This window comes from Carcharodon carcharias, chromosome 3 (assembly GCF_017639515.1).
Source record: "Carcharodon carcharias isolate sCarCar2 chromosome 3, sCarCar2.pri, whole genome shotgun sequence".
In the NCBI taxonomy this organism is placed as follows: domain Eukaryota; kingdom Metazoa; phylum Chordata; class Chondrichthyes; order Lamniformes; family Lamnidae; genus Carcharodon; species Carcharodon carcharias.
Window position 1 is genome coordinate 109,519,548 of NC_054469.1, and position 72,089 is coordinate 109,591,636.

Below are 72,089 nucleotides of genomic sequence, written 5' to 3' on the forward strand. Positions count from 1 at the left end.
GCTTGAATGTGTTTTAACTCTCACGTTGTTTTCAATCTCCAAGCTGAGAGAAGGAGACATTTTTATTAGTCTTAAAGAGGCAAAGTCAGTATCTTTTCACTGATGCAAGCACTTCTGCAGTTTAATTCATTTTGCAAAGCTTGCTAATTCTACCAAGTCTTTGTGTTAGCTAAATTAATCATCATGCCGTCCTCAATGCCCACACTGCACAGTTCTTAGATATCTCAGTCTGGATTCTTCTTTCATCTCAATATTCCATCTTCTACCATCTGACAAAATCCATACACAGACCACACCAGAACCAGTCTACATACATTAATATAGAAGTAATTACATAGTTAAAAAATAGAATTAATTAATCACATGTTCTCTGATACATTGGCTTACATTTTCTGTTCATCAGTTAATGTGAATCAGCCCATTTATCTGCAGTGGATATTTTGGAGCATTGGATATTTCCCTCTGCCTAACTGACCCAGTGACTTCAAACATACATATTTGGCTATGAAGTATTTAGGGATGTCTTGAAGTCATGAAATAAGCTGTATAAATACATGTTGTTTTTTTCAAAACCAGCCCAAAATTTGGTGCCTTGGGCACCAAAAAATTCAGACCCCATTCTCCATCCACTGCACAGCTCCCAGAATGGATAACAAAATTTATACTGAATGGAACCTCCAAAATACTACCTCCATATTTAGAATTGATGGTTTGCTACTTTCCTGTCATAGAGTTTGATCTGATTATCTCCACTCACAGTTTACTCAGTGAACAGCCACCACACTTACACTCGCATAATATCTTTGTCGACTGCAGTATCCTTGTGTACCAGTTCTGTTTCTCTTCAAAAAATTCAATAAAGTTGGTCAAGCATCACCTTCCCTTTTGAAATCTATCCTGTCTATTGCATTACAAACATATGAACATACATATTATGAGTAGGAGTAGGCCATTCAGCCCCTTGAGCCTGGTCTGCCATTTGATAAGATCCTGGCTGATCTGTTTGAGGCCTCTATTTTCTTGTCTACCCCCTACACCCTTTGACTCCCTTGTCGGTCGAGAATCTATCTAACTTGGCCTTAATAATATTCAATGACCCACCCATTAATAGATGAAAGGTCATCTCAACCTGAAACACCAATTCTGTTTCTCTCCACAGAAGCTGTCTGACCTGTTGACCATTTTTTGTTTTTATTTCAGATTTCAACATCCAGAGTTGCTTTTGTATTACTGTCTTTTACATTTTCAATTTCTAGATTTTCCTATTCCACCTTTGAATAAGGTTTTTATTACCTTTCCTTTTTTTGCAAGACTAACCAAATAGTTATTATTTGAATCCTGTTAAATTTTCAGTAATTTCCTTCATGATTTTTCTTAGTAACCCCAACACCACCACCTACCACATTCATATCTTATCCTTCAATTAGGAGTTTAGGCAACTTGGGCTTGGCTTTATAACTTGATCAACATCACTGCTATTCCACGTTCATCTGACTGGTGAAGTAGTTTTTCAGGCATTGTGTTTTTTTTTCCAAGATGGATTCTTTGCTGCTATAAGGTGATCTCTCTGAATGATGAGCTGAGAGTTCATGAAACTTGGCCAAAAATCATGGATAAACTCATAAAAATTTCAATCTTTGTGATTCATTAGGATTACCCCCTCATGTTTAAAACTATCAAGTGTGATTTCTTATATTTAAATAATACATCCAAAATCCATTCTTAAATTACCGCCACCAATAGAGATCTTCCCTGTTATGTTTAGTTTCCTCCAGTACAAACACAGGAATGGTATTTCTACAGCTTAATTCACATATGCAAACCCTGCTTCCACATGTCAGCAGTTTTTGAGGTTGTACTTCTGCTTAAGCTGTAGGACAGGGTTTTCAATAAATACCTGAACTCTAGACTGAAAAGTACAGCCACTCTTAGCATACGGTAAAGAGCAAAAATACTATTTTGGTTAAAATAATAGAAACTATTATTATGGAGTGATATAAAATGCGCACCAGGGAGAGTAATCCTTGTGGAAGTTATGTGCATGATTGACTGCACTTTATTTTGGTTTGAGAAAATGATAACATAGTTGAAGTTGACGTCTTTGGTTTTCCAGTTGGGGTCACACTGGCGCATCTGAGTCAAGCTGAGTGCAGTGACCGGAACCCTCGCTCTATAAATGTATCAGCTTCGAGCCTCAATCAGGGAGTGAGTAGTCCACTTGATTCCGCTGACCTGGAGTAGACTGAAGTCACGAGGCACCGCGAGAAATCGACAGTGAAATCAACGCAACTCACTCACTCCATCAAAATCATGGAGTTGCAGCTTTTCACTGTGATCTGCAGCATCTTGCTGCTGGCTCCACAGTTTGACATTGCATCTGCAGGTAAGGAGTTTCAACATGGTCTAATGTGCAGAAGCTGAGATTATTTTCTTCAATGCTTTGTTTTAAAATAGCCATGTTAGGAACAGCTGGGGGAACGGGTTTACAACCTCCTGTGGGAACAGCCCAGGTCTGCTGCTCGAGGGCTAGAATTACTGTCAGCTTTGATGGTAAAGCAACATAAATGAAAAATGGACAAATATGTAGAGTGGTGATCCGTGCTTATTTATAACTTAGATAGCTGGCAAGACTCCATTCCTGTTTCATTGAATGAGGATATCAGTGATGAGACACTCAGAGGACTGGTAGAGTCCACTGTGAATTCCCAGATCAGCAGAATTCTGTAATTTCCACCCGTTAGGTTTACGTAGGATATTGGGAGATTGTTAAAGGCAGAAGAAAGTTTTTACTTGAATTCACGGTGAAATTAAATATACTTCAAAAAATCCCGAATCATTGGGAGGCGTTCAAGGCACAGTTGGGAATAATTTGATCGGATGTGTTCACACTTGGACAAGACTTCCTGTTTATTATTTGCGATTTATATTACAGTTGAGGCATTCATTGCTATTCCCCACCCTTGGGATAATTTCTCTCATATAGTTTTTTCCCGATTTTCCACCCTGGAAACACTTTGTTCCAGACTGGGTATTACGTTTCCTGTGTTGGAGAGGCATTTTCAACTTTAAATGCAGCTTTAAACAGCTCTAAATAAACAGGTATGTCTGTTACTATTAGTTTTAGCAGGATGAGCAGATGTAGCTTAGATTTACAGCATGGCATTGAAAGCGTTGCTAGCTGAGTTATGACGGATATGTATTTACACTTCTCTGGCGTTTAAGGCAGAAATTCCCGCTGACCCATTTTGAATATGAGCTACATCTTGAATCCAGAAGCTGCAGCTATCATGGCAGATTCTAATTCAAACTGCCCCATGTTGTTAGATTTGGATGTGACTTGGAACAGAAGCCTGTCAACCCCACTTGGTACTAGATTGAGTTCGTAGGTCTGAGATAAAATTAGAGAATGATTAATACAACTACATTTAAATTCGTTTTATTATATTAAAACACTTAAACCTATTGTCTACCCTTTTTCCTTACAATTTGATTAAACGCAACCATAAAGTTAGATAATGTATTTGACGATTATCCCTGCATGTATTTTAAACTCTGTGTAATTGAAGGGAAACGCAAAATGAGAGTACTCCAACCCACAATCACAGGCATGGGCCGTGTTTTTTTCTGATACTTCCTAACCTCAAACATATTTTATTTTGACTGTCCAGAGCAATCTGCCAAAGTAACAGTGAAGCTGTTATTTATGCATTAACGGTACAGCAACTTCAGGCCAGGAGCAGATGAGCCGTTAAACTCAAAAATTCAAAGGTTGCTGAGTTTCAAATCTCCACTAAGATAAAGGCAAAATACGGTGGATGCTGGAAAACTCAGCAGGTCTGACAACATCTGTGGAGAGAAAGACAGAGTTAATTTTTCGAGTCCGTCTAGGAAGAGTCTGAGGAGAGCTCTGAAGAGTCAAACGGACTCGAAACGTTAACTTTGTCTTTCTCTTCACAGATGTTGTCAAGCCTGCTGAGTTTTTCCAGCATTTTTGTTTTTTTGTTTTAAATCTCCACTGTTGGCTTTGTGAAAACTGCTAATTGCTGTCCACCTCACCACTGAACTGTATTGAATTGTTTGAAGTTACTGCATTTGTATAGCAGATACAAACTAAACTCACCACAGAAAGTTGTCATCATTTAATGTTTAAGAGCACTTTCAACAATAAGTATTAATTATTGTCAGTGAACTTCTCCGGCACTGAAAATGAACTATTAAAAGTTTGGTGTCTCCTTTCTTAAGGTTTTAATTGCTGTTGGAGATTTTACTAATGGAAAATCTAATTTACAATTTCCTCTCAGTCTTTGGGCTGTTAATTTCACAATCCTTCAATCTGATTTGTGAAGGAAACACAGTTGTTTGCTCTGTTCCCTCAGTTTCCAGATGTAGCAGATTGTTCAGTCATCAGAAGCAAACATTTAAAGCAGTGGACCTGAGTTAAAACAGAGAACTAATGTAAACTAGTTTGTATTACATTACTCTAAATTATGCTTCTACATTGAAAGAAGAAAAGCCATAGTTTAGCATATAAAATCTTTATTCATGGCAAAATACAGGAATGCATTGCCTACTGTTGAATATGCTGATGGGTACTTGGCTAGATCTGTATTTTTTGGTACAAAGATCATTGCATGCCTTAAGATTGTGAAATCAAGATGTGCACTGGGTTGTGAAAAATTGTATGATTTCCAGATACTGCATTATAGTCTACAGAATATTACTGCCCACATAACATCCATTTATTTGTAGATGTCAATGGAGTTGAGATGATTAGAGCTGATAAGGGTTAAGCAGTTCTGGACTGGCAATTTTCTGCTGCTTTAAAAAAAAAGACTAGGCACAATAAGCCTAATATAACAGGACCCCACAAATTTTGAGGTGAGTGAGGAATTTGGTATAAATTGATTTCTTAATTAATGGTTGTTTTTAAACCATACATGCAAGGAATAAAGGATCACTTAAGTTGCTAAAATGAACATCAGATGCACAATTATAGGAAAAAAAGGATAACTTTAATGACCTCAGGACATCCAAAATGCTTTACAGCCAATTATGTGTTATCAAAGTGCGACCAACTTATTCACAACCACTAATGAGATTGCGGACATATAAACTATTCCAGTGATGTTGGAGGGTAAGTAATGAAGGATAAACATTCACCAGGACATAATGAGAATTCTGCAGTTCTTCTTCAAGTGATGCCATGAGTTACTTTTGTGGTTATTCGAGAGGGCAGACAGTAGGTAGGTGAACCCACTTATACTCCTAAATCCAAGGTTTGGCCTGAATCTTCTAGGTGGGAAAATAGTCAAAAAGACTCACAATTCTGCTATTTAATATTTAATTGCAACAGCGATAAATTTACCAAGGTCAGTACCCTGCTCCCTTTTGAGTTAACTCAGTACCATACTCACCAATATTGTTCCCATAACTTCTGAGCTGCACTCAGACTGCTAACTGTTAAAGAATTGCTGCTTAAAAAGTTGCTGCTTCTGTTACTGCTGTTCCTTTAGCTTAGTTATCCCATTTTAGTTCATCCAAACCCCTTATAAACTTATTTTCTGAGAAGCTCTATACTGTGCAGTGCTGCGACCAGTTTCTGCTACTCCAGTTATTGCTAAACACGAATGTCTCAAAACTACCAAAAATCATAACCGTGGCAACAATGGCTGAGACAAATCCTTTAAACCTTGATAGACACATTTAATTTTGTGCTTTAATTACCTTTGTCATCTGCTGACTAGCATATGGAAAAAGTCACTCGTTGGCCCAAATCTGCCAAGGAGTGGCAATCACCATTGATAGCCACTCCACTTCTACTTTTCTCTGTCACACCGGAGATCTGCATTTCTGGCCAAGACTTCCAATCCCCACTTCTCCAGAAATGAGGAGCATACAGTCCCTCAAAGAGCTTTACTGTAGCGCTGGAGCATCGAAGGAAGACAAGCTATTCCCCTTTTTATGGCACTAGCTGCTGTATACTGGTACAGCAAGAGCCAGCCTTCCGGCTGTGAATTTCTCAGCTCTTTGGCAAATGTATTAATTATGTTAAATGTATTACATTAAGAAATTAACAGAAAATTCAAGTGGCAAAGATTTCCTCACCTAACAAACACAGTTCAGCCTTTAAAATATTTTCATCTAATAGAAAATATAGATGAATGGATCCCAACTTTATTGCACAACACTGAAGGAGTAACCAGGTTCAATTTGATTATTAGGGCTTTGGATTTACATTAGCTTTTTGTGAGAGAAATCTCTATTGCCCTCTGTATTTGTATGAACTTGATGACTTTGACAACGTGAAATCATTCCAATTTTTCATTGGAGTAACCTCATTTCAATTGTTTTCCATGTAATGGGCAAAAAGTGACAGTTCAGTGGCCCCAACCCTTGGGCCAGAATGTCACACAGCTTGATCCGACATGGAAACTGAGAGGATGCAATCTGCCAAATAGATCCCAAGCGCAAATTTCCTTGCAAATAAAAAACATTGAAGCAAATAAAAAATGGCTGAAAAGGAATAAAATAGAGATTTCTTTCCACTGATATCTTAAACCAGCTTGATGAGATCATTTAAAGGGCTGGCTAGTTTGGATGTGGTTCTTTGGGATGTTATAGAGTAATGTTCTGCAGCTGGTGGCAGCGTGTGTGAACAAGAGGCAGGCTGGAAGAGAGAAATAGTTTATCCTCAATTTGGATAAAAACCCAAACCAAATCCTTGACAATGACTTCTGATAGCAATCTACAGTGACCAAAGTAAGCGAGACCTGTAGGTATCTGTCACTAATAGGCTGCTTCTTTACTTTTAACCCTTTATTCTACTACAATATTTGGTGAAAGCCTTTAATAACAAGTGGCAGTTGTGAATTGCTGCAAGTGGGCGTTTTTTTGCAGATTCAAGAATGCACTCAAAACATGGACAGGCCAAGCTTTTAAGAGAAAAGGAGTGCGTACATGCATGTAAGTTGGCCTGTGTAAAAGGCCCAGAATACCTCCAATGACCCCTCACCCCACCTCCTGCCACAACCCCCATCCTTTACCAAAACTCAGATTGATTGAATTGGTCACATTCAGAAAAGGAAGCAGCTACAATTTAGAACAATTTAATGTTTGGTTTTGAATCCTCCAACATGTTTGTTGGGCTTTTGAATTTAATTTGCCATGAATGTTATTCCTTGTCACATACTGAATGACAATATTAGCTAGTTAGTTTTTTTTAACTTTGAAGAAAGATCCTGATGTAATCGACATTGTGGTTTCCTGAACTGAATTATTTAATTAAGCAATGCAGAAAAATGCATTCCAACAAAGATTAATGGCTGGCAGCAGTTATGGCAGGGTCAGGGCATGACTCTACAGTCCCAATCCCCACAGCCTGCTTCTTGCCCCTGTGTCAGCGAAACTGTCAGTTTCTTGTTACATTTCAGGTGCTCACCACCTGCCTCACGTATGACTAAAAAAAACCAATGACTATAAACCCTGTACTCAGTACTTAAACCACAACATCGCTATCATATTTATTCTGCAAGTTATTTGCATGAGAGAAACACAAATCCTTCAGCCCACTGTTCTATTTCTTTCCAGAATTTTCAGCGCACACGAATTAGTCAGATAAAGTTGTATTGCATTTTCTGCTATCTGCATTTTCTAATTCGAAATTTGCCTTCACATTTGGTCTCATTTATCACACATCATAACAAAAACTAATTTCTCAATTTTAGAATAACTCAGTTATCCCAAGCTTCTTTGAAAAACTACGGAGGGAAGGTAAGTGGGTAACGGGGTAGATTGAGTGAGGGGTTAGGGTGGATAAGGTAAGTGTGCAAGGGCATAGGGTAGCTGAGGTAGGTATGTGGGCGGGGTGGATAGGATGGCAGGTGGATGAGTGGGTAGGAGGGTCAGGGAATGGTTGGGTTGTGAGGGGTTGTCAAGTCACTGGCTAGTCAGGAAGGTAGTCTGCGGGTGGGAGTGTAAGCAGAGGGTAGAGACTAATCAGGTCAGGTTACGGTCTACTCAGGTCAAGCAGAAATGGAGCCAAAGGTTCAGGGGGCAGATGGGGTATTCACGAGACAATTAGGGAGGTCGTTGGGGGGGAGGGGGGGGGGGCGGCGGCGGGGGCGGGCGGCGGCAGATGGAGTTGGTGTTCAGGGGTCAGAGGGAGTCGAGTGATGAGGTCCAGTCAGGAAGGTCAGCTGTATAGTTACCCAGGAATGAGATTAGGGGTGGAATCATCCGGTCCCATTGGCAGCGGGTCTCATGGTGGGTGTGATCGGACTATATGGTGAGAAGACCAAAAATCAGTTTTACGCTGTTGTGAAACCATTTTGTGATCATCTACTCCACCTGTCAATGGTGGGCCACGTTTTCTACCACTGGGCATCGGGAACCTAATTTCAATACTTTAGCATCTCATTATAAGCCCAACTCACCGGAATCATTCCCCCCATGCTGGATCATCTGAGCAAGTCGGTTTATTTGCACACTGACATGTTTCACAACTCTACATGAGCGACGAGTACTTGGCGAGCTGCACTCCACTCGCAACTTTGAGGTTTGTTTGCCTACCTTGCTTCCGGCAGCATTGCTGGTCATCAGCGCCAGGCTTCGCAGGCAGCACCACATCACTTTTAGGGAGGCCCAGAGGCAGGTCTCTCTCTACCAGACCAGCTGTAAGGTGGGTGTAGCTTTTCAACGGTTGCAGGGCTAGGCTTGTTTGGGGAAGGGGGAAGGAGAGGCCTCAGGCAAGGGAAGAGGCTGCAGGGCAAGGGCAGTACTGGTGAAAAAGGGTATCCCAGGGTGTGTGTGGAGGTTTAGGTTGATCTGTGTTTGTGGCCTCAAGGTGGTGAGGGCTGAGCAGGCAGTCTCCAGAGGAGATGAGGCCAGATGGAGATGTGAAGGTGTGCGTGAGAGAGTGACTGGTGACGTCCCTTGAGCTGACAGTGAGTGATTTGCCAGTGAATGTGTGACGGGCTTGTGAGTGTGTGAGTTTAGGGTGATGACATGGTTGCCTTACCTGGCAGCACAGATGAGATCATTCATCCTCTTTCTGCACTGGATGGCCAACCCCTTCTGTGCAGCGTTGGTACTGACCACCACCTCCCAACTTGAATGGTGAGATTGCTGGCCAGTGCAGGGGTGAAATAAATCATGGCAGGCTTCTTAAAGGCATTCCAGTGATGGGTCACTGAACTCTTCTTGGCTTTCAGGGGCTCGTCTTCACTGGAGCAGTTCTGGGCTGCAAGCATTGAGAACTGTGCACGTGACAGCAACTTAGATATGGCAGCTAGAGTGTGGAAACAGTGAGGTAATGGCGTGGCGGGCGATTCAGAGGCTACCCTCCAGCATGACGGCATGTTTCCCGTGGCTGCATAATTAATGAGGTGGGAAAGGGGTGATACAGTGCGAAAATCCGCCATTGTGGCTGGTGGGTAAAATGTATTTTTTTACGCCTGCTACTGCATTTAGTGTAAATCCGGGATGATTTAGCCCTAGGGCTATTCTGTCTAACACTTTCTGAGTAACTATCCCCAGATAAATAAGTCAAAACTGTCCAAAGTTTCCAACTCTAACTTAGAGTTTGATACTTTTTCAGAGGGTCCTGGAGAGCAGGAGAATTGCCCATTGGAAGTTCAAACCTCCTGGGCAATTCCCACAGAGCCATTGTGTTGGGACTTCTGAGGTGTCCTGTAGCACATCTAATGGGATACATCTTATCTCCAACCCATCTGGAAATTGGAAGATCTGGGCCATTGTGTCGATGCAAGGTTTTCATTTTATTGGGGGATCCAATTCCAAAATTCCATGGAATGCTGTGAGGCAAAGTTGGGCCAATTTCTGAAAATGTCCATCACAAATTCCCTTTTTGCAATACCACCTTTGGACTTTTAAACGTTGACTTGTTTTAAGTTGAATGCATTCTTGCTAAGGACCAGCTACAGGACTCGACTCCCAAGTGATTGATGTTCTGACACTTTTAAACCAACATCTCTTGTCCTTGCTGAGCCAAGGCCTTACTGATTAAATTTTAGTTGTCCCTTCTTTCACCGTCTGCTCTCTGTCATTGCCAGAGATAGCAAATAGATCACATTGATCAACTGGGTTATAACCAACACATGAGACATACTGTTCATTCCCAAATCCATAATTGTTCCCAAAATGGGATAAGTTTAGTGTTTTGTATATCTTTCCTCACCTCACAATACCTGAGGTTAATTCCCACATACATGTTGAGTTACGTCAAGATCATTCAATAATTTAGTTATTTCACTGTGATCTTCAGGCCCAAGTAGATCTAGGTCTTAGCCAACTTTACTAACAAATCCATCAGCTTCAGCCATTTTCTGCAGGTGGGTGACGGTCACCAAATGATTATCAAGGGAAGCACTGACACACGCTTCATCATCTCCTCCTTCTCCTTTCTCTTCCTGAAAAAGTGAAGGTTCACTCTGCATTGTCCCCTTCTATACTATCTGGGCTGCACAGATCCAATTGGTTAAAAATCAACTCATTCAATTACAAAAAATACAGACATGCTCTTGGCACTTATGACTTCTCAAGTTATATTTTGGGCCTATAGAGTAACACCCTCTGGGCTCTCTCCCTTCTGGTTGCCACCTCTTGTTATTGTTTTTCAAGGAGCTGAGACTGACAGTGGTGACCATTGTGACTGTCCCTGTGACTGCATCATCATAGGTACAACCTCATATTCCATGGCCCACCATTTAGCCATACTCATAACTGTCCCATCTGGTTATGTTGCTTTTTTTGGGGTTTGTACAGTTTTATTTGATTGATGTGGAACCATTTGACCTTTCTGCATAGCTACACTTACTATTCCATCAGGCTCGCCTTTTCCATTATATTATATGGTCCCATATACGGTGGTTCCAGGCAGAGCATAATTTATAACCATCACCTGATTATGTCCCATTCCTGTGGTTTGTGTGGTCCTGGATTCATTGTGTTAGCACTGTGTTTTCTGCTAATATTCCCTGCACCTTGCCTATACAGCTCCTCTGTTTCTTTAGGTCCCTCACAAACCTATCTCGAGTAACTGCTTGCTCCTGTCTTTCAGTTAGAACAGTTATCAATAAGTGAACCGGCGTTCTCATAGATCGCCCTGTTATTAACTCATGAAGTGAATAGGCTGTTGTATAAGGAGTATTTCCCTTAATATTCATCGAGTGGTAACACTTCATTCCATTTCTTCTTTTGTTCATCCAGTTCTTTCCTATGTCTTTCTTTGAGGGTTCTAACCATGTTGTCTACAATTCCTGAAGAGCGCAGATTATGATTTACATGCCCAGCAGTTTCAAAGTCACTTGTATTACATAGAGATAAAAACAAAAAACTGCGGATGCTGGAAATCCAAAACAAAAACAGAATTACCTGGAAAAACTCAGCAGGTCTGCCAGCATCAGCGGAGAAGAAAAGAGTTGATGTTTTGAGTCCTCATGACCCTTTAACAGTTCTGACCACTGGCCCAAGCCAAATCTCCTAAGGAGTGGTAATCATCGTCAGATTACCACTCTGCTCCTTTTGTTCTGCACTAAAATGGAGTTTTGCATTTCTGACCCGGACTTCCAAACAGGCCTCTTTCAGAAATGCGGAGCATAACTGTTCTTGCAGCCATTCCTCATAGGGCAGATCAGTGGGGGAGTGGGGGGTGGTGGGGGTTGGGGGGGGGGGGGGGGAAGCCATGCCCCTTTTCTACGGCACTAGCTGCTGTATTTTGCCAAGTCTTCATTCACCAACAAAATCAGAAGCTTTGGGGCTATTAAGTAGATTTTCAGTGTTTTAGTGAATGAGTGTGTGAGGCACGTTGCTAAGTGGATAGGGTGGCAGGGTGGGTGAGGTGGCTGGGTGGCAACTTGGGTAGAGTGGCAGATGGCAGGTGGCAGGGTGGGTAGGGTGGTGAGCACAGGTGGAGTCGATGGGTCAGGGACAAGTCAGAGGGTCAGGGATGAGTCGGAGGGACAGGAGTGAGTTGGAGGGTCGATGGGGGAGTCAGAGGGTCGGAGGAGCGATTTGGAGGGTCTGGGGTTCGGAGGGTGATGGGGTTTTGAGGGTCGCAGGGTGGGGGGGCTGGTCAGGCTGGTCAGTGGGGTGGGTGGGAGGTGGTTAGTTGTATGGTTACCAGGAGTTAGACATGCTTTTTTTCTGTCTAACATTTCTTAGATAACTATCCAGGCAATTCAGTCAGAACCGTCCAAAGACGATGCTAACTCAGAGTTGGAGACTTTTTTGGAGGGTTCTGACTTACTTACCTGGACGCAGGAGAGTTTCCCATCAGAACTTGAAACTTCCATGGGAAAATCCCATGGCATCCTTGCATTTGGACTACTGAGGGTGTCCCATAACATATTCCCTGGGGCACGTTCGGTCTCTGACCATCCGGAAACCGGAAGATCTGGGCTATTTTTTGGATCCTAAATTCCACACCACTCATTTTCCATATAACTGGATCCATGTACAAAGGTGTCTCTGCATTCCAGATGAATGTTTTTCTTAAATCCTCCTCCTATTTCGCACATCCCCTCTACTGTATAGTGGTGCAGTGCAGTTTTCCCATGTAACCCGTATTTACTGCAAGGGTCAGGTGGTTCAATGGTTCCATCTTCATATCACATGACCTCAATAACGCAGTCTATTTACTATATAAGGAGCTCGGCACTGTTCCTTCTTTAATTCTCCCATCTACAAATAATTTTGTTAGAGAATGTCCCATTGCAAGAGTTACCAAGGCAGTTCCTCTGAAGACAGTGAAGTGTTACTGCCCAGTAGGAAGCTAAAAGATGTCTCTCACAGGATGAGTATGCCATTTCTACACGAGTTAATGTCCAAGAAGTGTATGCTACCAGTCTAAGGGAAGAATTTTCTCCCTGTTGTGCGGGGTGGGCAGGAGCGGTCACAGGCGGGCGTGCAGCCATTTTATGTGGGTGGGCCAATTAAAGCCCGCTCAGTGTGATTGTGCACCCGGAAGTGCTCAGTGCTACCTGTGTGGGCGGGGGGAGGAGGGAGAGTCAGGGCCCGCGCTCTTTCGCACATGCATGCAAAAGAGCGCAGTAATTTCCTTGAGGCACGGAGCTGCCTCAGGGAGATTAATTTCATGATGAAAAATAGAAAAAAAGAATTTAAAAAATTACTCAGACATGTCCTCTCATATGATAGTGTCACATGAGCTGCACATGTTTATGTATTTCAGTAAAATTGTTTATTTAATTTATAAAGCCTTCATGAAACCTCATCCCGCCCGTGGATGAGGTTTCATGAGAAATGTGAAGGACGCCTGAGCTCATAGCCTGTCTGCCAACCTTAAGGTTGGATGGGCAGCCCTGTTAATGATTTCAATTGATTTTTAAATGGTCTTAATAGGCCTTTGACAGTTCGGCGGACGCACAGCCAACTCTGGTGCACGCCCACTGATCGGAATGACACACGGTGATGTCAGGACCCACACGCAACATCACCATGCGTCATTTTATGCATCAGCCAGCTGGGCCTGCCCTCACACGCAGTCCAGAAGTTTCAGGCCTAAGTCTCCCATGGGCTGATTGTAACATTACAGTCCTTAAACTAACTTCTCTGGCCACGCACCCTGTGCAGGGTTATTTTCCCCAAAGCGAGGGCTGGTTGCAGCTCCTCCTTAAATGTGTGAAATGCTCTCTCCCATTTCTCTGTCCACTCCCATTCAACTAACTTCTGTGCTAATGTATACAATGGTCTAGCTATACCTGTGCAATTCATTGGAAGCTCTCAGCAATATCCTGTCAGTCCTAAAAATGACCTTAAAGCTAAAACATCCTCTAGTATCAGTAGCTCTTGTACCTTTTTGCCTCATCTGTGACCCTTTCCCACAGTCTCAGTGTAAACCCCAAAAATTGTACTGCTATTGGTTTATCTGAGCATCTAAAGTGTTTACCTTCAACCCATACCACATTAGGAGCTGCAACTCCTTCAGCAGCATCATATGTTCCTCAGGTGTCTGTATAAATAGTAACAGATCACCCACATGCTGGATCAGCTCATCCCTGCCAGAGAACTCTTCTAGACACTTAGCTATTTGTTAATGGTATATTGACAGGCTGTTGTGAAACCCTTGTTGGAGTCCTGTCCATGTGAACTGCATTGAAATATCAGCTAGATTTTGTGCTCAAGCTTCTGAAGCGGAACTTGAGCTCACAGCCTTCTGGCTGATTAGAGTGCAATCACTGAGCCACAGCTGACACACGTTTACACCAGATCGAAAGTTCATGATTATTTTGTTTTTGCATCCCAAATAGCCTAATGTTCTCAGTACGCAACTAGTTTCTTATCATCACTCAGACTTAAAACATCCAACTAATCAACTTTAATGATAAAAACAAAAAAACTGCGGATGCTGGAAATCCAAAACAAAAGCAGAATTACCTGGAAGAACTCAGCAGGTCTGGCAGCACCGGCGGAGAAGAAAAGAGTTGACGTTTCGAATCCTCATGACCCTTTTTGTTTTGGATTTCCAGTATCCGCAGTTTTTTTGTTTTTATCTCTTGTCGAAGGGTCATGAGGACTCGAAACGTCAACTCCTTTCTTCTCCGCTGGTGCTGCCAGACCTGCTGAGTTTTTCCAGGTAATTCTGTTTTTGTTTTGTACTCAACTTTAATGCTTGGCCTAAATAGCCAAGTGGTTATGGTACTGGGTTTGTAATCAAGAGTTCAAATCTCACAATGGCAATCAATGTAACTTCATCTGAAACAGATGGAAATGGGTTTGTACTCGAAAGAGTTACTAAACTTTAATGCTTGGCCTAAATAGCCAAGTGGTTATGGTACTGGGTTTGTAACCCCAAGATCAAGAGTTCAAATGGCAAATTATGAAACAATGTAACTTCATCTGAAACAAATGGAAATGGGTTTGTACTTGAAAGAGTTACTCAACTTTAATGTTGAATAGAATAAGAAAGCAGGTTTGTGTTTGGATATAAAGTTGGCAGGTGTAATCTTCTCCCATTTTCTGGAGGAGTTAAGGCATTTCAACAGGAGGATGAGGATTTGAATTCAGTTCATTGTGGAATGGGTAATCAAAGGAGATCAATAAAGACAGAGGTGAGCAGAAATCAGTGAGTAGGTTGTGCATGGCAAGAGATTTGGGTGAGTTGATAATTATATAGAGTGGGATGTGGAAGGGTGGTGAGGAAAGCATTGGAGCAATAGAGTCTGGAGATTAAAATGCGAGGGCAAATTTGTGAATAGCTGAAGGTTCAGCTGTATTTTTCTACTTTCAACCATAACAGAATAAATGAAATGGAACATTTTGATTAAGAATACCACTGTGACTTACAGAGATCACATTCTAATGAAGCCTCCCTGAGGTTTATAGCCAGGCCTGCTGGATTCATTTCATATCTCAGCAAATGTATTAAGTTACTTACCATTAATACATCCTATTTTTTACAAAATCACAACGGAATTACCCTTCATTGTGCTTAATTTTTCTCTAATTTTGTTTAACACTTATCCAATTACAGCAAAAAGTCCTAGTAGACCCTGCCATGACCACTGGAAAACTCTTGTTTGCATGGATCTCCAATAACTGAAGAGTCCACATTTGCTTGGATTTACTGCTCTGTGTACTATGGTTTGAGACTTACATTGATGTTTGTTGTACTTACTCCAAGTTAGATGTTTAAATAATGCAGCATTATTTTATGTATCAAACACAAGAACTGGGAATGTGACTAGTTTCTTAAAGCTTTATGAATAGAGAAATGATTCTATTCAGCTATCAATATTTTGTGATTATGGTAAATCGTCACACAGCATTTGTCTTTGTTGTGTCCTAACACCTTTTAAGGCAGTTTTTTTTAATACACATTCCCCTTCACACTTCAGTGTCAAAAGCTATTTTTAAATCATGCTTTGGTTATTCTGTCACAAGAGGTTTTCAAATTATTTATTTTGCCCAGTAATCTTTCTCCAGCCAGTCATAACACAATGACCACATTTGTGTTGTGAGATTCACATGGAAGGCAGAACTTTCTACAATTGAAGATTTTAAAGACCAAAGTAATGTTATTCAGCTTTTATAACTCTTGTTACAGGCCCCATCCTTCTCCTAGCTATTAGTTCGAACCCTACATCATTCACCCTCAAGGTTACCTGCTTCCCCCTCCACAACCTGTGCCACTGAGAGTTAATGGATTATTCAACCATAGGGAGAACAGCATCACAACAAGTTCAATCTATTCATGGTGCAAATACATATGCATTGTCTATGTGGAGTCATTGGTGATGATCAGAAGTGGGGACTTCTTCCCAGCTCAGAGTGCTGAGGCAGTATTAGTGCACTTGATGTTGCACTGGCAAGGGTCTGTTACCGCCTTTCTGAGTTCTACGTTGTGGAGGTACTTCCCCAGCCAGTAATGGTTTGGATTTCCATTGTTTCATGCTTCTTGGCACCAAGCCATTTGTTTAATAACTCAAGTTATCATGCAATTTTACAGAAGTTACATGTAGCAATCTGTAATTTTCTAGACAGCCGAGAAGACTGCTTATTGTTACCAGACCCAGGACCCTGTAAGGCCTCGTCTCATCGCTATTATTACAACAGATACACTCAGCAGTGTGAGAAATTTATCTATGGTGGATGCAGGGGTAATGAAAATAACTTTGAATCTGTAAGGGAGTGCACATTGCATTGCCGAAGAATTAAAAGTAAGTTTCTGTTCAAACATTTTTTCCTGTTAAGTAATGTAAAGCTTTGCCAACAGGACATGCTCATTTAGGAAAAAGAAACCGTGACAGGAAGGGTGAGAGTTCCTGCTTACCCGAACAGTTTTAAATAGAGTTTGAATAACGGAAAAACTGAACTGTGCAACTGGTGCTTACAAATGACCGATTCAACGAACAAAATATAATTTTGCATTTATTCTAATGCGAGGTGAATTTCCTTTTTGAAAAGCATCTTCAAAATAATTTTTCAGGTCATTCTATAGGAAATTTTATATCTAGTGGGACTACTTTATTATTTTTTTAAATTAGGCCTGAATTTTTAAGTCAGTGGGCAGGCGTGATCAGCAGGCCCAGGATTGGCCAGGGAATAGACCGCCGACCACAATTTCATGCTGGCTAGCCAATTAACGGCCAGCCAGCATGTAACATATGCTGAGAAGCTCAGTGCTGCCGGGGTGAAGGTGGGAAGAGAGCAGATGCTGACGTCAATATTGGCGTGGGCCAGTGCTAAGAGAAAGCTCCCTAAAGGCAGAGAGCTGCCTCAGGGAGTTGAAGGCCTGAAAAATCAAAAATAAAGGTTTCAGAAGCTCAAAGTGTCCTTGCATTATAAAAAATCACCTGAAAATTTAGCTACTGAAAATGCTGTCCACAGAAATTTATTTATATTTTATTTCATCATGGAAACCTCATCTCGCCCTTGGATGAGCTTTCATGAAAAACATAAAGGCCGCCTGGCCAATTTGCCTGGCCACCATCCATAAGGTTCGATGGACCACGAAAAATCGGAGTCAATAGCCCTGTTAATGGGCTTAATTGCCCTCTTAATTGTCGGCGGGCGCACCTCCGACTTTTGCGCGTGCCCACTGACCAAAATATCACGCGACTGCAGGGGGACGCTGGGAGGCTTGGCTGACATCATCTTGCACAATTTCACATCAGATCAGGTCAGGCGCGCACCCACCCGCCGAGCTAAAAATTCTGCCCCTAATTTTTGAGTGTTTTCTTCCTGAACACATATTTCAAAGAATGACTCAAAACTTTGAAAAATCCCATTCTTCCATTGGAATTTATTCTCCAACTCCACCTATCTTGATGCTGCCAAGATAGCATTTTTGTTTGAAGTGTTTTCACAAGACCAGTTATAAGAAAAGATTGCTTTCTTTCTTTGCAGCATTTCAATAATTTTGTTGTCTGAAGACATTGTTTGATGCTGATGTAGGTTCAAGACACCCTCTGGGACCTTTTCCAAATAACCATTCTCTTCACAATGATAAAAGCAAAAAACTGCAGAGGCTGGAAATCCAAAATAAAAATAAAAATACCTGGAAAAACTCAGCAGGTCTGGCAGCATCTACAGAGAGGAACACAGTAAACATTTCGAGGCCGTATGACTCTTCAACAGAACTAAGGAAAAATAGAGAGGTGAAATATAAGCTGGTTTAAGGGAGGGTGGGACAAGTAGAGCTGGATAGAGGGCCAGTGATAGATGGAGATAACCAAAAGATATCATATACAAAAGGACAAAGAAGTGTAGAAGGTGGTGATATTATCTAAGGAATATGCTAATTAAGGGTAGAAAGCAGGACAAGCAAGGTACAGATAGCCCTAGTGGGGGTGGGGTGCGGTGAAGGAATCGAAATAGACTAAAAGGTAGGGATAGAACAATGGATGGAAATATTTGAAAATAATGGAAATAGGTGGGAAAAGAAAAATCTGTATAAATTATTGGGAAAAAAAGGGGGGAGGGGATCAGACAGGGGGTGGGGATGGAGGAGAGAGTTCATGATCTAAAATTGTTGAACTCAATATTCAGTCCGGAAGGCTGTAAAGTGCCTAGTCGGAAGATGAGGTGCTGTTCCTTCAGTTTGCATTGAGCTTCACTGGAACATTGCAGCAGGCCAAGGACGGACATGTGGACATGAGAGCAGGGTGGAGTGTTGAAATGGCAAGCGACCGGGAGGTCTGGGTAATGCTTGCGGTCAGACCGAAGGTGCTCTGCAAAGCAGTCACCCAGTCTGCGTTTGGTCTTTCCAATGTAGAGGAGAGATCGCAGGGATCGTTCCCTCTGGGACACCCTCGTCCACTCCTCCATCAACCCCTACACCTTAAACCCCCCCCACGGCACCTTCTCATGCAACTGCAGTAGGTGCATCACCTGCCCCTTTAGTTCCCCTCTCCTCACCGTCCAATGCATTGGGAACAACGAATGCAGTCGACTAAATTGAGGGAATTACAAGTGAAATGCTGTATCACTTGAAAGGAATGTTTGGGCCCTTGGACGGTGAGGAGAGGGGAAGTAAAGGGGCAGGTGTTGCACCTTCTGCAGTTGCATGGGAAGGTGCCGTGGGAGGAAGTTGAGGTGTATGGGGTGATGAAGGAGTGGACCAGGGTGTCCCAGAGGGGACGATCCCTGTGGAATGCTGCCAGCGGGGTGAAGGGAAGATATGTTTGGTGGTGGCATTATGCTGGAGTTGGCGGAAATGGCGGAGGATGATCCTATGAATGCGGAGGCAACCCATGGTCGTTGACAGGGCCCTCAACCGTGTCCGGCCCATCTCCCGTGCATCTGCCCTCACACCTTCCTCTCCCTCCCAGAAACATGATAGGGTCCCCCTTGTCCTCACTTATCACCACACCAGCTTCCGCATTCGAAGGATAATCCTCCACCATTTCCGCCAACTCCAGCATGATGCCACCACCAAACACATCTTCCCTTCACACCCCTGGCAGCACTCCACAGGGATCGTTCCCTCCGGGACAACCTGGTCCACTCCTCCATCACACCCTAGACCTCAACCCCCTCCCACGGCATCTTCCCATGCAACCGTAGAAGGTGCAACACCTGCCCCTTTACTTCCTGTCTCCTATCGTCCAAGGGCCCAAACACTCCTTTCATGTGAAGCAGCATTTCACTTGCACTTTCCTCAATTTATTCCACTGCATTCGTTGCTCCCAATGCAGATTCCTCTACACTGGAGATACCAAACGCAGACTTGGTGACTGTTTTGCAGAACACCTTTGGTCTGTCCGCAAGCATTACCCAGACCGCCCTGTCGCTTGCCATTTCAACACTCCACCCTGCTCTCATGCCCCCATGTCCGTCCTTGGCCTGCTGCATTGTTCCAGTGAAGTTCAAAGCAAACTGGAGGAACAGCACCTCGTCTTCCGACTAGGCACTTTACAGCCTTCCGGACTGAATATTGAGTTCAACAATTTTAGATCATGAACTCTCTCCTCCATCCCCAGCCCCTTTCCGATCCCCCTTTTTTTTCCAATAATTTATATAGATTTTTTTTTCCCACCTATTTCCATTATTTTTAAATGTATTTCAATTCATTGTTTTATCTCTACCTTTTAACCTTTTTCAATTCCTTCACCCCACCCCACCCCCACTAGGGCTATCTGTACCTTGCTTATCCTGCTTTCTACCCTTAATTAGCACATTCCTTAGGTAATATCACCACCTTCAACACCTCTTTGTCCTTTTGTATATGACATCTTTTGGCTATCTCCACCTATCACTGGCCCTCTATCCAGGTCTACTTGTCCCACCCTCCCTTAAACCAGCTTATATTTCACCTCTCTTCTACTTTTACTTAGTTCTGTTGAAGAGTCATACGGACTCGAAACGTTAACTGTGTTCCTCTCTTCACAATGAGCTTGATCTTGTCCTTACTTTATGTCCCCAAATAAGCACTTTGCAATAGTACATTAGTCACTGAATAACAATCAGGGGTGGGAACCCTGGCATTCTTTCTTTCTGATGCTTGTTACCCGACACTAATGTAGATTATAGCACGCCTATCTCCACCTCAGCTAAACCAAATTAATTCAGCACTGACCAAAGATGGAATCCGGGGTCATGTTAATTTTAATACTCAAAGTAAAAGTGGAAAATGTAATCACATGCGACTTGGTTTCACACAGTTCTGTTAATCTGCCGATAGAGCTGCCAAGAAGTTCCAGTCAATCCTTTAATAAAATGCTGTGTGAAAGATATTTTATTTAGCTTTAATCAGAGGAAAATTAAGATGGCACAAACCCTGGTTAACCTTGTTAAGAGGGAATGTCATACTCTCTTATAAAGATGTATGACCTGTTAATTAGAAATTGAACAGTTCAAAAATCACCTGTAACTTAGAGAAATTATGAAAATTGCAGGGAACACTTGTTCAAAATTCCAACACAGTGATTCATTAAGATTTAGCCCTTTGCTTTGTGGATGAATGCATCCGCTAGCTTGTCTGGTAATGGTGTGAACAATCCATTTCAATCATGTAGGTAAACAAGGTAAGTCAAACCAGAGCTTTAATGGTCAACCATCAAGGTAAGTATTGTACAATTCAGCCTCATTTCATACCATTCCTCAAATTATTCAAGCGATAAATCAAAAAAAAAGGAAACTTGTCCTGTAATAATTCTTTCTATCTTGGATCTCATTATAATGAACCCAACATGCTGTATTCACTTAAATATATAAGATGCCACCACCAAACACATCTTCCCTTCACCCCCCTTATCGGCATTCCGTAGGGATCGCTCCCTCCGGGACACCCTGGTCCACTCCTCCATCACCCCCTACTCCTCAACCCCCTCCTATGGCACCACCCCATGCCCACGCAAAAGATGCAACACCTGCCCCTTCACTTCCTCTCTCCTCACCGTCCAAGGACCCAAACACTCCTTTCAAGTGAAGCAGCATTTCACTTGCATTTCCCCCAACTTAGTCTACTGCATTCGTTGCTCCCAATGTGGTCTCCTCTACATTGGAGAGACCAAACGTAAACTGGGCGACCGCTTTGCAGAACACCTGCGGTCTGTCCGCAAGAATGACCCAAACCTCCCTGTTGCTTGCCATTTCAACACTCCACACTGCTCTCTTGCCCACATGTCTGTCCTTGGCTTGCTGCATTGTTCCAGTGAAGCCCAACGCAAACTGGAGGAACAACACCTCATCTTCCGACTAGGGACTTTACAGCCTTCCGGACTGAATATTGAATTCAACAACTTTAGGTCGTAAGCTCCCTCCCCCATCCCCACCCCCTTTCTGTTTCCCCCTTCCCTTTTTTTTCCAATAAGTTATAAAGATTTTCCTTTTCCCACCTATTTCCATTATATAAAAAAAAACCCACTAGAGCTATACCTTGAGTGCCCTACCATCCATTCTTAATTAGCACATTCGTTTAGATAATATCACCAACTTTAATTTTAACACCTAGGTGTTCTATTGTACTATTGTCGTTGACATCTTTTGATGATCTGCTTCTATCACTGCTTGTTTGTCCCTACAACCACACCCCCCCCCCCCACCTCTTTGTCTCTCTATCTCTCCGCCCCCCACACACACACCTTAAACCAGCTTATATTTCAACTCTTTCTTGGACTTGAACGCAAGTTCTGTCGAAGGGTCATGAGGACTCGAAACGTCAACTCTTTTCTTCTCCGCCGATGCTGCCAGACCTGCTGAGTTTTTCCAGGTAATTCTGTTTTTGTTTTGGATTTCCAGCATCCGCAGTTTTTTTGTTTTTGTTTTTATTTAAGATTTTAGCCACCTGTCCTAACAGCCAGGATTCTCCGGACCCGCCTGCGGTGGGAAACATTGCAGGCGGGATGGAAAATTTGGAGAGGCAGCCAAAAGTCCATTGACTTGTGGTGGAAATTTCCAGTCCCGCTGGCGGATGGGACCGGAAAAACCCAGCCAATGTCTTCTTATTTGGCTCAGTGATTAATTTTGTTTTGTAATTCTCCTCTGAAGAGCTTTGGGGAAATTAAATTGCACTAAAAGCACTATATAAATATATGTTGATATTGTAAATTCTTATATCCCTTGATATCCTTCACCAATTACGTGAAATTGACGGCAATCACAAATGGGTAACATTTCTTTTGGTTGCGTTTTAAATGTATAGCTGGCAGTAATGTTGAACTATTATTTATTATAAATGGGAAACAGTATGAAGAGATACATTATATAATCCATTTAACAACATTCTTTTTTTAATCGCAGAGGTTCCCAAAATTTGCAGGTTGGAGGCAGATGTAGGACCATGTCGCGCTTCCTTTACCAGGTATTTCTATAACTTTACAACAGCTCAATGTGAGGACTTTGTGTTTGGTGGCTGCTATGGAAACGCTAATAACTTCAAAGACATTTCAACTTGCCTGAAGGAGTGCAAACCAATATCAGGTAGTTATCTTCAGATATATTTTTCTTTATTTTAAGCTATTTTAAATGAAATAATAGTTTTTAATATAGAATGTTAGACATTTTGAAAGCTATGATTTCTTGATTGCTTTACAGTTGCACCCTCATTCTGTATCAAGCCCAAAGACAGAGGACATTGTGCAGCTGATATCCTGCGGTTTTACTTCAACGAAGAGAAAGGCTCTTGTGAGACATTCAGTTACTCTGGCTGTGGTGGAAATGACAATAACTTTATTTCTCTTAAAATTTGCCAAAAGATATGTCAACCACGTAAGTCACACAATCAATAATACACATGGGCTCTGATATTTGGGAAGATGTGTAAATGTGTTTGGAGCAGGGGGCAGGGGTGAGCATGGGGAGGAGTTCTGGGCAAGAAGCATGGAAGTATGGGTTTTTCAGTGTTCTGTAGCTATTAAATACAGGACAGCTATTCCATTTATTCCTGCAGGTTTCACATCTGATTGACATGTCAGCTACTTGTTGGGTGGTAAGGCCTGTGGCTCAGAGCCGCAGCTGAACAGCAGGGAGGGATGGAGGCAAAAAAGGTTGCAGCTGGGGGATGGAAAGAATGTGGAGATGGTGGGAACTTGGAGGGAGTAATAGAGATGGAAGTAGGTAAGCTTGTTTGCCTAGAGGGAACAATCCCACTCCCCCTGTCACTTAGGCAGGGCCGTAAAAGCACTGACCTTCTCCAATTCTTTTACCTTCCGGATTTTAAGATGCTCGAACACCCAACTGAAAAGGGTAAAAAATCAGAATGGCGATTTAAAAACAAACGGAAGCACACACCTTCTTTGAAAGCTATTACTGACTGAGCTGTCCCCTGACAGCAGATTGATCACCCAACATTTCCACACCTCAGTTAAAGCTGGAATTAGATGGACTCAAGGTGGGTTGGGCTGGTTTAAAACTTTTAATTTCACACCCAACTCAAACCCACCCATTATTGAAGGCTAAACCTACCCCATAATGGCTCCTGCCTGACTTGGAAATATATCGCCATTCCTTCACTGTCGTTGGGTCAAAATCCTAGAACTCCCTCCCTAACAGCACTGTGGGTGTACCTACACCATGTGGACTGCAGCGATTCAAGAAGGCAGCTCACCATCACCTTCTCAAAGACAATTAGGGATGGGAAATAAATGCTGGCCTAGCCAGCGATGCCCACATCCTGTACATGAATTTTTAAAAATGCAGTAATATACTACGATTTGTTTCTCAACAAATAGGCAACCGCAAATTCCATTGTTATTCCTTTAGTTTGTCCAGAATTACACTCCTGTGATTGAGAACACTGATGTCCAGTTTATGGACTGATGCCGAATTGTGGCATCCTCCCCCATCTTCCCACCTTTTCCTCCTTGCATCCATATATATATATATGCACACTTAAATATACAATCATTCAGAGCTCCCACATCATAACACATTCATCAGTTCCTGCCCCTGCCAGTTAAGTGCTTTTGTCTCTGATTATGCCCACTTTGTCTTGCAAGAAAGAGGAAACTGTATCAGCAATTGTGGTACATTGTAATTGAGTGATGTGCCTGCCACAGTTGAATAGCTGGCAGTGTGTGCAAACTACTAGATGTGACAGTGATGTTTGTAACACTGTTGAGTCTGTGAGGGAGAGGTGAGGCAACGAATGTTAGGATTTGAATTGTGTTTGATAGAAACTATTAGGAGGTAAGTGAAGTCGCGGATTGTGAATGGAGCAGTGTGCGAGGCTATTGGTTCATGTGTAAGGAGGTGGCATGTGAAGATAGATTCACGGACCTTGGCCACGCGTGTGTGCTTATTAAAATTTTTGAGACTCTGCATCCAGTTCCTCAGAGTTAGACAGCTGGCATTAACCATAATAGTTATCTGCTCTAGCCATCTTTCCAGTGGCTGCCTGGATTGTCTCCAGGCTGCCCGAGGGATCAGAACATCTTCCTCCTGTCCACCTACTGAAACAAGGCCTCCAGGATCGAAATTGAACGACCTTCAAGCAGCTGTCTGGTCTGTTGCACCATTTCTTCTGCTCAATATCTCTTCCATAATGACTTCCAGCACTTATTGTAGCCAGAAGGCTCCTCCCTTTCAAGATTTGAAGGATTAGTTTAAGTAGGCTCGCTTTAAGGGTGTTAGGCCCATGGGAACTTGGGCCCTTTGCTGAGATGTGCAATCCACAGTGAGTTTAGCAGTGGGCTGTGCACGACCTCCATCTAATTTAGAGACAGCTTGAAGTTTGGAGGAATGCAAGTTAATACAGCATCATAATCCCCATGCATTTTTTCAGGGACAATCTAATTTTTAGCCCCTTGTTCTTTTGAACCAAATTCTATTTTCCCACATTATTCCCTGTGCTGTAGCAAGCAGAAGACACCAGCTGCACAGCCTGATAAATAGACCCCAAGTGCAGTCCTGGCATAATGTGCCTACCTCATACATGATCCAGATTTTTACATGACATTTTCTAGTATATAAAACTTGTATTTAGATTAGATGTTTTTAACATTTAAACCAATCACTTTGGTGTGAGAGTTTCAAACATATGAACAGCACATGCTCATATAAGTTAGAATCAGCATCAGCACAAACAGTTAAAAAGATCAAAATAGGTTAATTATAAGGATCCAGAGGGTTCAAAGGTATGTGGCTAAAAAAGGATGTTACAGAAACTTTTTTTAACAGCAATCTGTTCCAAAAATTAGACTTTGAGAGCATTTGATCAATGATAAGAGAGACCTAAACTTACCATAATCTGAAACAAGTGAGTTAAGAGGAGGTAGCTGCAGACAATCCACTCAAGCTTGCTAAACAGGCTTCTTACAAGACAGTGGTCCCAATGAAAGTGGTTTCATAGCAGGGAGGATTGAAATTGTGTGTGTGCAAAACCCAGGACTCATGTCAGAGGGTCATGATTTGTGATCACAGTTGAATTTAAGCAATGAATTTGTATTTTTGGATTTGCCATCTTCAAGCTGTACAGCGGGCATGAGCTGTAATCTCAACTGTATTTAAAGGAACCATGCACAAATGGAAATTGGAGATGCTTGGGATGGATGGTGCTTGTAGACCAATGGCAGCACCCAGATTCAATGTTGTATCACTGGACTGACTGCAGTCAAAAGTCAGAGAGACTGAAAGAACCCTGTGGCATTCCGCAAGATGTTCTTGGAGGGAGCTGAGGCTGTGAGCAGAAGTAGCAGTTTTTCTTGCCCTGGTCTTGGATGCAGTGCAGGAAGCAGTTTAAAACCCAAACTAGGTGAGGAAAAGTGAGGATATTTGCTGATCTTTCTATATTCCCTCCTTTCACTGTCTCGCCAAGCGTTGGTCATCACCACATTGCTTGTACCCACTTGATTTCAGCAACACCAAGGGCAGAATTTTTAGGTTGGCGTGTGGGCATGCTCCCAACCTGATCGGACACAAAATCGCGTGAGATGATGTCAAGGGAGCGTCCCATCATCCCGCTTGTGAAATATTTTGGTCAGTGGGCACGTGCGGGTGTCAGAGCTGTGCCCACCATCAATTAACAGGTCGGTTATAGCCATTAGAAAGGCAAATAATAGTGATTTTCCGTTGCCCCTGGAATTTTACACTCATTGCATGGGCAAAACTGGCAAGGGGGCAGCTGGCAATTTGCAAAACCTCATCCAAGGGCAGGATAAAAAGGGTCGGCAGCATTGCCAGTGTGAGTAGTGAGGAGTTTTGGAGAGAGTTTGCAGCTGGTTGCTTATTGTTACCTGGAAGCTTCATCTCAGTTCAGGGCTTCATTGTTAGCATCTCCAGGCTTCATTTCAGGTCTCATTGGTGCCTCCAAGGCCCCTGGAGGATTCAGACTGTGTGAACCCTTCCAAGTATCAGACAGTCTTCTGTTATCCTGGTAATGGGGATTGTGGTCTCTGCAGGTGGCACCTCCTCCTCTGAGGAGGAGAGGGGCAGAGGGGAGAGGAGGTCAGGTGTCCCAATTCAGCTTCCAGGGCAGGGACCTGTGGGGGAAGAGACGCAGGCAGAAGAGGTGCAGGGCCAGCAGGTAGTCCAAGGTGGAAGGGGCTGCAGCAGACACAACTATCGAGCCGCCAAGGTTTACAGGCAACGATGCAGCTACCTTACTATGTCCGAAGTGCAATGCCAAAGGAGGTGCCGCTTCTCCAGGGAGGCTGTGACATCCATTTGCCTTATGATTGGGCCTGAGATCACATCCGACTGTGTGGATGGACACCCTTTACCAGCGGCACTGAAGGTCACAGTGGCCCTCAACTTCTATGAATCCAGACCTTTCCAGGGGTCAGTAGGGGATCTTTGTGCAGTGACCCATTAGTTGTCCACAAATGCATCAAGCTGGTGACAGAAGCTCTGTTCAGACAGGTAATGACATTTATTCATTTCCACATGGACGAGGCCAGCCAGGCTGAGTGAGCCAGAGGCTTCATGGCCATTGCTGGATTCCCCTGCATTCAGGGTGCAATCGACAGCACACATGTGGCCATCAAGGCGTCAGTGGGCCATCAACAGGAAGGAATTCCACTCCATAAACATGCAGATAGTGTGACCACAGGATGCAGATTCTGCACGTCTATGCAAGGTAACCTGGCAGCTCCCACGACGCTTACATCCTGAGATGCTCCCAGGTGCTGAGGCTCTTCGGTGCTCCGCCCTGACTGGATGGATGGCTGCTGGGTGACAAGGACCATCCGTTGAAAAGGTGGCTTATGACGCCTCTCCGGCACCCAAGAACAGAGGCAGAGCAGCATTATAATAGGAGTGTCTACCTCCGCCTGCATCTCAAGCGAGTGCGAAGATGTGCTTCCGATGCCTGGACTGTTCAAGGGGTGCACTACAATACCCACAGCGTGGGTGTCACAGATCATGGTTGCATGCTGCCCTCTCCACAATCTGGCACTTGCATGGGGGCACCCACTGGAGGAAGAGGACCTTAATGCAGCTCCACAGGTCACAGAGGATGAATCCAGTAGTGAGTCTGAAGTGGAGCACGGTGAGGAAAATGCTGAGGGTATGCAGCCAGACCTCGGTAACCTCCAGGGAGGCAGTGACATCTTGATCCAACGTTCCTTCAGCTAGGCTGCCAAAGAACCGCTCCCATCTCATCCCAGGGCTGCCGCCTCCATCATGAGAGTCTGAAATTACCCTTTCATTTGAACCCAAAGTCCACTCAGTGCCTGTGCAATAAGATTTATAGCCAGGCACATGCAGTGCTACATGCTGGCGTACCCTGCACCAAAAATAAAAGGCAAAGTGCACTCAGGCTATCAGAACAAAAAAAATTATCTCAAATTGACAATCCAAGCAAATTAACAGAACCTGCTCTGGTCTTCAACCCAAGACCAGTAAACATAAACAAAGCATTGTACAACAGAAGATCACCCGTGACCTGTTCCTCTTCTGCTTATGGTGCTTTAAACTTTCGTTTGCGGGTACTACATCTAGGTGGTCCCCCCTCACTGGCAGCCTGCTCACTCTGCTGTCCTGTTGGCCTTGATGACCTTGGTGGTCTACCTCTGGAGAGGTAGAGCCTGTGCTGGTCCTGCCTGGGAGGGAGTGGCCAGTGCCATGGCTGGCATCTCCCTAGTCGCCGCAGCCTCATCAGATGTTACAGTCACTGTCAGAGGGGTGGAGGAGCTGCTGCCATAATCCAGAGTGCCCTGAGAGGAGCTCGCAAAGACAACAAGCAGCTCATACACCAGCGTGAGGTCGCTCTGGACCTCCATGCTCACCACTGATGGACGGGCTCCAAGCTGGGATACTGGGTGCCTCGACCATCTCCAACATTGACATTGACCACCGGAGGTCAGTGCCTGTTTGAGACTTTGCAGGTCTGATTCCCAGGAAACCCTGATTCTGTTCCTGGAGCCGCCTCACCATAAGAGTTGCCATTCTCAATGGAAGAGGCAGTGCACTCGGCCATGAGGGTAAATGCAGTACTGATGCTCTGCATGGACTCCTCCATAATTGGGACCATGACATGCGTACCCTCATGGATCTCTTCCAGATCCTCCCACACATCCCACTGGACATCCAGCATCTGCCGCCTAATGGACGACTCCAGAGGCTCATTATCAGCCTTCGATTGAGCATCGTCCTGGTCTCCAGCAGTCCTCTGACTGCCTGTGCCCTGGGCAGTCTCCACCTCCACCTACATTTCAAGCGAGTGTGAAGTGCCCTCACTGCTATGCCATCAACATTCTAGCCACCAATCTAACAGCCACCGAGATGTTAGTATCTGTGTTGGTACCTGGTTCAGAGAGTGAGTGTGACACAGGTGCGTGTGAAGTCTGGTGTCCTCTGGCGTCAGGGGTGGCTCTTCAACGTCCGGCAATTGGATACGTGGTGACAAATCTAAGGGAGAGCAACAATGTCATTAGTTAAAGTCATCACACTGTTAATGTGCATGCCAGGTATGAGATAATGGAGATCTGCATCATGGTGTCATCATCTTTCAATGATCAATGGGGACTTCAGTTTTGAAGCCCCCATCAATGATGAGATGACACAAGAATGTTTGCACCATCCAAAACTCTCACCTCTCTGCACTGCACTCTTACCTTCGTCTGACACCCCAGCCTCTCTGCAGCCGGTTGGCTGAGGTGCTTGGCGCCTCTCCAGCTCCAGGGCATCCTGCTCGTACCTCGTTAGGATTAGGAGGATTTGGGGGACTCTGTCTGTCCGCGACCTCTCAATGTTGTTATAGGTCGTCTTCTTCTGAAAGGACAGAGGAGCGTGGATTAGTCCACTCTCTACCTGCAGCACCATTGCTGTCTGGCCAACCACGCCTGAGGAACGCCTTGCAGAGCATAAAGGTGTTGTGACCCTCCAGCCACAAGGCACTCAGACCAAGCAGCCAGGGCTCACCCCCTTGGCTAGCTCTGGCATCACTGACAGTTGGCACTCAGACTCTGAGCTCCACAGAGGACGGCAGGCCCTTAACACTTCAACACACTGATCCATGCCAACACGGTACTTCACTTTGCTGAGCGCAGCAGGTTGTTAAACTTCATATGGCACTGGACAACATCATGGCTGCTGACCAGCGCTACCATCTCCTCCTAATCTCTTTTGGTAAGGTGCTGTGCACTCCTTCTCCCATCCCTGAGGACAAGGGTGTCCCTCCTGGCAGCCACCTCCTCCAGGAGGACCGTGAGTCACTCTTCTGAAAACCAGGGGAGCTGATCTACCCTCCCATCTGGTGTCTGCAGCCGCACTTGATGACATAGCTTCATGGTCACAACATTGAAGATGTGTTCATCGCTGGCAGCATTCCAGGGGCTGCCTGTGCCATTTATAAACCGGCTGGCAATTCACCATTGGACCCAATGGCAGACAGGCCACTGCCCTGCCCTTCCCGAACATTGGGGAGCCGCATTTCACATTGGGTGGGCCTTAATTAGCCTGGCAGCATGAAATCACGGTTGGCAGTCCATTTCCTGGCCATTCGCGGGCCCGCTAATTGCGCCCGCATGCCAACCTAAAATTTCAGGCTCTCAATTTGACTTTCTTTCCAATTTATCACTTCCCTATTCATCCATCCACCATTGTAACTCAATCCTAATCCTCATTGTTGCAAAAATGTAATTTCTTCTTTCATGCGTTTTAGGAATATAATTTTTAGTTTGGAGTTTGAAATTTAAATGTAAGATAAATGAAATCCTTTGGTAAGAAGCTGATATCTGTGAATGATGGCTTGCGGGTCGAGCACAATATAGCTTCATTTGGACACTAATTCAGTGATCAGTGATCCCAGCATTTCCTATAGCAGGAGTCCAGATGGAGGGCTGGGTGTCACAGTTGCTGATTCATTCAGTAATTTGGGTAGGTTGGATATGAGCCTTCCCCTGGCATGTTAAGTTGATCCATCTATAACAGCGACAGCATGATTAATATTCCTATCTGCTTTGTTTCTTCTAACATCTGACTAACTTTTGGCTCATAAAGGTTTTAACTGATTAGTATGAATCCACTTGTAGCACTTCTTCTTTCCAATCATAGGTATTTCTAATTGATTAACCAGTGTTGACAACTAACAACAAAGGGCCTTCCGAGATTGGTTGGAACTTTTTAACTACATTTGGTTGTCAGCTGAACTCAAAGTAACACACTTTGGAGTTGATTCAGTGTCGAAGACAGTTTGATTTGTACTGCAGAAGATTCATTGGAATCTCAAGTACTAATATCATTGAATTTTGAGGTCTAACCTTAATGGCATAATTCATCATTCAGATGCATGCTCAGGTGTGCCAAGGGATAGCCAGCATCGGATTTAGAGTTGGTGGGGCCCTGTGCGCAGTTTTTTAAAAATATCTCACACAGAATTGGCAGACATTAATAAGCATTTCAAAACAAATAAGGATTAGAAAATATTGAACATGAAATGGAAGACGGAAATTGTTCAATTTCTGTTGAACAGAAAGTTATCTGTTTTCTAAGATACACAGCTCTTTGTATTCTTGGTATTCAACTGTGTTAAAGAGAAAGCCATTTCACTTTCAATAGCAAATATGCACATGTTTTGTTACTCAGCTGAGCTACCTCAGCCACATCCAATTATTTTCCTGGCGAGTATTGTGAATACACTAGCTTCTATTGTATGTAAAGAAGACAAAAGTACATGACACTGCCATAAAGCAGCAGCATACCTAAGGTGTTTAAATATTAAGAATTCACGCTCTCACAGTTTTATGATTCCACCTGAACCTTCGATGTGCTACTGCATGCCTTGCAATACCCCTACTCCGCCCCTCCCCTCAGCTATGCATCACCCTGGACGGAATGTATTAAAAATTACATCAGAAAAATTTAACTACTTGAGGCACAAAGATATGCAAAGCCATGATACAAAGAATTGCTAAAAAGTGTCAGTTGAACGTGAGCTCCTGAGCGCTGCATTTTAATGTGAATGAATGAACAACTTATGCTATACATTTCTCCCAATCTACTCAGGAAAGGAGAAACACCTATTGTGAGGGTTAGGAATTCCTTTATGTTGAACAGTTTCCAAAGGATGTACCATTATGCTTAAAAAATCACAGAATCACAGAATTTTAATGTCACAGGAGGAGGCCATTCGGCCCATCATATCTGCACCGGCTGTCTGAATGAGCATCATGACCTAGTGCCATTGCCCTGCCTTTTCCCTGTACCTCTGCACATTGTTTCAATTCAAATAATCATCTAATGACCTCTTGAAAGCCTCGATTAAACCCACCTCCACCACACTACCACATTCCCAGGCAGTGCATTCCAGATTCGAACCACTCATTGTGTGAAAAACTTTTTTCTTGCGTTACATTTGCCTCTTTTGCAAATCACTTTTGATCTGTGCCCTCTCATTCTTGATCCTTTATGAACAGGAACAGCTTCTCCCCATCTGCTCAGTGGTGTGGTACTGTATCAAATGCCTTTTGAAAGTCCATGTAAACCATATCAACAGCATTAGCCTAATTGACCTTCCCTGTTCCCTCTTCAAAAAACTCCAGCAAGTTAGTTACACATGATTTTCCCTTTAGCAATCCATGCTGGCTCTTCCTTATCAATCCATATTTTCCCATGTGATTACTAATTCCATCCCGAAAATGTTTATTTTGTACAAAAATGTATCTAGAAGAACCTCCATAATAAGTTTAGTGAAAATTCCGAGATCGGTAAAAAGGTTGGTCAGGTAAAATTTCACCCTCGCGAAGCCAATCCATGTTCAAATTATGTTTCTCTTTCAGAATGCACTGAGTCTGTTCACATAAGTGCATGGCAGCTAAAGGTCTCTCTGATCTGTTTCAGTAAAGTAATTCAAACTTGGCTTTGGGTTGAACTTGTCACTTTCATAGAATAATGGGCAATTCACCATCATTGCACAAGTTCATACTCCCCAATTGTGGAACTGCCCAGGTACACCGTGCCCCAATTGTGGAACTGCCCAGGTACACCGTGCCCCAATTGCGGAACTGCCCAGGTACACCGTGCCCCAATTGCCGAACTGCCCAGGTACACCGTGCTCCAACTGCTGAACTGCCCAGGTACACCGTGCCCCAATTGCGGAACTGCCCAGGTACACCGTGCCCCAATTGCGGAACGGCCCAGGTACACCGTGCCCCAATTGCAGAACGGCCCAGGTACAACGTGCCCCAATTGTGGAACTCTGGCCAAAATTTTACTGCTCTGTCACAGCGGGGACTGGGCGTGAAATGCGAAGAGCCATTCTAAACTCCACTGACTTCAGCTGGAGCGTAAAATCCCGCTGTTCTAAAATTCCACCCAAAGGGTTTATTTGGACGTTGCGAGCATTGAACACGCTCAATGGCTATTATAGCTATTATAGAAATTAATATTTTAAATGCAGGTAAGTACAATAAATTACATTTTTGCTACTAGGTGGTAGAAGATACATAAAGCACTTTATTTCTACACATCTTCCCCAAATCTCAAGTTATCAGCACGTCATATTCAGCCTTCACTCAAGTCGCTCCTACTGATGTCCAACACACCCACATCTAATATTGTTCTTCCTGAAATTATGTGCAGAACTACGACATAAGCCAAGTCCCAGTGCAGCCAAATAAATAAAACCATTTGTTTAACATTCGTAATATATTTCATACATCGCTACTGTTGCAGTCTGGTGACCTGGAATATCATCTCTCAGTGATGTTTTCCCCTCGCTCATTCTGATTAAGATATCACAAAGTTTAACAGCAAAAAATGCAACAGAGCGATGTCATCACAAGGTGAAATGAGATTTTCCAGAATGATATTATTAATCAGTAACTATTTATACTTCCCCAATCATTATATACTACATTGCGTATACGTACGTACATCTGGTTCGCAGATTGAACCGCTTGGTAACAGAAGTTCAAGTCCTTTGTTAGATACGCACGTATATTAAACACGGAAAAAAATATTAGTACGCTCCTGTAAAAAAAACGTTGCAACATGTATTTGCTGGAAATGAAAGTTATCACAAGGTCAGATTGTAACATTTAACTTCTCCCCAAAATCAACGAATTATATGCTGCATGTAAGAATAAAAAAGGTTCTTAATTTACCGAAGCTCTGAAAGCAGCAGAGCTGACCCCGAAAAGCAAACCAACAAAACATTGCAGGGGGAACATATCAATTAACCTGATAATACCATTAAACCTGAAGCAATAGCATTCCGTTTGAGTGTCATATCCGTGCTCAATGCTCCGCAATTTAAACTGCACTCTCCTATGTGAAAAGTAATTGCTGCACAATCTCGGCAAATCAAACTGTACTGCTCACCTCACCACCACCAGGCAACACATATGTGTACAACACATGATGGTCCGTTCAGCAGCTTGTTAGAACAGCATAGATTTGGGTTTAACTGCGCCTGCATTACACAGGGAAAATAAGTGTCTTTCTACACAGTAGGAACAAATTGGAGTGGCTGCTCGATACCCGCCATTGATAACACCAATTATAAGGGAGGAACATTCTGAGTATTAATAATAACGATTTGCAGTTAGTGTCTTTAACAGGCAAAAGTCCCAAGGTGCTTCACAGAGTTCTTAGAAAAGGTTGAATTCGACCTCCAAGAAGGAGGTGGGTGATGAGCTGGATTTTCAGAAGGGCATTAAAGGAAGAAAGAGTGGTGGCGAGATTTGGGTAGGGATTTCCAGAACAAGAGGCCTAGATGGCTTAGCTATGGTTGCCAATAATGGAGGAACACAAGACTAAGGAATGGAGAGAATCAGAGCCCTGCAACACTTTTGCTCCACTTCACTCAAGGTGTTAGTCATATAAGCTATAACCTGACAAGTTTTTGTTGCATTTTTGGTATAAAATGATACAACCTGTCTCAACATAGGCTTCTTTAATGGATTCATGACTTGCTAAGCAAGGATTCTTTTTTGACTCTCTTCAGGCATCAATCTATTCACTACTCTAGATCCAAGATGCAGCTTTCTTTATGACCAAAAAGCAAAAATACTGCAGATGCTGGAAACCTGAAACAAAAATAGAAATAGTTAGATATACTCAGCAGGTGAGGCAGCGCCTGTAGAGAGAGCACAAGTCAGTCGATAATTCAGACACGTGATCCTTCCTCAGAACGCAAAACATCAGCTAACTTGTGTCCTTGTAACAGAAACAGAAAATGCTGGAAAAACTCAGGAGGTCTAACAGCATCTGTGGAGAGACAAAAAACAGAATTAACATTTTGAGTCCATATGACTCTTTTTCAGAGCTAAAGCTTTAAATCTGAAGAAGTCATATGGACTCGAAATGTTAACTCTTGTTTTTTTTCTCTCCATAGATGCTGTTGGACCTGCTGAGTTTTTCTAGCATTTTCTGTTTTAGAGTCTTACAACAAAAACTCTCTCTCTCTTCCTCTCTTTCTCTCCTCACCCCTCGCCGCCCACTCTCTCTCTCTCTCCCTCTCTGTCTTTTCTCAATGTGCCTATGTTTGGATGTTCAACTGACTGTTAGGAGTCCGTCACTTCACCAGAGTTTTAAACTCTTTAAGCCAGCAGACAAAATTTCAACTGAATTCTGCTAGAAAAAGATGTTCCCTGTTCTTTAGCCAGGTTGTGTAAAACTCCAAAAACCTGTGAGAAACAGAACCATACACACAATCTACTTACCCCAAAATTAACTTATTTTGACGCCTTTTTCTATAGTTTAGTTCCCAGGCAACTTGGTCACATGATTAATTACTGGAAAGCAGCTGCTTTTACAAGAAGTTCACAGAAACCTAGTTATTAAAGGGACCAAGACCACAACATAAAACACAGAGCAGGATTTTGCCTCCGTCAGGCGGGTGTTGTGGGTGGGCCCAGGAGTCACTGTGAAACAGTCTGCTGCCTGCGGTCAGGCTCCCACTGTGATTTCACACTGGCTGGCACTGAGAGCCTCAGCACTGGGGGCAGGAGGAGCACTGACAATTGCGCATTTGTGGTGTTGCGCTCTCTGGAAGCTCCCTAAAGGCACAGAACTGCCTCAGGGAGCTGAAGCTTTTTAAAATGAAAAATGAAGAATAAACAAATAATATAATAAGAATAATAAATAATATAGACATGTCCCCACATGTAGAGGGACATGTTGAAAATGAGTTTAAAAAAATTTTATTGCTTTTTTATTCACCTCATCCTGCCCATGGACGCGGTTTCACAAAAAATGCAAAGGCCGCCTGGCCTACTCGCCTGCCCGCCAACCATAAGGTTGGACAGGCAGTGAAAGATTCAACTTAATTACCAGCATAAGGGCCTTAATAGGCCTCTTAATTGTCAGCGGGTGCGCTGCCGACTCTTGTGCGCGCCTGCCGACTAAAATATCACACGAGTGCATGATGACATTGGGTTACTCACCCAACGTCATCACGCACTATTTCATGCTTGGGCATGTCAGGTGTGCACCTGCACGCCGAGCTGAATATCCTGGCCATAGGGTTACCCCAACCTCCAAATAAGCACATGGGCCATTACACTCCTTTATGAAATGCAAGAAGTAATTGCCAATACCCAATTATTTTACGTTGGTTGGAACATCCTAATTCAGCATAACTTGAACATGGTTATGCTGTGGCAGAAATCCACCCTGTGTACGTCATTCATTTACAATGCCACTCTTCTTTCATCATCCCCACTTTTCACAACACACCTCAGTCGACCCAATCTTTGTTTCGATTTTGCAAACTGATCAGGTCAGGTCTGGCTACCTATCATTATGTCAACAACTTAAGTCAAGTAGGAAATAACTGATCGCCGTGTCTCTTGTGATAAACTAAGCAGACTTGCATGGCAATCTTTTCTTCAGCACTACCAAAGAAAAACCTGTTGTGAATGTCTAGTTTGTGGTTCGAATGTTTTGGAATATAACAAGTGGCTAGGGAATTGAAGTTATAACTTAGAAAAATAGGGGAATCTGATTGAGAACCTGATAAGCAACACTGAAGTAAATGCAATTTAAACAAACTTGGAGTTAATTACACTATAAAGCTAACTTATGAATCTTACAACGTCAGAATTGATAGTGAAGAAACCTTGAGCAATAGATCCATTTCTGGGCCTTTTGGTAGAGCCGGTGTGTCTAAAATTATCTCCATAAAACGAAGATCAAAGCCAGCAATTCTGGGAAAGAGGGTCATAAGACTCCATTAGAAGTAGAAATTATTCATTTAAGTTACAGAATCAAAGAATTATGTTGAAGGTAAAATAATTTGTTTGCACTTCTGTTTGAATCAGCTCAAAGCATGCCACATCATCATGGAATGGGATGTGGGATTAGACATTTATTTTGTTTAATTCATCTGTATGTGTTTGCTGACAGAAGTAAATAGTTCAATTTTGGTTTTGTGAGGGAAATGCAGCTGTAGGATTTGCTCTAGCTTGCAGCTAATAGAAGAAATCTACAGCGGTCCCCACAGAGCTTCATGGCAGTCAGTAGATTGGTGTGGAAAGCTGTGGCAAGGCAGTTGGATATCTGCCAGCAACCCGAACAAGGAGCTGAGGCATCCACAATCATGAAGTCAGTAAAGGAGAAGGTTGAGGGTCAGGTAGCCAACAGCTAATGGAAGGACACCCATAGAATCTTACCTCAGAGGAATAACTGGAATACTATGGAGAATCAATGTAAATTCCAGAGGCCTGTGGCATACCTTTTGGGTTGGCCCCAGGAAAAGTGAATGAACTTTCAAGGTTTAGTAAGGTGAGGAAACTTTTGGGGGAAGCAAAAAGTAGAATTGAGTTAATAGAATATGTCTTTTTAAGCAATAATGTTAAGTAAGTGGTATTTGCTTTGTTTAATTTCTCTTTATACAAACCATAAAGTTGTTTTTTGTTAAAAATCGTGAAACCTTGTTGCCTATATCTGTCAATTAATTGATGGGTGTTCTTTAAACGCTAAAGGCCCCTAAATATGATCATAACAAGTCACTTTGCCTGATTATCCTTCTGCCAGTCAAACACCTATTTAAACAAATCCCGGAAAATGTTTGCATTTGAATTGAATAGCTTGGACCATTCTTTGAATACCTAATGAAATAAAATAACTGAAATCTGTAACATATGAAGATATGAATTAGGAACAGGAGTAGGCCACTCAGCCCCTTAAGCCTGCTCCACCATTCAATAAAATCATGGCCAATCTGACTGTAACCTCAACTCCACATTCCCACCTACCCCCGATAACCTTGCACCCCCTTGCTTATCAAGAATCTATCTAATTCTTCCTTAAAAATGTTCAAAGACTCTGCTTCTGCCACTTTTTTGAGGAAGAGAGTTCCAAAGACTCACGACCTTCTGGGAGAAAAAATTCTCTTCGCCTCTGTCTTAAATGAGTGACCCCTTATTTTTGAACAGTGACCACCACCCCCCCTCCCCCCCCCCCCCCCACCCCCCCCACCCCCCCCCCCCCCACCCCCCAGCCCAAGTTCTGGACTCTCCTACAAGAGGAAACATCCTCTCCACATCCACCTTGTCAAGACCCCTCAGGCCTTATATGTTTCAATCAAGTCTCCTCTTACTCTTCTAAACTCCAGTACTTACAAGCCTAGTCTGTCCAACCTTTGCTCATAGGACAAACCACCCATTACAGGTATTAGTTTAGTAAATCTTCTCTGAACTGCTTCCAACATATTTACATCTTTCGTTAAATAAGGAGACCAAACTGTACACAGTACTCCATATGTGGTCTTGCCAAAGCCTTGTATAACTGAAGCATAACCTCCCTAATTTTGTATTCAATTTTCGTCACAATAAATGGTAACATTCTATTAACTTTCTTAATTACTTGCTGTACCTGCATATTAACCTTTTGTGATTCATGTACTAGGATACCCAGATCCCTCTGCATCTCAGAGCTCTGCAATCTCTCAGTATTTAGAAAATTTGCTTCTTTTCTATTCTTCTTGCCAAAAAATATAGAAGAAAAGCATAGAAAACAGGAGCAAGCGTAGTTCATTCGACCCTACGAGCCATTCTGCGATTCAGTATGATCATGGCTCCTCCATCTCAGCACCATACTCCCGGTCTCTCCACATACCCCTTGATGCCTTTAGAATCTAGAAGTCTATCTATTTCCTTCTTAAAAAATTCAGTGACTTAGCCTCCATAGTCTTCTGTGGTAGAGAATTCTACAGATTCACCACTCTCTGAATGAAGAAATGTCTCCTCATCTCAGTCCTAAGTGGTCCACCCTGTACCCTGAAACTGTGACCCCTGCTCCCCCAGCAAGAGAAACATTTGCCAGAATTTTACATTCAGTGTGTTGGTGCGCACCCGACACACCTGAGTGTGATATAACATGCTATGACGTCGGGCGTGCATTCCGACGTTATCACGCACTCACATGATATTACATTCGGTGGGTGTGCACTGGAGTCAGCTGCGTGCCCGTCAATAATTGAAAAGCCTATCAAGGCCATTAACAAGGTAATTAACTTGAAATTTATGCTGCCTGTCCAACCTAAAAGTTGGCAGGCAGGCGAAAAGGCCAAGCAGCCTTTACATTTTTTAGGAAACTTCATCCACGAGCGGGATGAAGTTTCCTAAAGCTTTTACACGCTTAATAAAAACTTTATTTTTAAACTAAAAACATATCCCAACTCATGTGACACAGTCACATGAGATGGGACATATTTTATTAAATTTTTGTCTTTATTAATCTTTTTAAAAAGCGCTTCAACCTCCCTGAGGCAGTTCCGTGCTTCAGGGAGATTGAAGCGCTCTTTCTCGCACATGCACAAACTGTGCACTAGGCCCGGCTCTCCCTCTTCCCCCTGTCTGCACAGGTAGTGCTCGGTGCTGTAGCTCACGATCCACGCAGGGTGGGCCTTAATTGGCCTGCCCGCATGAAGTAGCGGAGCAGAGCCGATTGTGGGTTGCAGCCGGCTTCCCGATCGCTCCAACAGGGCCTGCCCGATGAGGGAAAAATTCTGGCCATCATCCCTGAATCCAGTCAGTCCAAATGGACAATTTCACATTTTCCCACCTTATAATCCATTTGCCAGATCTTTGCCCACTCGCTTAAAGTATCTATATCCCTTTCTAGCCTCCTTATGTCCTCTTCACAACGTATTTCCCTACCTATTTATATATATGTACTTCCATGCTTGCTAGGACATGTTTTCTTTGTGAGCGAAGCATTTATTTAAAGAAACAACCTTCCTTATATATCAAAACAGAGTTGTAAAAAAGTCAGTTCTGTGTTAAACAAAATACACTTAATTTGTGTCAAGGGATTGTTGGATATAATAGCTGTATCGGACATCAAAATATGTTCATTTTCCTTGACATTTTGTTTCCTTTTTGGCAGCTGACAGAAAAACAGTGAAAATCAAGAATGTTCCTGCACCTAAGAAAATTAAACTAAATCGAAGAAAGCAGTTTTTAAGAAATCCGAAGAGGAAGAATTAAATGCTTAACTTTCTTAGCAAAAAGCTCCAGGTCTAGAGTTCTTGCAGTTTTTTTTAAAAACCTTGATTAAAAATCTAGACTGAAGTCAACTTTTGCTCCATATATTTTAAACATGACAAGAGGCGATACAATTGACATCAAATCCTCCCAAAGTATTCTTAGTGTAGAGATCTCTTCAGATTATGCTTCTGTTACATTTATTTGGGTGTCACTAATTTTGTTTAAGAAAATAACGTAAAAAGGAAAGGAAATTAAAGGAATGATTTGATGCACCAACTGAACATTTTTCATTCCATGCTTTTTTATATAATTCTAATAGAAGCTGCTAGATGGCTGATACCATACATTTAGAATGGAGGAATTTAAGATGTGGATCATATTAGTTAATATCTTGCTGCAAGATGTGTGCACCTTTTTCTCCTTAATTAATCATTTCATTGGAGAAGATATTATCGTAGTCCATTTCCTGTCTTCTCTTTGGTGACTCATTTAAATTCATGTAAACATAAAACTTCTGATTTATTTATTCCTCTCATATTATCTCTTCAATTCAGAAACACCAGCAATTTAACTCTGTTACCATATTTGAATGGTTCTAACCTCTACTTTAGGCTATTTGTGACTGATACTGACAGAGCTAGGACATAGACATCAGTGCCATTTGTGAGCAGAGTTATACAAGGGAAGCTTGAGCTCTGCTCTAAAAGGAAAATCTTTGCAAAGCCATTGATGTTTTTGGTCAATGAGCTTACATTTTTGCTTTAAATGGTTAGACTCACTTTGAATCCTATAATTGTTTAATGGTTACTGAATTATTTTAAAAGGCTATTTTTAGTAATAAAATATATATTGAATACATTAAAGATATATGAATTACTAGAAATTATTCTTAGAATAAGGGAAATCTGGTAACCTTCAAAGATATTCCTGGTGGAATAAATTCTGTATTGCAACTCGCTGTTGTGAGCTTTCACTATAAAGCAGGGAACATTATATGTACTGAAACCTTAAAATAATAAAATTGAATGAATAGCAAATGATGTAATGTGTGAATGTATTTATTTCTACAGGTTATATGATAACAGTTCTAAATGTCTTACGCACAACATTCATAACCCTTACAATTTATGCTTTTGGAGAAGCGTCCTTAATGATTTCACTTTCACCTCAATGCTAGCATTTGCCTGAATTTTTGTGCAGATTCAGATGGTCTCCAGCTTATCCAAAGTGGCACAGGAGGCCCAAATCTGGAAGTGCCTTACCTGAACCCAGCCCCCACCACTTTTGTTGGGGTGAGAGGTGACGGGGGGCAGGGGGGAAGGTGAGAGAACAAGGGCGGGTTGTACTGTGCAGATCCGTGGCTCACAGAGGCAGCTGCAAGTGTTAAAGTTCAGCTGCCTTCGGTTAGATCCTGTTTTAATTGGTGGGGTTTTCAAAACACCGCTTGGGCACTTTACACTTATTAGGAGAAGGTCTAAAGTTAGCAGAGTTCTTTGGAGAGTTAGGATAACCTTTATGAGAGGGAGGGTACTCTTTTTGATATAGTCCTGGGACACCTATGGGAGAGGTACTGTGCACTTTGGTAGCGGCATGTTGCCCTTTGGGACTGATCAAGTGCCCTTTGGTATTATTAAAGGCAGACATAAATGTGCGTACTAAGTGGATAAACTCATTTGAACCATCAAGGGAGCTGACCAGGCATTTAAATCTCCTACCCTTTAAATATTTTTAAAAGCTGTCTGTTATTAAAAAAAAATGTTTGCTATTTCACTCTGTCTGTTGACATAAACCTGAGGTCTATCATTATAGGATTAGTTCTGCATAACTGATTTCACAACCTATCATTATCACAGTAGTGTACCTGTCAATTCACACTTTGATTAATAGCTCCAAGTGCTTATAAAGTCTTGGAAGTGGGACTATGAATTTACATATATGTTGTTATGAGGGGTTAAGTGGTTGAAATAATTTAAATGTAGCGCATGGTGTTTAACAATAAGGTTTTTTAAAAATAGTTTATTTATCAATAGACATCTAGAATTTTATTTCCTCTCAGCAATAGTCCTGCTTTCAGCCCATGGTGGATACTGGGTAAGTTGGTATGGAGGGTATAAGGGCAAAGGGTTGTGGGTGGGGAACATGGGTTGGCATGAGTTGGCACTAAATTGGCATGGAAGGAATGAGGGGCCAGGGGGGATTGGTAGAGGGGCATGGTATTCCATGGGTTGGTATGGATGGGACATGGTGATTGTCTGAGAGTTGAGAGGTTGTGAGGGGGTGAGGGCTAGAGGCAGACCCGAATCCCATTACATCTCACCCTCCCAGAATGAAAATTGGAATTTCCAGGGTAGGTTTTTCAGGAGACAGGTTTGCGGAGCCGACACAGGTGTGAAAATTCAGTCCCTTGTTTCCTATAACCTGAAAGCCGCATATTCATTCATAATCTGTCCTACAAAGAGTTGCATGGGGAGGTGGTGGCATAGTGGTATTGTCATTGGACTAGTGACCCAGGGTAATTCTCTGGGGCCCTAAGATAGAGTCCCACCACACAAAATCGAAATGACGCATGATGACCTCGGGACGCATACCTGATGTCATCTCGTGTCATTGCACACATTGGCGTGATAGGCCTGCCCCTGCACGCCAATGGCAATATTCTGGCCAATGGTTCAGAAATGTGGTTAATGCTTAACTGCCCTCTGAAGTGGTCTGGCAAGCCGCTCATTTCACAGACAATTAGGGATGGGCAACAAATGCTGGCCATGCCAACGACACCCACCCCATGAAAGAATAAATTCAAAAATAGTAATAGTAATCAGGGGAGGTAGTGGCATAGAGGTATTGTCACTGGACTATTATTCCAGATACCCTAGATAATTCTCTGGGGACCCAGGCTTGAATCCCACCATGGCAGGAAGTGATATTTGAGTTTGATAAAAATCTGGAATTAAAAAAAGTCTAATGATGACCATGAAACCATTGTTAATTGTTGTTAAAAACCCATTTGGTTCACTAATGTCCTTTAGGGAAGGAAATCTGCCATCCTCACCTGTCCTGCCTGTGACTCCAGACCCACAGCAATGTGGTTGACAGAACTCCACTCCTTGGATCCCACCTCAAAACTTTAATTTGAAATCTTTGTTTTCGTTTACAAATCCTTCCATGGCTTTATTTTGGTTTACACCGAATCTTCTCCAGCTCCAAGTCCTCTTGCACCCTTCATTTTTGCCACTCTGGTTTTCAATGCACTTGCTTTCCCCCAACCCTATATCGATTTGAGCTATCTCATTCACAGACTCAGGAATACTCTTCTTAATCTTCTCCATCTTGTTACATCTCTCCCCATCCTCTCTCAAATCTACTTCCTTGACATAACCTTCAATTAATCTCTTTTTCTTTTATCTCCTACTCAGGTCCAGCTCCCACTTTGTGGGGCACTTTGAGGCATTCTGCTACATTAAAGGCTCTATTTAAGTGCAAATTGTTATTGCTCTGCAGACTTTGCTATCTGAGGTGAGCTGAGGGTTAACCAACAATTTTAGCTGTGCTGCACTTGCTTATGCTGTTGATCAAGCTGTTTTTAATTAAATGTGGTTTAAGACTGAAAAGTCAGACCATGCATTGCAGTAACTCCTGGTTGGAAACCTAAGTCTTAATCCATGTTTCCATCATGTTATTCTTTTTCTTCATGTTTCTTCCTCTTGCCAAGTGTCTTGTGCCAGTTGCTTCTGCTATAAGCAATAGCATTTTTGTGACTAGATTTCATTGCGAACCATGGAATGATACACGGTAAGGTCCCAATCTTTTCCGAGGTGACTGACCACATATCCGCTTCATCAAGGGGGTGCCCTGGATGTGTCACACATCATGATGGTGTCCAGCTTCAGAGCCATTGTCATCTTGCTAGGATCATCTGCCTTTTCCATCATTCCAGACTTTATGCACTTAAAGGGATGATGTCCCTTATCTACACCAGACAAAGCGGGTGATCCCTTCACTTAGTTTAGTTTGACAGCTGACGTGAGGTACCAGGATATGTCTGCTGGTGTGCATAACCAGCTATCTGGAGGCATAAGTGAGAGCGGAGGACACTGTGAGACACCAAGAAGCCTTACCCACATTTAAAACTGGTGTGTGTCATTGGCAAAGACTCAGGGGTACTAGACTAGTATTATACTAACTAACTGAAAAATATACTAATTACGAGCTGATAGACCTAATAGGCTGATGCATATTGTGAAAGCAAACAGAAAGCTCCTTAAACACTGACTGTTGTTAACTAACAGCTATTAAGAGAATAATATTCAGAGCTTCCAGAAAATCTAAACCACAAGAATAGAGCACATAATTTGTCAAGCTGAATAAAAACATGTCTTATCATACTAAAGTGCAATTCAGATTCATACGTTTCTATTAATAATAAATTATTTTTTCTCAGCCCTGTAAATAAATATGAATAACAAATTATATATAATGCAGCCCAATAATCAATAGAGAACATTCCTCTAAGACAATGTGTCACCATGCCCATTATAACCTGAAACCAGAGCCTAGGTTTCCATATCCACACAATGAAAATGAGTGCAACAAATGAAATGAAAAGAAAAATGTGCATAATCTGTTTTGTGCATACAGTGACTTAACCTTGTATAGTATCTATGCATCCATGTCTCAGGAACTGTGCACACTTTTAATTGGCTGATATGGAAATTTCTGAATATTCTTAGCTTTCCTGTGTCAGTCGTGGCCAACATGGTGTGTGCAGCACATGGTCACGACCTCACACAGGTCAGTCTGGTGGGTGCTTCTGCATAATATTGGGCTGCAGATGGCACAGTCACAGTCAGGGGAAGCCATCTGCAGCCTGTGGATTGGGAACAGATAACGTAGGGTGTGAAGAAACTCACAAATATAATGGGGAATCTAAGATTTTCAGGTGTTAATCCTAAATTAGCTTTATAAAATGGCAGGTTAGCAGTATAAAATGGCAGCATTTACATAAAAGCTACCTTGCCATGAAAATGGCTGCCAACTTGAATTGTTGCCAATATGTATGAAGTAAACATGATGTCCTTCAGTCTCTGAAAATTGGGACACAGCCAGAATAGCTAGATGTATGCCTGGAGTCTAAGATTCATGAACAAAGTCATTTTTGAAACATTATGAATGAGGTCATTCTCAGATAAGATAACATAATGTTTATGCCAACACAAATGCAATAGATAATAAAAGCCTTTTCTGAGCTCAGCTGGGATAATTTTAAAACTGACACTTTTAGCCAGCTATTTTTTCATCTCAGCTAAACTGACTTTAAAATACACACTATTAGCAGGATCCATTCAGCGTTCCGCCATCTTGGGACTCAAAGGGGTCAAGTTCCTTTGTTGAATTCCCCCTCCCTGGGTTTTGAGACAGAGATACTATTCTAACTATATTGGAATTTGTGAGAATCAATTTTCTTTCATATATTTGTTTGAATATCTTTCAATATGCTTTGCTGATAAGGTGGAATCAAAATTGCATGTATCTTTACTACATTATTGACATGTTATGATTAGCTTTAGTTACTACCTCCACCTATAACCTTTTATATAAATTGTAATCTATAATTGACTTCAATAAAAGGCATGAATCTTTGAAACTTATAAAAGGTGTAGACTAAGGTATCCTATCTCGAGAATCCACATAAACACATTACTCTTGAAATCTTAGTTAGATTTCTAACAGCTGGCATTGGTAAACTTTCAAAGAAGTGGGCCAACTAAGACATGCCTCAATGTATGTACCATCCTAAGATAATTTTGTGGGCTTTGAGATTCCTGGAAGAGAGGACTTGTATTTGAGGACCCGGCCCAAGACTATGTTCCTTTAATACTTAGAAATCTCTTTTAATTGAGACTTTAAGTTAACAATAAGTTTGAGGGGATTGGTTTATCTTGCCCGGGGTTACAGATAGTAGAACCATTAACAGGGGCAGGCACTCGATGTCTCATGGGGTGTGTCTCTATATGTGACTGTACAATAGACCTCAAGATGCAGAGAGGTCAAGTCTACCTGGGGCATTGGCACATCAGCATCAAAGGGTTCAGGAAGACAGACAGGGATATCCTGCCCATGGCAATGGGGTCAAGGATTAGAGGGGGAGGTCTGAGGGTGATTGGAGGGAGAGTAACCTGAACATTATGCTCCTCCAGGATGATGGGAGGGACTTCCACAGTCCCACAGGGAGGGTCAAAGTTGGTCTGGCAGTCTAACCTCAGCAACACCATTTTCCAACTTGAAAATATTTTGCAGTAGAAGAATAAAGTATAACAAACTTTGCAGGGGAGGGTTCTCTGGGCTTGTGGGAGGAGTGGACCACAGCCCTTGTGAGCTGGTTGAAGGGACACTAACTGAAATCTGGATTCATGAATGAAGAGGAAGTTACAGCTGAGACAAGTTGGGAGTATTTCAATGACAATGGAGAGAATCAGGAGCCTTAACTGTTAAAGTGCATTCATGCAAGACTAATCACGAATCGTCCCATGAATTGAATTCCTTGCAATAACCCATTTGCGGGAGATCCCCAGTTGTAGACTGCCCCAAAGGACAAGGGGACAAACTGCAGATGACTATTGTCCATGGAACATCTAAACCTTGCAGCTGGCAGGTTCAGAGATGGGAAATCCCCACACTGTCTAAAATACTCTCATTCCCTCATTGGATGCTTAGTCTGCTGTGTAAACCAAAGGATACAATCTCAGAATGCACTGCCTGAGGCTTCCAGCACCTGCCAGAACTCTTGCAAGTCCAAGTGCCTGTTCTCATTGTAGTAGGATCAGTTAGGGGGGGATAGGGGCTGGGGGCGGGGAGGTGTTTGCACTTCATGTGATCCTGAATGTTGTAATTGCCCTGCCAAGGGACTAAGTTGGGGCGTAGTGCCTGGACTGAAACTAACCCACTGGTGCCACAGTCAATCCCTAGTCAGAATTCCAAGACTCATGATCACTCATGTTTCTGTTCAATGTTCTTACAGAGGGGAGAACAAGAAAAAGATGGATGCTGCACCTAATGTTGTGTTCATCCTGGCATACAGGTAAGGCCAAAGGCAGAGAAGATTGTGACGTTGGCATTAGGCTCACCAAGGAGAAGAGCCTCATCCTGAATAGCAAGGGGCAGCAGGGTCCCCTCCATTCCCAGAAGCTGATGCTCAAAGAGCCACTGAGCATAGGCAAGACTGAGGGTGTACAAAGACGCTTCTCATAAGTACAGTTATGAGACAATCCTGTCGACCCCTCCACGTGTCTAGGGATCTAGTGGGTCACACCTGTCACATTCTCCAAGAGGAGTTGAAGCTATAAGGATTGGGAGACCATCCATTGTCAGTTGCTTTCAAAGGCACCACTGCTCTGAAATTCTACACAAGTGGCTCCTTCTAGAGCTTGGTTGGGACCTCTGTGGAATCTCTCAAGTTCCCACACAGAGAAGGTTATGGAAGCCCTATTTGCTAAGGCCCACAATTATGTGCAGTCCTCACGAGATGAAGCCAGCCAGGCTGCCAGAGCACTGGGCTTTCCTGCTGGTCCCAGATTCCCACAGGTGCAGAGTGCCATTGTTTGCATTCATGTGGCTTTAAGATCTCCCTGGCAGCAGCCAGTCAAATACATTAACAGAAAAGGCTTCCACTCTCTCAATGTGCAGCTGGTCTACGACATATTATGCAGGTATACACCAGATACCCAGGACGTTGCCTCGACTCATTCACCTTGAGTCAATCAGAGATTCCGGAAATCTTCAAGGGACCTTAACACATCCAGGGTTGGCTACCTGGGGGCAAAGGCTACTCAGTAAATATAGGGCTCATGGCCCCTATCCAGCACTCACAAAGTGCCTCTGAGGACATGCTCATGCCACAACATGATCATTGAAAGAACAGAAAATTGGCATCTTGAAGATGTGATTCTGATGTCTCGACAGGTTAGGTAGTGCTGTGCGGTACACTGTCCAGATGGCCTCTCTGACCAGTGCCTTCCTTGCTGGGCCCACCTTACCAGTTGCATTGCTGTGCTTCTCATTTTGTACGTATATGTACGAACATACAAATTAGGAGCAGGAGTAGGCCATTTGGCCCCTCGAGCCTGCTCTGCTATTCAATAAAATCATGGCTGATCTGATTTTAACTTCACATTCCTGCCTATCCCTCAGTAACCTTTCACTGCCTTGCTTATCAAGAATCTATCTACTGCTGCCTTAAAGATATTGAAGGATTCTGCCTCAACCACCTTTTGAGGAAGAGAATTCCAAAGTCTCACAAGCCTCCAAGAGAAAAAAAACCCTCATCCCTGTCCCAAATGAGTGACCCCTTATTTTGAAACAGTGACCCCAAATTCTGGATTCTACCATAAGAGGAAGCATCCTTTCCACATCCACCCTGTCAAGTCCTCTCAGGATCTTATATGTCTCAATCAAGTCACCTCTTATTCTTCCAAACTCCAGTGGATACAAGCCCAGCCTGTCCAGCCTTTCCTCATAAGACAACCCAACCATTCCAGGTATTAATCTAGTAAACCTTCTCTGAATTGTTTCTAATGCATTTACACCTTTCTTTAAATAAGGAGACCAATAATAATTAAATAAGTATTCCAGATGCAATCTCACCAATACCCTGTATGACTGAAGCATAACCTCCTTATTCTTGTATTCAATTTGCCTTGCAATAACACTCTATTAGCTTTCCTAATTACTTGCTGTACTTACATACTAATGTTTTGTGATTCATGCACTCAGATACCCAGATCCCTCTGTATCTCAGAGCTCTGCAATATCTCAACATTTAGTTAATGTGCCTCTTTTTTATTCATCCTGCCAAAATAGGCAACCTCACATTTTCCTACATTGCACTCCATTTGCCAGATTTTTGCCCACCCACCTAACCAATCTATATCCTTTTGTAGCCTCCCTCTTCACAACTTACTTTATTATCTATCTTTGGTCATCAGTATATTTAGCAACTATACCATCCAAATCATTTATATGAATCGTAAAGAGTTGAGGCCCCAGCACCGATTCCTGTGGCACATCATTCATCACATCCTGCCTGCCAGAAAATGAGCCGATCTTCTATCCATGCCAATATGTTAACCCCTGGACCATCAGCTTGTATTTTCCGTAATAGCCTTTGATGATGCACCCTGTCAAATGCCTTCTGGAAATCTAAGTACAGGACATCCACCAGTTCTCCTTTATCAACAGCACATGTGACTCCTTCAAGATACTCCAATAAATTGGTTAAACATGATTTCCCTTTCACAAAGCCGTGCTGACTCTGCCTGAGTACCTTGAATTTATCTAAGTGCCCTGTTATACCGCCTTTAATAATAGGGAATTTTGGAATATTAAAACCAACGCATCAACTATCTTACTGGTTACTTCTTTTAAGACCCCAAGATGAAATTCACCAGACCCTGGGGACTTGTCAACCGCAGTTTCAACAATTTGCTAAGTCCACTTCCCTGGTGATACTAATTTTCAAGGGCAGGATTTTGCCCTTGGTGAGGGTGGATGGGGACGGTTGAGAACTAAGGCTCGCCCTGCATGGATTGCGAGCAACAGCACTGAGCACTGCCTGTGCGGGTAGGGAGAAGAGGGAGAGCCAGGCCTAGTGCAGTTTGCGCATGTGCAAGAAAGAACTCTGTCACATGAGCTGGGACATGTTTTTAATTCAAAATAAAGTTTATATTTATTGTTTATTTGCTTTAGGAAACCTCATACCGCTCGTGGATGAGGTTTCCTTAAAAATTTAAAGGCCGCTGGCATTTTCGCCTGCCCGATGGATGGGCAGCATAAATTTAAATTTAATTAGATTGTTAATAGCATTAATAGGCCTGTTAATTATCGCTGGTGTGCAGCTGACACCAGCGCATACCCACTGAATGAAATATCGTGAGACTGCACGATGATGCACGCCTGACTTCATCACGCATCATTTTACGCTTATGTGTGTCAAGCGTGTGCCTGCAAGCCGAGGGTACTATTCTGCCCCTGGAGTTCGTCTCTCCCTTCCATTTCCTGATTTACAGCTATTTCTGGGATGTTACTTGTGTCCTCTATAGTGAAGACTGATGCAAAATACCTGTTCAATTCATCTGCCATCTCCTCATTTTCCATTACTGATTCCTCAGACTTTCAATGCTCTCTTTGTTAACTTTTCTTTTTAAAATGTCTATAGAAACTCTTTCTATCTGTCTTTATATTTGTAGCTAGCTTTCTCTCATACTTTAATTTTTCCCTCATTAATCTTTTAGTCATTCTTTGCTGTTTTTTATATTCTGTCCAATCTTCTGACCTGCCACCCATCTTTGCACAATTATGTGCTTTTTCTTTAAGTTTGACACGATCTTTAACTTTTTTAGTGAACCACAGATGGTGGATCCTCCCTTTGGAATTTTTCGGTCTTGTTGGAATATATCTATTTAATTTATTCTGAAATATCCCCTTAAATCTGTGCCACTGTATCTCTATTGACCAATCCCTTAACCTAAATTGCCAATTCACTTTCGCTAGCTCTGCTTTCCTGCCCTAGAAATTGCCCTTATTTAAGTTTAAAATACTAGCCTTAGACTCAGTCTTCTCTCCCACAAATTGAATATAAAATTCAATCACACTATAATTACTGCTACCTAGGGGCTCCTTTGCTATGAGGTCATCAATTAATCCTATCTCAATGCACAATACCAGTTCTCGTGTAGCCTGTTCTCTGGTTGGCTCCAGAACATGCTGATCTAATAAATTATCACAAAAACATTCTATAAATTCATCATCTATGCTACCTTTGCCCATCTGGTTTTTCCAGTCTGTACATAGATTAAAATCCCTCTTGATAGGCGCCATACCTTCCTGACAAGCTCCCACTATTTCTTCTTTAATGTCTCGTCCTACCCTGTGACTACTGTCAGGTGGCCTGTACACCACTCCCACAAGCGACTTCTTGCCTTTATAATTGCTCGTTTCTACCCAAATCTATATCCTGGTTTTCTGAATTTAGGCCACCCCTCTCTCCTGTATTAATGTCTTCTTTAATTAACAGCATCACCCCTCCACCTTTTCCAAACTTCCTTTCCTTCCTAAAAGTCACATAGCTTTCTATGTTCAGTTTCCAATCTCTCTCATCCTGTAGCCATGTCCCTCTCATGTCTATTAGATCGTACTTATTTATCATTATTTGCACTATCAGTTCATCTGTTATGTTCTGAATGCTACGTGCATTCAGGTACAGAGCCTTAAGTTTTGACCTCCAACAAGCACAACCATCTTCCTTTGTGCCAGGCATGACTGCAACCAGCGGAGGGTGTTTCCCCTGGTTCCCATTGACCCCAACTTTGCTAGGGCTCCTTGATGCCACATTCGGTCAAATGCTGCCTTGATGTCAAGGGCAGTCGCTCTCACTTCACCTCAGGAGTTCAGCTCTTTTGTCCATGTTTGAACCAAGGCTGGAATGAGGTCAGGAGCTGAGTGGCCCTGGCAGAACCTAAACTGTGAGCAGCTTATTGCTAAGCAAGTGCTGCTTGATAACACCGTTGATGACCCTTTCCATCACTTTACTGATGATCACAAGTTGACTGATGGGCCAGTAATTGACTGGATTGGGTTTGTCCTGCTTTTTATGTACAGGACATACCTGGGCAATTTTCCACATAGCCGGGTAGATGACAGTGTGGCAGCTGTACTCGAACAACTTGGCTAAGGGTCTGGCAAATTCTGGAGCACAACTCTTCAGTGCTATTGCAGGAATATAGTCAGGGCCCATAGCCTTTGCCATATCCAGTGTCTTCAGCCGGTTCTTGACATCATGTGGAGCTAATCAAATTCACAGTATCACAGTATCTTTACAGTGCAGAAGGAAGCCATTCAGCCTCTGAAGACTGGCATCTGTGATGCTTGGGGCCTCTGGAGGAGGCCGAGATAGATCATCGACTCGGCACTCCTGATTGAAGATTGTTGCAAATTCTTCAGCCTCGACTTTGGAAAGCTGTGCTGGGCTCCTCCATCATTGAGGTTGAGCTTCCTCCTCCAATGAGTTGTTTGATTGTCCACTGCCATTCATGACTGGATGTGGCAGGACTGCAGAGCTTAGCTCTGATCTGTTGGTTGTGGAATTGCTAAGCTCTTGCTGCTTATGTCGTTTGGCATGCAAGTAGTCCTGTGTTGTATCTTCACAGTGTTGGCACCTCATTTGTAGATATGCCTGGTGTTGTTTCAGGCATACTCTCCTGCACTCTTCATTGAACCAGGGTTGATCTCTTGGCTTGGTGGTAGTGGTAGAGTGGGGATATGTTGGTCCATGAGGTTACAGATTGTGGTTGGGTACAGTTCTGCTGCTGCTGCTGATGGCCCACAGTACCTCATGGATGCTGCAACCTTCAGCCAAGAATGCGGGGCTGCAGTTACCTTGAACTTTCAATGGACATCGAACACTTCACAAGCACGATACTCAGATAGCTGCCTGCTAGTCCTGAATGTGCCTCTGTTTGGAATCTCTCATTCTTCCCTTGTGCCCAGCCTTGGCCTTTCTGATCCCAGAAAGGCAGAGACACCATGTAGCCCTCAAGGTTACTAATCATTGATAATTAAGAGCACACATCACCTGCATTCTATCCTCGCTCTTAACCCATTTCAGGTACATTTTCATCCCATCAGCCTAACATATGAACACAGAAAACAGGCAGAAAGTTGCGATTGTCTGTTCCACATAACCCTATCTCACAGGGGGTTTAGGTCAGGGGACACTAACCAGAACTTATGGCCCTGTGCTGCCTCTTCACATAATCACAACAGCCTTTTGGATAGAATGCACACAACTCCAAGGTCGCTAACTGTCCAACCTCTAGCAGCAAACACCAGGCCAAACATGGCGGAGAGGTCGGGGCTCAAAATGGAAGTGGAAATGTGAGCACTATTACTGGAGTGCTGTGCAGATTTTCACTCAGAGATTAGAGAAGCTAAAGGCCGACAGGAGGGCAAACAAGCTCCAAGCTTGAGCTGATGGATAGACCACCCACGCAGCTGAGTGCGAATACATGGATGTCAATGTAAGATGCCCTATCTTCACGCGTATCTACATTTCATCATCTATTTCACATATTGGTCATTCCACAATGCATATGCATCAGGGGATTACAAGAGCTTCTCTCTTATACAGTCAAGACTGAATATCACATGAACCTGCAAAGCATGCCTCAGAGATGCCTTGCACAACCACACTTTTCCTTGAGGCTGCCAGGCCACTGATGTCGACACAGAGCAGGGAACAGACACCAACAGTTATGAGATGGCTGCATGCAACATCAAGATGCGACATCTGCAAGAAGGGTAGGGGGTTATAAACAATGTGTGATGCTTGATTGATCACTAAGCAGCTCATAAAACAGAAGAGACTTACACAACAGGGGAAGTGGAATGGATGCAAATCTGTTTACACTGGTGGAAATGATGTACATCTTGTTACGATCGAAATGAGAGGAGTGCACTGTCTGTCTCTAGTTCCACTGTTCCACTGGTCACAGGGTATATTTAAATAATTTTCCCAGCAAGATATACGCACAATTGTGTAATTTACTTATTCAGCTTCAGAATGACCATTCAATGCTCAGGTTTCTTCAATAAACAGTAAAACTATTAATTTATTATAAAACCAGACTTATCCAGGAGAAAGACAAAGTTTATTAACATACAATATGAAATATGAAGGTGTGATAAGGACTCTTTGTAAACCCTAACTCTCTCTCTCTCACCTGACACACACACACATACCAAAAAAAAATCAAAATAGAGGAATTCTGCCAAAAGTCAATGTTTAAGGGAAAAGGATAAATTATGGAGTCTTTGGTATGCAAGGGTTGGTCTCTCAGCACTTGTCTAGGAAATAATAAAAGACCCTTGAACTACTTTTCAGGTAGACTTTGAGGAAATATTGCAGACAGCTGATTTCAGAACATAAAGCAATTTTGGAACAGCTTGTATTCACTTTCGGCTTTGGACTGAGTCTGGGCTGTAAACTGCTGTTGTGTTCTTTACCCAAGCAGCTGATCCTCTTCTCCAGCAAAAAAACTTCACCAGCTTTTTAACACAATTTTCAATACACTTTTTTTTCCCCCAAAGCCATAGGCCACCATGTAACCCTCTTATAAACAGTCCACCTGTGTCAAGAGGTTTCCAACTTCTTTAAAACTGCTTAATTATCTTTTCTTGTAAAATGCTGTTTTTTCCAGGAATAGCAGCAACTAGAGAGCTTGTCTTTTAAAAAACACAAATTCTTCCAGAATGTTGTTAGTTCTTGAAGATAAGCCATTTTCTGTGATTAAAGTGTTTATGACACTCGCAGCCTTATAAAAAAAGTAAACAAAAAATAAAAATAAAATGAAAATAAATAAAAATAAAAATAAGTGGATAAAAATGAAAATTTTAAAATAATTATTAAATAATTAAATAAATATTTTCATTTTTATTCATTGTTTTATCCCCACCTTTTATCCTATTTTCGATCTTTTTTCCCACCGCTGTCCCCTCCCTCCACCCCACCCCCACTAGAGCCAGCTGTCACTTGTTCATGTTATTCTTTCCAGAGTGTTTACCCTCATCCTGCTATTATCACATTCTGCTTTCTGACCTTAATGCCAGTACCAGCACCTCCTTTGGCCAGGACCACTACAATTAACACCCCTTTGTCCTTTTGTCCATGACACCTCTGGCAATCTCTTTTTTGCCTCCACCTATCACTGGCCTTCTATCTAGCTTCCGCTGCTCCACATCCCTTAAAATTTCATCACATTTTTACTTCTCTTTAGCTCTGAAGAAGAGTCATATGTTCTTGAAACATTAATTCTGCTTTTTGTTCTCTCCACAGATGCTGTTAGACCTGCTGAGTATTTCCAGCATTTTCTGTTTTTGTTTCAGATTTACAGCATCCACAGTATTTTGCTATTATCTCTATGTTCATATGTGTATGTATGAAGGTTAGAAGAATGAGAGGTGATCTCATTGGAAGATATAAACTTTTAGGAGGGCTTGACAGGGAATGCGCTGAGGAAATGTTTCCCTGGCTGTAGAGTCTAGAACTGGGAACATTGTCACAGGAAAAACAACCATTTAGGACTAAGATGAGAAGAAATTTCTTCACTTAACATCGCTGTGGAGCTTTGAAACCATTTACCTCAAAGCTGAGATTTTCAAGATAGATTTTCAAAATCTAAGGGAATCAGTAGATATAGGGATCAGGTATGAAAGCCTGAGTTGAGGTTGAGTATCAGCTGTGACATTGTTAAATGATGGGGCAGTATCACAACCTTGTGTGACCTACTCCTGTTCCTATTTCTAATATCCTTATGTTCACAGTCTCAGAGGCACAGTCTCAGGATAAGGGGCTGATCATTTAGGACTGAGATGAGGGGAAATTACTTCACTCAAAGAGCTGTGAATCTTTGGAATTCTCTGCTGCAGAGGGTTGTGGATGGTCAATCACTGGATACATTTGATGCTGAAATAGATAGATGTTTAGTCCCTCAAGGAATCAGGGGGTATAGGGAGCAGGCAGGAAAGTAGAGCTGAAGCCCAAGATCAGCCATAATATCATTGAATAGCAGAGCAGACTTGATGAATTGTGTGGTCTATTCCTGCTCCTAGTTCTTGTGTCCTTGTGGTTACTAAAAGCGTTCAATGTTCTGAATTTGTCTTTGCTGCCTTTTATCAGTTTGACTTGGGTTGTCGTTAGTAAATAGCATAAATAGAATGAACAGTACCTCTCTGAATTAGTCATTTTGCGATTTAAGAGAAATATTATTGTCTGATGGTCCAATTTCCTGATGCTGTTGGTTATTCTGCAGAGAGATTTTTCACTGAAACAGCGGTGTGAGGGATGATGGGCAGTCAAGTCCCATCATTCTCTCATAAATTATTTTGTAAAATAATATTGATTCAGAGTAAACAGTGATGATTTCTAAAAATACAAATGGAAAGGTTAAAATTGGTGATGATGATTTATGTTTGTTAAAAAATCAGGCAAAAAACTTCACCATGAAAGATCGTTGGTCTGACCACAACCTCAAACAATGCTGCAGTAAGTGGGAAATTAAAGCATATCTACTTCCAGCAGCCCACACGATTCCCTGTCATTTGGTATGGAAACATTATTATAAAGAATTTGAAACCACAAGGAACATTAACCCTGTATTGATGTGCATGTGTGGAACAATGATAGAGTCTGTTTCAGAACAAAATCTGCAACCTTATCTCAAAACTTAAAGACTAATGTGCACAAATTTCACAAATGACAACTTGAAGGAATAGATATGGGGATATTTTTTGTTCTTCAGGAAAGAGCGAACGGTTGTAATAAGTTCTACATTCCCTCAAATTGCTTTGTAAATATGTTAAAAGTGAAGGAGGTTTGAATTCCTGCTTGTGAATGCATGAGCAGAAAGATCATTTATGTCACTGTTTGGAATATGAGAATTGGTCCTGGCAAAGATTAGACCTTTCAGCTCTTGTGATTAATGTCAAGTGAAAGAGCACTTGCATAGGCTGAAATAACATCAGCTCAGTTTCTGACACCAGGGCTTCATTTGCAGTCCTTCAGTTCTGCTGCTATTCCCTTCCTCTAGTCCCTCAGAATCTTGAGAACTCATGGAAACTGTGATGGAAAAATGGATAAACAAAAACAGAATTACCTGGAAAAACTTAGCAGGTCTGGCAGCATCAGCAGAGAAGAAGAGTTGACGTTTCGAGTCCTCATGACCTGAGCGAATATAAGGAGAGGGATGAAATATAAGCTGGTTTAAGGTTTTGGGTGGTGGGGGGGGGCACAGTGGCGGAGGGAGAGAAGTTGTGGGGGGGGTGGTGTGGTTGTAGGGACAAGCAAGCAGTGATAGGAGCAGATAATCAAAAGATGTCACAGACAAAAGAACAAAAGAACACAGAGGTGTTGAAGTTGGTGATATTATCTAAACGAATGTGCTAATTAAGAATGGATGGCAGGGCACTCAAGGTACAGCTCTAGTGGGGGTGGCGTGGAAAGACTAGCAGGGCATAAAAGATTTAAAAATAGGTGGGAAAAGAAAAATCTATATAAATTATTGGAAAAAACAAAAGGAAGGGGGAAGAAACAGAAAGGGGGGTGGGGATGGAGGAGGGAGTTCAAGATCTAAATTCAGTCCGGAAGGCTGTTAAGTGCCGAGTCGGAAGATGAGGTGCTGTTCCTCCAGTTTGCGTTGGGCTTCACTGGAACAATGCAGCAAGCCAAGGACAGATATGTGGGCAAGAGAGCAGGGTGGAGTGTTAAAATGGCAAGCGACAGGGAGGTTTGGGTCTTTCTTGCGGACAGACCGCAGGTGTTCTGCAAAGCGGTCGCCCAGTTTACGTTTGGTCTCTCCAAAGTAGAGGAGACCGCATTGGGAGCAACGAATGCAGTAGACTAAGTTGGGGAAAATGCAAGTGAAATGCTGCTTCACTGGAAAGGAGTGTTTGGGCTCTTGGACGGTGAGGAGAGAGGAGGTGAAGGGGCAGGTGTTGCATTTTTTGCGTGGGCATGGGGAGGTAACATAGGTGAGGTTTGAGGAGTAGGGGGTGATGGAGGAGTGGACCAGGGCATCCTGGAGGGAATGATCCCTACGGAATGCCGCCAGAGGGGTGAAGGGAAGATGTGTTTGGTGGTGGCGTCATGCTGGAGTTGGCGGAAATGGCGGAGGATGATCCTTTGAATGCGGAGGCTGGTGTGGTGATAAGTGAGGACAAGGGGGACCCTATCATGTTTCTGGGAGGGAGGAGAAGGCGTGAGGGCAGATGCAAGGGAGATGGGCCGGACACGGTTGAGGGCCCTGTCAATGACCGTGGGTGGAAAATCTCGGTCAAGGAAGAAGGAGGACATGTCAAAGGAACTATTTTTGAAGCTAGTATCATCAGAACAGATGCGATGGAGATGAAGGAACTGAGAGAATGGGATGGAGTCCTTACAGGAAGTGGGGTGTGAGGAGCTGTAGTCGAGGTAGCTGTGGGAGTCGGTAGGCTTGTATTGGATATTGGTGGACAGTCTATCACCAGAGATTGAGACAGAGAGGTCAAGGAAGGGAAGGGAAGTGTCAGAGATGGACCACATGAAAATGATGGAGAGGTGGAGATTGGAAGCAAAATTAATAAAATTTCCAAGTCCCGATGAGAGCATGAAGCAGCACTGAAGTAATCATCGATGTACCGGAGAAAGTTGTGGGAGGGGGCCGGAGTAGGACTGGAACAAGGAATGTTCCACATACCCCATAAAGAGACAGGCATAGCTGGGGCCCATGCGGGTACCCATAGCCACACCTTTTATTTGGAGGAAGTGAGAGGAGTTAAAGGAGAAATTGTTCAGTGTGAGAACAAGTTCAGCCAGACGGAGGAGAGTAGTGGTGGATGGGGATTGTTCGGGCCTCTGTTCGAGGAAGAAGCTAAAGGCCCTCAGACCATCCTGGTTGGGGATGGAAGTGTAGAGGGATTGGACTACCATGGTGAAGAGGAAGCGGTTGGGGCCAGGGAACTGGAAATTGTTGATGTGACGTAAGGTGTCAGAGGAATCACAGATGTAGGTAGGAAGGGAATGGACAAGGGGAGAGAGAAGGGAGTCAAGATAACAAGAAATGAGTTCTGTGGGGCAGGAGCAGGCTGACATGATCGGTCTACTGGGACAGTTCTGTTTGTGGATTTTGGGTGGGAGGTAGAAGCGGGCCGTCCAAGGTTGGGCGACTATTAGGTTGGCAGCTGTGGGAGGAAGATCTCCAGAGGAGATGAGGTCAGTGACAGTCCTCGAAACAATGGCTTGATGTTCAGTGGTGGGGTCATGGTCCAGGGAGAGGTAGGAGGAAGTGTCTGCGAGTTGATGCTCAGCCTCCGCGAGGTAGAGGTCAGTGCGCCAGACAGCAACAGCACCACCCTTGTCAGCGGGTTTGATGATAATGTTGGGATTGGACCTGAGAGAACAGAGTGCAGTAAGTTCAGAGAGAGACCGATTAGAATGGGTGAGAGGAGCAGAGAAATTGAGACGACCAATATCACGCCGATAGTTCTCAATGAAAAGATCAAGAGAAGGTAAGAATCCAGAGGGAGGGGTCCAGGTGGAGGGAGAATATTGGAGGTGGGTAAAAGGATCCGTTGAACAGGGAGAGGACTCCTGCCCAAAGAAGTGAGCACGGAGACGAAGACGGCGGAAGAAGAGTTCAGCATTGTGCTGAGCCCGAAATTCATTGAGATGAGGGCGTAAGGGTATGAAACTAAGTCCTTTGCTGAGCACTGAACATTCAGCATTGGAGAGGGGAAGGTCAGAGGGTATAGTGAATACACGGCTGGGGTTGGGATTGGAAGATGGGGTGGGGACGGAGGGACAGGCGGGGTGGAGGGTCCTAGATGGGTGTTGGTGCCGATGAGTTGTTGGAGCTTACGTTCCTTAGCACTTGAGAGAAAGAGAAAAAGTTTCTTGTTGAGGCGTCGGATGAGACGACGAATAAAATGAAACTGGGGGCACGCGCAGCTTTGAAAAAGGGTGCGGCGGTGCTGCTGGAGGGAGAGGTCGAGTGTGTTCATATGGTGGCGCATGGCACTGAGTGTGGATTTCAGAATGTGACGGGAACAGCAGTCCGAGAAATGTTTTATGTCCTGGAAATACCTGTAATCCTGGGTGGGTCGAAACAAGAGGGATGGAATTTCAGTTGAAATCCATGTGGGGTAAGTCGGAGACCGAGACAGTCACTGAGAAAGGAGATATGGCTGTGAAAGCGGATTTTAGTAAACACCTTTTCAAACAAAAATGGGTGTTTATTAACAATGGTAAGCAGGAAGAAAGCTTCTTAGCTAAAGTGTACTTTGTCATGCAATATGCAAAGTGAGTTTGCAGTTACAGGATAAAGAGGGTAAATGCATAGAAACCTTGTGGGAACATATCCTTCAAATGCATCAGTCATTCTGGCCTTGAGTGTCCAGGACATCCTTCTATAGTCAAGACAGAACTCAGCTCCCTCTTGTCCATGCTTGTTTGAAGGGATATATTTTGGGCCACTTGAAATTTGATAGTCTGCAATACTCAGTCATGCCAAATCTTTGCACGGTAAGGCAAACATGTTTCAGTCAAATTAAAGGCCGTATTTCAGCAAGTTGATGGTTCTCCAGCAGCAGTTAATGTCTGTCTTGGTGTCTATCCTGTGGTACAGAGCAACTCAGGATGAACCTCAACAAAAACCACTGTATATCTTCCCAGACCTGCTTTGCAAAGGTGCATTCCACAAGGAGGTGGACAATGGTGTCTTCCCCACTGCAGATACTGTCATGAAAATATAATAATTTTCATAATATTATTGTGATTTATTGTAAAGTTAGGTTAATAGTGGGGTTTGGATCAGTTTCTCTGTGTGGGGGGGATTTAATTGAATCAGAGACAGCTGGTCTGAAGCACTTGAGTTATCAAAAGGGAAGCTAGATTTGAAATGCTAAATATGCAAACATGGCTGAAGTTTTAAAGTGTGAGGTGTGTGGAAAATTTGCATTTTTAGATAATGTAGGTTAGTTTGAAATTCAAAGGGATGGTAAGGTGTTACACCTAGCCATAAGAAGTTAAGCCAAACAGTGTGTTTATTTTTCCCGAACGTCACTGATAATATGAGAGCTATAAAAGGTTTATATTATGAGAAAGGTAAAGTTGCAAAGATATATTGGAACAATGGAATTTACTTTAAAAAGGGAGAAACATATATAAAGGAGCTGAGGTTATGTGTAAGGAAAAGGAATTCTAAGATCTAACAAATGTGAAAAGCCCCCAGCCTCTAGGTATCAAGTTGCTCTCTACAGAAACCGAAGTTAAGGAAACTCACTGTGAATATCACTGTCCAGAGTATTGTGTTGCTTTGCCTGAGACTGTTTAATTCTATTTGTTTTACAGTTGCCTTAACAGGGGAAACTAGGAATCATATTAATTAGGGGATTTGGGAGTTATTATAGTAGTAATTTTTAGACCTCTATTAATAAATGTTTATCGAGTCATAGAGTTATAGAGCACAGAAACAGGCCCTTTGACCCATCGTGTCCATGCCAGCCATCAAGCACCTATCTATTCTAATCCCATTTTCCAGCACTTGGCCTGTAGCCCTGTAAGCTATGGCGTTTCAAGTGCTCATCTAAGTACTTCTTAAAGTTGTGAAGGTTGCTGCTTTTACCACCCTCAGGCAGTGTGTTCCAGATTCCAACCACTCTCTGGGTGAAAAAGTGTTTCCTCAAATCCCTTCCAATCCTCCTGCCCCTTAAATCTATGCCCCCACTTATTCATACCTCCTCTAAGGGGAAACGTTTCTTCCTATCTAGCTTATCTATGCCACTCATAATTTTGTATATCTCTGTCAGGTCCCCCCTCAGCCTTCTCTGCTCTAAAGTAATCAACCCTGGCCTATCCAGTCTTTTAATTTAGTTTTGTAAAAAATTCGGTGGACATATTACTCCTGAATTCAAGGCTTCCATCTTGAAATAAAATACAAGTTGCAAAACAGATGTCGCAGCTGTTTCAAGTTTCCCTCTGGGATTTGAGCAGCTCGGCATTTACCATCCACTGTACAAAGGAGTGGATGGTGATGCTGGGGCTTTGGTTATGCAGGAAGAATTTGTGGTGAGGGCCCTTCTCACCTGCAGCCAAGTTTCGTCTTGGTGCTTGTTTGAAAATTCTGGTGATGAGGCATTCTGCCAAATGGCTTTGACAGTCTGCTTAAGCACTGATCCAATTGGATCCACCATCTCCTTTACCTGCAGAGTCTGGAGGATTTTACATGCGGACAACTGCCTAAGAGGCTTGTGGTCAAAGGTATATTTCTGCATAAACCATTTCACCAGATATAGGTGATGCTGCTTGGTCCAACTTAATGGAGTGTTGTACTGCAACTTGGCTACACCTATCCTTTGCAACACTGAGGACAGAAAAAACCTTAGAACACAGTGACACTTGGTGTTTGCGTATCAAGGGTCCATGCATTGCTTGATGTAGCTGCACATGAAGTTGGTCATCAGGATGAGGGCAACATTGATTACGTTTTTCCACACTCCCACCACTTGCGCCTCTGCACTTTATTATGAGACTTGTACATGGTGTTCTCTCAGGCATGTTCCACCTTTGATCTCCAGGTAAAGTGGAAAATGGTTCAGGTGTTTACCACACCGCAGTAGTGGGGTATGAGTCAGGCCTGCACCACGTACTGCAACACCAAGAGCACTTCACATCTATAACCAGGTTCTTAACGCAGTGGAGAGGCAGCTTCCCTTCCACGTGCTCAGTTTTTCTCACCTTGGCTAAATACTTCTCCCAGTTTTTGGCACATCACCTGGCCCTCCGATTCATATCCCCAGGGCATTCAGGTAGTCTGACCTGGCAGTGAATAGGTAAAGGATCGATCAGTTCAGTTGCCAAAGAACATGTCTTCACTCTTGTAACAACTGAGTTTGTCTCCCAAGCCATTGGTTGGAGATACAGATCTGTCTGTGAACACGCAGCAGATTGGAGCATAAGATGGTGATGTTGTCCATGTATAGGGAGGCTTTGACCTGTGGGCCTCCACTGTCTTTTTACCTGCATCTTTCCTGATTGACATTAGTCAATACAAGACATGAACAAGACAGAGGAAAGAGGACAACATTGTCTGACTCCAGATTTGATCAGAAAGCTCTCCAATTCCCACCCTTTGATTGAAGCAGTCTTACTGAGGTTTGCATAAAGCATTGGGGTCTAATTGTGGATTCCCTGCCCAAATCCCATTTTGGAGAACATATCCATTATGTAGGTGTGTAATATTCTGTCAAAGACCTTCTCCCAGTCATAGGAACATAATGCCAAGATCAGCAACCAAAGGGCAGGATTTTCCTACGGACATCAGAAACACCGCCTCACAGTCAAATGTGGGTTAGAAGCCAGAACTGTGGGGAAAGAATCAGCCGGCTGTGATTTTCCCTGAATTTGCCAATTAACAGGCCAGAGGGTGAGCTCGCTGGGTGGGGTCTCAAAGCTGGAGGGTCAACAGGAGACTGAAAAGGCGACAGGTTTACCTATCAAGTAATTCAGGGAGTGAGCACCTCTAGATAGAGGCTGTTAAAGAGCTGATCTTCAGACAACTTTTCTTGGTGGACACATTTAATCTTATTTACAAGACAGCAGCAGCAACTACACGTGTGCATCAAATTCCATAACTAAAGAAGAACTCCCCTGTCAAAGGTTCCCTGCACTGTTAACACATTGGTTTACAAAGATCATGTGATCTTACAACACAGGATTATTCTTAAAGCTACAGTTCTACATTTCCCAAAACTATAACTACTGCAGAAGTGTGTTCACACCAACTCTTTCAACTTTAACTTAAAAAATGGCCTCAGCAACTGGGCCAGCATTATGGAAGGGATGCCACAGGATGGCTTATGGTTGCAGTTGATTCTGACAAAGTCCCAGTGAATTGAAAACTGCAAATGTAACATGCCTGTTGGAAACTAAAGACCAGTTAGCCTAATATCTATCATTGCGAAAATGGTAGAATCCATTTAAAAGTGGCAGTAGCTGAACATTTAGAAAATCAAAATACAATCTGGCAGAGTCAACAAGGTTTTGTGAAAGGGAAATTGTGTTTGACAAAATTATTAGAGTTCTTTGAGGATGTAACAAGCAGGATGGATAATGGGGAACTAGTAGATGTAGTGTATTAGAATTTCCAAAAGGCATTCAATAAGGTGTCACATAAAAGGTTACTGTGCAAGGTAAGAGCTTATGTTATTGGGGTGTGATATATAGTAGCATTGATAGGGATTGGCAAGCTAATAGAAAACAGAGCATGGGGATAAATGGGTCATTTTCAGGTTGGCAGACTAGTAGATTGTCACAGGGATCAGTGCTAGGGCCTCAAATATTGATGATCTACATGAATGACTTGGATGAAGGGACCAACAATATTTTAGTCAAATTTTTTGGTGATACAAAGATAGGTAGGAAAGCAAGTTATGAGAAGGATACCAAGAGTCTGCAAATGGACATAGATAGGTTTTGTGACTGCGCAAGAATTGGAAAATGTGAATGTTTCCACTTGTCAGGAAAATAGACAAGCAGAATACAATTTAAATGGAGAGAGACTGCAGAATGCTGTGGTGCAGAGGGATCTGGGTGTCAAATAAAGTCAGCACACAGGTTCAGCAAATAAATAGGAAGGCAAATGGAATGTCGTTCTTTATTACAAGGAGGATGAACATAAAATTCGGCAAGCCTACAGGGCATCGGTGAAACCATACCAAGAGTATCGTGTACAATTTTGATCACTTTAATTAAGGAGGGATATACTTACATTGGAAGCAGTTCAGATAAGATTCCTGCGATGAAGGGATTGTCTTATGAGGAAAGTTTGAGTAAGTTGGGCCTATACTCATTGGAGTTTAGAAGAATGAGATATTATCTTATTGACACATGCAAGATTCTGAAGGATCTTGATACGTTAGATGCTGAGAGGATGTTTCCCTTCGTGGGGGAATCTAGAACTAAGGACACAGTTTCAAAATAAGGGGACTCCCATTTAAGACAGAGATGAGGAGGAATTTCTTCTCTCAGAGGGCAGTTTGTGTTTAGAATTCTGTTCCCCACAGTGGGCAGTGGAGGCTGGTTCATTGAATATATGCAAGGCTGAGTTAGACAAATTTTAAATTGAGAACAGAAGAAAGGATTATGGGGGACAGACAGGAAATTGGAGTTAAGGTCATAATCAGATTGACCATGACCTTATTGAATGGTGGAGTAGACTTGATGGGCTGAATGGCCTGTTCCTGTTCTATTCCTTATGTTCTTATGTCATTATTGCCACAGGGCCAGTAATCCAGAGACCAATGGTAATGCACTGGGGACCCGGGTTCGGATCCCATCATGACAGGTGGTGGAATTTGAATTAAATAAAAACCTGGACTTAAAAGTCTAATGATGACCATAAAATCATGTCAATTGTCATTAAAAACCCACCCAGTTCACTAATGTCCTTTAGGGAAGAAAATCTGCTGTCCTTACCCGGTCTGGCCTACATGTGACTCCCACCCACAGCATTGTGGTTGTCCTTTAAATACCCTCTGAAATGGCCTAGCAAACTACTCAGTTCTATCAAACCCCAAATAAGAAACCAATAAGGAATGGAACCAGACGGACCACATAGCATCGACCTTGTCACCGGAAAAGACAACTGCAAACCCAGCTGTTGACTCTACAAAGTCCTCCATACTAACATCTGGGGGCTAGTGCCAAAATTGGGAGAGCTGACTCACAGTCCAGTCAAGCAACAGCCTGACATTGTCAGACTCACAGGATCATACCTTACAGATAATGTCCCAGAAACCACCATCACCATCCCTGGGTGTGTCCTGTCCCACCGGCAGAACAGATCCAGCAGAGGTGGCAGCACAGTGGTATACAGTCAGGAGGGAGTTGCTCTGAGTGTCCTCTCATGACATCAGGTCGAACATGCGCAAGGAAACCTCCTGCTGATAACCACGTACCTCCCTCCCTCAGCTGATGAATCAGTGCTCCTCCATGTTGAACACTATTTGGAGGAAACACTGAGGGTGACAAGGGCAATTCCTAGATAACATCTTTATCTACAGAATTAATTGATATATTAATTTTAAAATATCCTACTGAGGGAAAATGGCTAATATTTAGGGAACTAATGTATGCATTGCAACAATTATATATTCATTCCTGTTGCAAAAGCACAACAGAAAATGTGGTCCAATCATGGTTAACAAAAGAAATTAAGGTAGCATCAGATCCAGAGAAGAGTCATACAAAGTTGCTAGAAAAAGTAGCAAGCCTGAGGATTGGGAGCAGTTTAGAATTCAGCAAAGGAGGACCAAGAGATTAATCAAGAGGGGAAAATTAAAGTATGGGAGTAAACTTGCAAGGAACATAAAAGAGGACTGTAAAAGCTTTTATGGCCAGAACCTTCTGTTCGGCGTGCGGGGACGGGGCCCACAAGCTGACACATAAAATGACATGCGGTGACATCGGGCGTGCGTTCCAAAGTCACTGCGCATCATTCCGATCTTCAGTTCGGCAGGCGCACACCAGAGTCAGCTGCACAACCGCTGAATTGTCAAAGGCCTGTTAAGGCCGTTAATAACACACAATTGAAATGATTGCCAAGGCTGCCAGTCCAACTTAAGTTTAACGGCAGGCGAAGAGCCCAGGCAGCCTTCGCATTTCTCATGAAACCTCATCCACAGGCAGAATGAGGTTTCATGAAAGGTTTATAAATTAAATAAAAATTTTTGTTGAACTACGTAAACATGTCCCAGCTCAAGTTACACTGTCACATGAGGGGACATGTCTGAGTGATTTTTTTCTTTTTTTTTTGCAAAGTTTTATTCTTAAATTAATCTCCGTGGCTAAGGAAGATTTCTGCGCTCATTCGTGCGCATGCCTGAAAGAATGCAGGCCCCAACTCTCCTTCCTCCCACCACCGCACAGGTAGCACTGAGCACTTCCGGGTACATGTCAGGCCTGCCCATGCAAAATGGTGGTGCACAGCCGATTGCGGGCAGCAATCGGCTCCGCCCCCGCCCATGCCCACTCCCGAACTGCCCGTCCGATGGGGAGAATATTCTCCCCCATATGTATGTAAGAAGAAAGAGATTAGTGAAGACAACTGTAGGTCCTTTACAGTCCTAAACAGGAGAATTTATAATAGAGAACAAGGAGAAGGCAGAGCCATTAAATAATTACTTTAGTTCTGTCTTTAAGGAGGAAGGCACAAATAACCTCCCAGAAATACTAGGGAACTGAGGGTCTAGTGAGAGGGAGGAGTTGAAGGAAATTAGTACTACTTCAAAAACAGCATGCAGAAATTAATGGGACTGAAAGCCGATAAATCCCCAGGACCTGATAAATCCCCAGGCAACATGACGTGCTGTGAGCCATCAGCAGCAGCAGAATTATACTCAACCCAATCGGTAATCTCATGGCCCAGCATAACCCCCACTCTACCATTACCACCAAGCCAGGGATTCAACCCTGGTTCAACAAAGAGTGCAGGAGGGCTTGCCGGGAACAGAACCAGGCATACCTAAAATGAGGTGTCAACCTGGTGAAGTTACAACACAGGACTACTTGCATTGCAAACAGCATAAGCAGCAAGCAATAGACAGAACTAAGCAATTCCACAACCAACAGATCAGAAAATCTGCAGTCCTGCCACATCCAGCCATAAATGGTGCTGGACAATTCAACAACTCACTGGAGGAGGAGGCTCCACAAATATTCCCATCTTCAATTGTTGGGAAGCCCAGTACATCGGTGCAAATGATAAGTCGGAAGCATTTGCTACAATCTGCAGCCAGAAGTTCCGAGAGGATGATCCATCTCGGTCTCCTCCGGAGGTCCCCAGCATCACAGGTGCCAGTCTTCAGCCAATTCTATTCACCCCACATGATATCAAGAAATGGCTGAAGGCATTGGATACTGCAAAGGCTATGGGCCCTGACAATATTCTGGCAATAGTACTGAAGACTTGTGCTTCAGAACTTGCTGCGCCCCTAACCAAGCTGCTCCAGTGCAGCCACAACACTGGCATCTACCCAACAATGTGGAAAATTGCCCAGGTCAAATCCAACCTGGCCAATTACCACCCCATCAGTCTACTTTCGATTACAGTAAAGTGATATGAGGGGTCATCAACAGTGCCATCAAGCGGCACTTGCTTAACAGTAATCTGCTCACTTACGCACAGTTTGTGTTTCAGCAGGGTCACTTGGCTCCTGACCTCATTACAGCCTTGGTTCAAACATGGTCAAAAGAGTTGAAGTCCAAAGCTCAGGTGAGGGTGACTGCCCTTGACATCAAGGCAGCATTTGACCGAGTGTGGCATCAAGGAGCTCTAGCAAAACTGGAGTCAATGGTTTTTGGGGGGAAACCTCTCCACTGGTTGGAGTTATAACCAGCACAAAGGAAAATGGTTGTGGTTGTTGGAGACCAATCATCTCAGTTGCAGGACATCACTGTAGGAGTTCCTCAGGGTAGTGTCCTCGGCACAACCACCTTCAGCATTTTCATTAATAACCTTCCTTCCATCATAAGGTCAGGAGTTGGGATGTTCGCTTATGCTTGTACAATGTTCAGTACATTCGCGACTCCTTAGATACTGAAGCAGTCCATATCCAAATGCAGCAACACCTAAACAATATCCAGGCTTGGGCTGACAAGTGGAGGTAACATTCGTGTCACACAAGTGCCAGGTAATGAACATCACCAACAAGAGAGAATCTAATCATCGCCCCTTGACTTCAATGACATTACCATCCATGTATCCCCCACTGTCAACCTCTGGGGGATTACCATTGACCAGAAACTGAACTGGACTAGCCATATAAATCCTGTACCTACAAGAACAGGTAAGAAGCTAGGGATCCTGCACCGAGTAACCCACCTCCTGACTCCCTAAAACTGATCCACCACCTAAAAGACATAAGTCAGGAGTGTGATGGAATTCTCTCCATTTGCCTGGATGAGTGCAGCTCTCACAACACTCAAGAAGCTTCTCGCCATCCAGGACAAAGCATCCCACTAGATTGGCACCACATACACAAACATTCACTCCCTCCATCGACGCACAGTGGCAGCATTGAGTGCCATCTACAAGATGCACTGGAGGAGCTCATCAAGGGTCCTTAGAAAGTACCTTTTAAACTCAAGACGGATACCACCCACAAAGACAAGGGCAGCAGACACGTGGGAATGCCATCACCTGGAAGTTCCCCTCCAAGTCACTCACCATCCTGACTTGGAAATATATCACCATTCCTTCACTTTGCTGGAACAAAATCCTGGAACTCCCTCCCTAACAGCACTGTGGGTGTACCTACAACACGTGGACTTGCAGCAGTTCAAGAAGGCAGCTCTTCACCACCTTCTCAAGGACAATTAGGGTGTGCACTAAATGCTGGCCCAGCAAACGATGCCAACATCCCGTGAATTAATTTAAAAAAGTCAGGACCCAGGTGGCCTCACTAACTGCAATAAATCCTGCTGTAGACTCCAAGAAACTTTGGCATCCATTTGAAACACTGAATTATATTAATGCATCATTTATATTAGAAAAGTGAAATGCTGCAGATATTGGAAAGTTGAAATAAAAGTAGTAAATGCTAGAAATACTCATCAGGATAGACTGTATGTATGAAGAGCAAAAACAAGTCAAAGGTATCATGACACATTGTTATTGACATGAAATATTAACTTTATTTCTCTATTTACAGATATTGTCTGGACTGCCGAGGATTTCCAGCATCTGCTGTTTTTATGTTATTTAGCTATGTTTTTGTGTTTATGATTTAAGAATAATTCAGTGTCATGAAAGTATAATAATTTTTGTAATAACTTCCTGGTTTATTGTGAAGTAGGCTTATAGGGGTAAGTATAGTTGGGTCTGTCTATGTGTGATTTAATTACATTTGGAGTTAAGTAGACTACAAGCTTTAACTCAACAAAAGATGCTCGGTGTCTGACATGCTAATGAGTAAACATGGATGCTGGCTTGGCAAGTAAGGTGTGAAGGGATTTTGCATTTTTAGATAGATGAAGTAAGATTTGGATTTCAAAGGGATTTTCATCTGTTTACAAGTAGCCAGATAAGCCAGGCTAAGGAATGTGTTTATTTTCTCCAAAGGCTACTGACAATAAATAGTAGCGGCATAAATGTTTTTGTATTATGAGGAAGATATAGTTTTAAAGACATATGAAACAATAGAATTTACATATTTAAAGAGAGAAACAGATAAAAAGGAGAATGAGGCTATGTGTCAAGAAAAGGCCATGTAGATCTAATAGAATTGTATGAAATTGGCTTAATGAAGCCTCCAGCATTTGTGCATAAATCTGCTGTCTATCAAAACTGAAGCTGGTGCAAAGCCATTTGGAATTCCACTGTCCAGGGTGTTACATTAACTTGTTGGATTTTTTTTTTAAAGTGAAAATCTATTTCTGGACCATTGCCTTAAAGGGGGTACAACTGGGAGCCAGATTAATTAGGAATGTTAGGAGTTATTGATATAGAAATTTATAGTCTTATGTATGTGCTTGAAATATTTTCCTTTGTTAATAATATTTTAATTTATTTCTTTTTAAATCTCTATATCCCTTGGTGGACCTATTACTTCTGAATTCAGTGCACGCATCTGGAATAAATACAAATTGAAAAACTGTTGTGATAGCACGACCAAGTTTCTCTTGTGGATTTGGTCTGCCTGGCACATATCATCTGTCTTGTCATAACATTAAGTTCTGATTCTGCAACTGGGCACTCCCAGTGTGGAGCAACTCTGAGAGGAAGCAGAGGTCAAGGTTTCATTGGGCACCAGCTTGATGATCCATAAGCTGTGTTACCAGTGATTGCCTGGTTGGGTGATCTCACTGGAAGTGCCCAATTGTGGAGTAACCCTGTGATTTGGCTAAAGTCCGATTTCAGAGTAATTAAATGGATTAAAACAAATTTGTTTCAATTCTACAGTTTTTGAGATTTCAAGTGAGATTAGCTGGAAGCGTTACATTGAACTCCCTACATGAATGAGATGCTGATGTCAATAGTGGTATGAGAAGATAAAACTACTCAAAGCTTTTTCACAACTCTTCTTAAGTGTTAATATCAAAGGCAAGTTACCTATTTCTTTAAAAATACATATATTTAGGCTTTATATTGTGTTATTAGTATTTGAACCATTATCTTTATCAGTTCCTGGCTAAAAATAAGCAAATTATTTGTTGTAAAATTGGGACTGTTGTTAATGTACACCATCCTGAAATGACTCATTTCAACACTGGAAAATTCATAATCCAGAGAGTAGCTCATGCCAAATCGCTTTTAACCCTTTGGTCATGCAATTCTTGGAAGGGCAGATTAGAAAGTAAAATACAACCTGCAGTTTGTAGGAAACAAAGTCTACATTGGAGCTATTGTGAAATCATTGAGAACACTTCTCCAAAAGACAAAATTGTAATGTAGAGTTATGTGTAAGAGGTTCAGAAATGTCATCATTTAACCTGTACCTCATTTGGAATTCAGTTAATTTTATTTTTTGATGTCTTGAAACATAAAATATTATATGCTTTCTAATTAGGGATCATAACACTTGCAATACAGAACTTATTCCATGAGGGCAACATCTTTGAAATGTATGCATTACTTATCAGATTTTCCTTATTCCAAAAATAAGTTCTATAAAAATAATTCACTAACACTTAAAGAATTATAGGATTTAAAGGGAGTTGAACCATTCAACTCAAAGATGTAATTTCACCAAATAAAAATATCAATGGTTTCCTTTTGAAAAGATTTTCTTTTTAAAACAGAGCTCAACTCCCCCCTTATATAACTCGGCTCACAAATGGTGCTGAACCTCTCTGTCCTAGTTGTGGCACTGTCAGTCACAAATAGCCCAGAGTAGAGGTTAGCAGCATTCAGATATAGTAACAGAGTTAAATTACTGGTGTTTTTGAATTTAAAAGATAATTATAGGAGGAATAAATAATTCAGGAGTTTTACATTTATATAGACTGAAATAAGTCACTCAGAGAAGACAGGAAATAAATGATCATTTAAGAAGAAAATGGTGCATGCACCTCATAGAAAAACCTTAGCTAATAAATCCCACATCTTAAATTCCCTCATTTTAAATGTATCAAAGTTTTACATGTAAACAGGCTTCAACTGAATAGTATAAAAGAGAGGAATGAGAAATGATCAGTTGGTCCATCAAATCCTTCCATAA

General features: G+C 42.7%; 1 protein-coding gene across 1 annotated transcript; it reads left to right on the plus strand.

Annotated features, from left to right (window-relative positions):
• Positions 1-2,137: 2,137 nt before the first annotated feature.
• Positions 2,138-41,332, plus strand: LOC121276412 (carboxypeptidase inhibitor SmCI-like). Its single transcript, XM_041184767.1, has 5 exons — positions 2,138-2,383; positions 16,515-16,694; positions 22,720-22,899; positions 23,014-23,187; positions 40,192-41,332. Exons 1-5 carry the CDS (start codon positions 2,311-2,313, stop codon positions 40,290-40,292), a joined length of 708 nt encoding a protein of 235 aa, XP_041040701.1. The 5' UTR covers positions 2,138-2,310; the 3' UTR covers positions 40,293-41,332.
• Positions 41,333-72,089: the final 30,757 nt, after the last annotated feature.

Excerpts from the sequence above, each read along its gene's own strand:
- LOC121276412 (XM_041184767.1), top strand. The coding sequence starts at position 2,311 with ATGGAGTTGCAGCTTTTCACTGTGATCTGCAGCATCTTGCTGCTGGCT. Across the intron at positions 16,695-22,719 it reads GCATTGCCGAAGAATTAAAA|AGGTTCCCAAAATTTGCAGG; the intron begins GTAAGTTTCTGT and ends TTTTAATCGCAG. Across the intron at positions 22,900-23,013 it reads GGAGTGCAAACCAATATCAG|TTGCACCCTCATTCTGTATC; the intron begins GTAGTTATCTTC and ends ATTGCTTTACAG.